Source organism: Hyperolius riggenbachi, chromosome 4 (assembly GCF_040937935.1).
Source record: "Hyperolius riggenbachi isolate aHypRig1 chromosome 4, aHypRig1.pri, whole genome shotgun sequence".
NCBI classification, from domain to species: Eukaryota; Metazoa; Chordata; class Amphibia; order Anura; family Hyperoliidae; genus Hyperolius; species Hyperolius riggenbachi.
In genome coordinates this window covers 75657459-75729547 of record NC_090649.1, presented here as the reverse complement: position 1 = coordinate 75729547, position 72089 = coordinate 75657459, and positions in this window count along the sequence as shown.

Genomic DNA, 72089 nt, shown 5'->3' with positions numbered 1-72089 from the left:
GGGGAGCAAAGGAGGACCCAGGGGACTGAAGGGGAAACATAGTGGAGCAAAGGAGGACCCATAGGGACAAAGAGAGACATATGGGGGAGCAAATGAGGACACAGGGGGCAGGAGGGGACACATGGGGAAGCAACGGAGGACACAGAGGGACAGAAGGGGGGGGGGGCACAGTGGTACAGAAGGGGACGCACAGGGAGAGCAAAGGAGGACACGGGGACAGAAGGGGACACATGTGGGAAAGAAGGGGACACCGGAGGATACATGAGGGGCACAAAACACATGGGAATGCAGGAGGACACATGAGGTTCAAGGGGGACACACTAATTGGGGGGGGGGGTACATCTACAAGACACTCTTGGACCATGCATGTACAAGGCATAGTAATTATTTTTTCTCTGTTTTTTAACCTATAAACCAAGGTAAGTCTAATAGTCTCGAGCATCTCGTATGCAGAAAAATATGGTATATATTTAAACAGTACATGTACACTACACACCTATAACAATTGTAGTGCAGTAATAAATTATAATATCAATATAAAAAAAGTTTATGTTTGTCCTGTATGCACAGTTTATATGAAATACAGAGGCACTGCTGCAAATATACCTTTTCCTTTTAAACACAACCTTCTTTTTTATTCTGACATTTAACTTTAAGTTTCATGTTAAAAGAACCGTGATTTGAAGTCTTTGACCTTTTAGTCTTTCTGCCAAGCTGAGAGTTGCTGCTACCCATTAATATTAACTAACCTTATCACTTCATTGTGCAACTGGCTAAGTAACTGAAGTAGCTATACTTAGCTATTACTGTATACTATAAACTATCAAAATAAACTGTCAAGAGGCAAGCATTTCGTTACCTACCAAGATTTCAAGGTGAATTCAATTTAATATTCAAAAACAGTGTGTTTTGTATTAAAGATAAATCCCATGCTTCTAGAATACCTTGCATATACAGTTTCTTGAGCATATGTGGGACATCCTCAAACGTAAGGTGGCGGAGAGCAAGTGTATGGCTACCTTAACATTTGTTTGTAAGCCTTTTAGACTCTTCCAAATCTCAGACACTGATGTCCTTATTCAATTCACTTTTATTCCTAAATTTTCTCTAGATTGTTTTTTTATCTTCTGTTTATCCAGTTAATGTATTGACAATAGTATACCTTTGCCCCCCGAGACTACATCCAAGCTCCAGGGGTGTAGATATAAATACCTCACCATGATCGCTGTTGCGCGTGCTCCAATGCACACATTTGCTATTGCCATCCATTAGAAGACTGATCGGTGATTGGGAATGCATGGGTTCACATTCACTGACCAAAGTGCCGGTGATCAATGATCATCGGCATCAATGAGATGCCGGTGGTCATTGAGAAACTGAAAGTAAAAACACACACTAACTATTTCCTGTGTACTGTTTACAGTACACAGGAATAAACGAATGGGGGCATCTAGAAGCCAAATAGGAAAACTACACCCTAGCACATTAAATTGAATAACAAGAGATAAATCCCAAATTAAAATCAACCATTTACACCCCCCACTTTTCCATAGTTACCAAAATAAAACATTTGTATATAAAAAAAATTACATTTAAAAAACATACATGAAACATACCTTAGGGGCTCAATTTCTTTTAAAATGTATGTATGTAAACCCAATAAAAATTATTTTTTTATATGTATGTATGTTAATATGTATGTCATAAGGGTATATTACTGTTATTTTTGCAGATAAAAGCTTGTAATTAGTGATGGATGCAAAACCGAAAAAATACACCTTTATTTCAAAATAAAATATTGTCACCATACATTTTACTAGTACTAGAAATGATGGGCCTGACAGTGGAAATAGCGGGGGAGCTAGAAGGATGGCTAGGGAGCTAAGACACCCCATGGGGCTGGAGGAAGCCACAGGTAAGTATGAATCCTTTGGTTTACTTCCTACTTTAAGGACCCTTTTACACATGGGCAATTTTTTGTGTTCTGTTACCCTTTCTCCACACAGGGTAATGAAATATCAAAGACAGTGCATGGGGCCCAGTAAACTTTCTGCGTTAAGATGGAAGTATCCAATTTGCAGCTGAACCCCTACAAAGTCAACAGCAAGTTACCATGTGACTTCAATGGCGGTGGAATGCATTGAAATCAATGCATGAAGTAGTAATTTTAAATTCGCTGGCGCCAGCGTTGCGGCATGCATTTGCCGAATGACGCAAATATGATGCGGAAGCTGGGAATCCCAATGACATACTTCCTGTCCAACAGGAAGTACATCATTGGTCGAGGGGTGAAAGGTGTGTGGGGGGCAATGCTTTGCATATGAACCTGTCAGCATACTCTGCCACAGGGTAATATGAATTGCTTTTTTGGTGTTACGGTGCGATCAAGAGGGGCACATCACACTACAATGCTCGCCACAGACATAACCAGTTCAAGGTATTTTTTTGCAATCTTGGTTTACAAATCTAACTTCACATCATATGAGGAAAAAAAAATCACAGGATCATGTATACATTGTGTATATATATATATATATATATACATATATATATATATATATATATATATATATCCTGAAAGCTTTACTTTGGGATCAGGGGCATATATATATATATATATATATATATATATATATATATATATATATATATATATATACACATATAGTATATATATATATATATATATATATATATATATATATACACACACACGCACACATTTCCTTGTTTCCGTGTAATAACCAGGACGAACGGGGGAATAAAATGTATGGGTTCTATCTTTAGTTGCAATTTTTATTTACAAACTATAAATACTGAAAAACAAGAATTAATGACTTTAAAAAGAAAGAAAAATGTTATTCCCTTTAAAATGCATACAAAATAAAATAGCAAATAGTATGACCCATAGAAAGCCTAGTTTGTCCAGCAAACAAAAGAAAAAAAACAGATATAGATCATTTAGGTGTGATAAGTAGTGCTAAAGTTATTGGTGAATGAATGGGAGGAGTGTAAAATGTGAAAATTACTCTGGTTCTCAAGAAGAAATAATCTGTGGTAGGGAAAATTAAATTACATGTAAACATATACAAATACGAAGTACAGAGTAAAATGAGCCATACATTACTTTTCTCCTATGTTGCTGTCACTTACAGTAAGTAGTAGAGATCTGACATTCCTGATAGATTTTGGACTAGCCCATCTTCTCATGGGGGTTCTCAGGGTTTTCTTTACTTTTAAAAGCACTTAGTGGATGGCAGTTGCTCTATCCAACTGCCAAAGAAGTGTACGATGAGCAGGGAGGCATTGCATCACACCGCAATGTTAAAAACAAGCTTTGTAGATATCTGTAATGATCCTTAATGTAAATCTAGGCAGCAACCCAAACCATAAGTTTTTCTAGTGCTCACTTCCTGTGACGGAAATAGGCATTGCAAGCGAGTGTATTAAAAAATTTGCTTACGAACATGCGCACCGTAACGTACAAAGGTTTTAATAAATCTGTGGCACCGTTGAATAACATGACTTCTGGTCAATGCGCGTTACCACAGATGCTGGCCCATAGCACGCTGTTAACCTAGCGCCAGATCGAATGCTTCTGGCGTATCACATCACACTTCATCCAATCTGAAATGTCCCGTAGACTTTCATTGCTTTAGCGTCACCCTGCGCTAAGAAAGGGTGACGCAACACAATGAAAATGTCCCAGTGTGAAAGTGGCCTTACAGTTATGCCACTGGTATCCAGTGATTTTTGCTCTTTTTGCCGGGAGTCCCAATGCAGCTGCCTCTCAGAGAGGTGAGAAGATGACTGGTAACATTGATGACTGTGTATCTAGGACTTTGACAATATGAGTGTCTCTCTGAACCGAAGGGCAAGTTTGCAGTGAACGGCTGCATCCGCCCATTGTTGTACTAAGTGAAGAATTTTCCTTTATTCCCTCTATTCAGCAACTAATAAAACCAGCCTACGCTGATATAAGCTATTATTTGTATTAACCTTGCAATTTACTCCAGCATATAAATACTGAACACTTTAACAATACTGTAATTCCAGTCATTGTAGGATGTCTTGCACTGTAATGGGTCCACAATGCCTTTCTGAAATTATTAGTAGGTAAAGGTGAGGCATGTCAGCGATCTGTCATAGCCAGCCAGGAAAGAACTAATTGTCTAATCTGTCATTATAAACATTTAGCCAGCGTGGATAAAAGTAAAGTATTAGCATGTTCTGAACCCAGAAACACAACACATCATTAAGTGCTATGTAAATTCATTCAACGCGATCTCCAGGCAAGTAGCAATTTGTCAGAGTGAAAAGCAATTCTTTACCCAAGAAGAACATAAGCTTTGCAGCCACTTCCTGTCACTCTTTTTTCTTTTAACTCAAAAGACTTGAGTCTTTTTCTTTTGTGTGAGGCAGGTTGTCATGTCAGTGCTGGACCTCCCAGAGGGAGCGAAAGTGGGTGTCTGGGGCTTTGGAGTGCTGTCAGCCCTACACTGATGCTTGAATACATCCAACCGTGTCTCGTGTTGTCTAGATTACCACCCAAACCGTAGTTTCATCATTCCTCCATATGCTTACAAGCAAAATGGGCTCCAAAGGGATGTGCATGCTGGAAATCGCTGGTAGCAGAGTATCGGTAAAATTACCTTTACTCTGATATTGGGCAGTAGTAATTCCTGTAGTAAAATTTCAGTAAATTTTACTGATATTTTATTACCGCTAAACCAATTCTCACACAAGCCCTCTATATAACCGACTCCCCTACCACCGATTCCTAACCCTAACTGACCCACCCATCGAGGTCTTACCCTAACCTACCCCCACTGATGCCTAACCCTAATGAAACCCACCCATCAATACCTTACCCTAACCTACCCCCACTGATGCCTAACCCTAACGAAACTCACCCATCAATACCTTACTCTAACCTACCCCCACTGATGCCTAACCCTAACGAAACCCACCCATCAATACCTTACCCTAACCTACCCTGACTGATGCTTAACCCTAACGAAACCCACCCATCAATACCTAACCTTACCCTAACCTATCCCCACTGATGCCTAGCCCTAACGAAATCCACTCATCAATACCTTACCCTAACCTACCCCCCACTGATGCCTAACCCTAAACGACCCCCACTCCCACCCATGCCTAGCCGTAACCTACTCCCCACCACAAAACAGCCAATAACATCGCCACCTTCACCCCTATACTTGATAAATAATTAGGAGCAGCAGAAGTTTAGGTTCCCCTATTGGCGCCCATGTGAATATCTGCTATAAACAGAAATTTGGGTGCCGTTGGAGCCCCATAAAATAGCATGCGCCGTCGCGGCCACCCACTATACAAACTGCGGCTACAAGTACAGTGTGCCCAAATTTCCTATTTCACGCCATACACAGAATGGAATTTTTCAAAATATGTATAACTTGAACAGGACGTGGAAGTGAAAACTTCATCTTCTATTAAAAGCAAACCTAGATTAAAAAAAAATTGATGTCATAAACAATTAGAACTCTCATTAAATGAACATTCACCTGCCAGTGTACAAAATAAGCTATTTGATTCATTATGTTGTTTTGATTACAGTTCCTCTTTAACCTCTTGAGGACTCCCTACAACCCCCTAGTGACAAGGCCATTTTTTACAATTCAGCGCTGCGAAGCTTTAACAGTTTATTGCGGAGCCATACAACTTACCACCCTAATGAATCTTGCCTCCTTTTCTTGTCAGCTTCCTTATGGTAGTTTCTGATTGCTGCTGCATTTTTTGTTTTGTTTTTTTTATTATTAATTTAAAACTTTTTTTTATAAGAAACCCTATTTTTTTTATTTCCCTCCCTCCCCCCTAAATTGGCCCTGGACTGTAATTCATACAGTAGATCACCTCTCATAGGCTTATGCCTATGAGTGGGATTAGATTGTGAGCCACACCTGGGGACAGCTAAGTGGCATTGCTGTCCCCTGTACAGCGCTGCAGTAGATCGCAGCGCTGTTCATATTTATTTCCGTTTTTGTTTTTTTGTTTTTTAAACAGCCTGCCAGCCGCGATTGCGGGCTGAGAAGCCGATCATGGAACCCCACTGTGTTTATTTATCGAACCTCGCACTAAAACGAGCACGAGCTCCCTGCAAATCTTGTGCATCGCGAGTTCACACGCCGGTGCGTGAGTGACGAACAAGGAAGCCACTTTGCGGCTGCCATCCTGCGTTAGGCGGTCGCAGAGTGGTAATAACATGAACTGGCTGGAAGAATTTATCAAGTAATTTTTAAGCACTAGGGATAATTAGTAAACCACCTTTTATAGTAATAAGGTTTAAAAATTTGTAAATGCATGCAACAGTGTTCTCTTGTTTCCTTTTTATTATACAAGAGTACAAAGACGAACCCAATCACCTACACAAAGTAAAAAATAAAGAAAAAAAAATATATTGCAACAAATGTACAAATCAATAAACCAACCATTTTTCACTAAGTAGGGCCCTCCTTAAAGAGGAACTCCAGTGAAAATAATGTAGTAAAAAAAGTGCTTCATTTTTTACCATAATTATGTATAAATGATTTAGTCAGTGTTTGCTCATTGTAAAATCTTTCCTCTCCCAGATTCACATTCTGACATTTATTACATGGAGACATTGTTACTGTGGGCATGTTATTTAGCTGTTTCTAGCTGCTCTGGCTGTTAGACAGCTAATAACAGCTGTTTCCTGTCTCTGAACATTGTTACATTGTGGCTGTTTGCCAGGAGTACCGCGGTCTTCAGAGGTTCTTGTGGGAGGGATTTCAGCACAAAATCAGTCACACAGCGCCCCCTGATGGTCTGTTTGTGAAAATCATTGTCTTTCTCATGTAAAATGGGGTATCAGCTACTGATTGGGAAAAAGTTCAATTCTTGGTTGGAGTTTCTCTTTAAAGATATTTATCAATTAATACGTTTCATTGCCATTTTTCCAGAAAGTGATTAAACAATCTGAGTGGTCTTGTAATTATCACTTATGGTCAAGTGGGAGTGCGTCTTACATAAATGTCATTGTATTTCAGTGTGACCCCCCTTACTTAACATTTACGTGGAAATTCTCGAAATGTTTGGATGCCCTTTTTGCTGGCAGAATGCTCATCAATATTCATTCCTCCATAATTATCTTAATGTGATGGATAATGACTTCAGCTTCCAACTGTTTGACTGATGGCGTTTTACATCTTGTCTTCGAAGGAATTGATATAGAAAATTACACTGCTCATGCATGGTATTTTTAGTTTGGTTTTAATTACTGGCTTCCTAAGCAGGCCTGCCGCATGCACCACGATTGATGGAATTGTTTATCTCCCGCAATTTCTTATTAGTGGCGCTGTCTGTTGGTTTTTCTTCAAATGGTATCCTAATGTATCACAAGGCTCCCATTGCTCGGATTCTTTATGTTTCACACTCGGTTAACTGAGCTCCTCCAAATAAGATAGCATCCTTCATGCCTGTCGGGTACGAAGTTGATTGGTCGTTAGAATCTATGTTGAAATGCAATTAAAAAGCGGTGGTTAATGGGACTTTCATTTTCTAGATTGGGTTGTATTTCTGTATTAAAGTAACTCCGTCTGTTTTTCAGACAGGGCTGTTTCTGAGCATAGGCAACAAAAGAAAAGCAGATGGGATGTCCCCAGAGAATTCTAGTCAAATTGAATTTCGTCAGATTCAAGCAACTCACTCTCTCTCTCCCTGGTGTCTTTTTATATTCATTTCCTTGTATATCCCTATAAAATGCATTAAAAAAAAGTATTTAGTGAAAAGAAGTATCACCCCCAAAAAGACTAATTTGTGGTGAAAAAAACAAGATATAGATCATTTAGGTGTGATAAGTAGTGGTAAGGTTATTGGCAAATGAATGGGAGGAGCGCCGAAATGTGAAAATTGCTTCCATTCTTAAGGTGAAAACAACCCGCGGGCTGAAGTGGTTAAAAGAAATCTCAGCATTGTGATTTAAGAAGGTGATATGTCAATTTCTATATAATGCCGCAGGCAGAAGTCTGTTTATTTGGGGTTTAATGTATTTTTATTCAGCAGTATTATTTCCTGTGATTCTGCACAATGAGAATGGCAAACACAATCCAAATTCAGAAAATGTTTCCAATAACAGGTACATACAGATGGATAACAAAACATACACAATAGCAGAAAAGGGCTCGACCCAAAGCAGCTCATAGTCTGCATAGTTTATTTTTTCTTTTGTTATTTTTTACTATTGTGAAATCAGCATACTTCTATTCAAAAATAATAAATACGATTTTTTCTGTTGTATATAATTCGTTGAAGGTGTTCAAGCAACTCATAACAAAAAAAAATATTATATATTAAACTACAGAGAGCTGCAGAGGTCAGGGTGATTTCCACTGTAAGCATATATAGCAAAGGCTTGCTAATTATAAAAAAAAAACTGTACTCCAGAAACAAAAAGACTGTTTGCTGTTGCCGTATCTTGTGTGGGCTCTTTACATTAACCCTTGGTGCCTTTATTCCATCTCTTTCGCAGGGTCGGATTTCTGGAAAGACCACAGAGGCCCAGGCTTTGGGCTGTAGCTGGTATTACTATTATTTGGGAGATCACAAAAACACAATGGGCCTGATTCTATTCACTTTTTCTCCCACGTTTTCTCCTAGGTGATATTTCATATCCTATCAATAAAATGCCTTTTAAGCTACCAAGCAAGAAAATACTCAGAATAATTTTAATAGTACTTTTTCACCTACTTTTTAGTATGTTTTCAATGGCAGAGTGCTGAAAAGTTATTTTAAAAAGAAGATGAAAATGATCTCCTAGGAGAAAACGTAGGAAAAAAAGTGAATAGAATCGGGCCCGTTAGACTTAATGGCGTACCACAAACACATTGGTTATAAGCTATATTATGTAACAAGGACATGTACAAATATAATAGAAGAATAAAAAAATAGTGAAAAAACTTTTTTTATTAATTAATCCAAAAAAGACGCAGAAAATTGTAACATTTAATCTGTAGAAACATCCATGAATAAAAATTCATATAGCATTGTGTAAACCAATAGGAATAAGCATACGCATTCATACAGCACTGCGCAAACCAATAGGAATAAGCATACGCATTCATACAGCACTGTGTAAACCAAGCATACGCAGGCAACAACATAACCTTGTTTTGGGTCTTCTGACCCTTCTTCAGGCCTTTACACACACAATACATATCTGCACAAAGTACATGAAGGAACCAATATCATCTGGACAATCATAAAGCCAGGTCCTACCCCCAATACGGAAGACAAGCTAAAGGCCGCATGGACACCCACACCTGGGCAGAATGGTTTAGATGTCAGTGTCCACAAATCAATGTTGTTTCCTGCTTATGCCTATTGGTTTACACAACACTACATTCATTTTTATTTATGGATGTTTCTACAGATTAAAGACTGTTACAATGTTCTGCACCTTTTTTGCATTATTAAAAGAAAAAGTGTTTTCACTATGCTTTTTTTTTTTTGCTCTTCTATTATATTTTTAGATGTCTTTGTTACATAATACAGCTTGGGCTGTAGCTGGCCAAGGGGACAGCTGGACACTGAAAAAGGATTGCTGCATATGGAGGAGGCTGCAACACATGGAAATAGGGATCTGTATGCAACTGAAGGAGGCTGCTGTACATGAATGTTGCACGTGGAAGAGGGGGTTGCAGGGTACACCAAGAAAGATGGTGGGGGTGATTAAAAAGAACAAATCCACCCTTGCTCATTCCAATAAATTACAATTCTCATCTACCAAGATCCATTTTCTGATATTATCATTGACTTAGCTTGTATCAAGTGGTCAGAAGAAGTGACCTCCTGTCACGAAATGTGCATCAGGCTACTTTTGTCTGGTATGGGCGAACTTCTCACCCATTTTTCTGAACTGAGTTATGATGCTGCCTGTGAACCATCCAGTCTGATTGTAACTGGAAATCTTGCTATGATCTAAAGCTAAGAATCCTGCGTAATATGTTGGCGCTTTATAAATACAATAAATAAATAAATAAATAATAAAAAATGATGCAAAGCACCTCCTTCTGTGGGTTACCCACCACCACCGACTGGTTTATTTACTGTGTAAAGTTCATTTTCTATATATTTTTTTTAGATAAATTATACCCTAAAATAAATACTGCATATCCTCAAATATAAGTCGACCCCAATATTTGACCCTCTTAAGCTGGAATTTTTTATTGACTCAAGTATAAGTCTAACAAGCAAAGCTAATGGCTGCACTTGGGGACCAGGAGGGGTTAATGACTGCATTGCAAACAGTATTGCAGCCATTAACCCTTCATTAACCCTTAAAGAGAACCTGTACTGAGTAAAAATATTTAAAATAAACACACGAGGTAGCTTCAAATGAACATTACATAGTTACCTCGCCATCAGTTCCTCTCAGAAGCTCACCATTTTCTTCTGATAATAATCCTTTCCAGTTCTGACAATATTTTGTCAGATCTGAAATATATCAGTTGCTGTCAGTTATAGCTGAGAGGAAAACGGATGTACCAGGTAATGTCCATGTTTCCCTATGGCTCAAGTGGGCGATGGTACAGTTTAACTGTGTGCTGACCAGAAAGCTGTTATGGGTAATGGCCATTTTCAAAATGGAGGATGGAAAATTCCCTTGATCACAGCGGACAAACAGGACGCGGGACAGGAGAAAGACACTGAGGAGTAGACTACATGGAAGGTAAGTATGACTTGTGTATGCTTATTTTGACTTTTAATTTTCAGTTCAGGTTTTCTTTAAGTGCAGCCAATAACTCATCCAGGCCCCCAAGTGCAGCAATTATTCACTTCTCCTCCTGTAGCCCAGTGTTACCCCCCCCCCCCCCCACCACCATCCCTTTCCTTGGTAATTGTTGTGGGCAGGACTTCCAGACCTGTGTTTTCTAGGCATTTCCTTTATATTTCCTTTATCAAGAAAGGGTCACTTACCAATACCATTGGGCAAAAAACTAAAAAATGGGAAGGTCACTAAAAATACACAGCATTACTGTGCTCAGGGTTGCTCGTTAGTCAGATCTAAATTTCTAGACTTGTAGCTGAGTGTATAGGGGACTATCCTTAGGTAAATACTTATCTAGTAAGTAGGAAGCCTCTGGATCCTTTAAAGGCTTCCCACACTGTCCTCCGGTCTTTTGTTGCCGAGCGTGGACTTCCCCCAAGAATACTGACAATGGCTTGTTGGTTATCTCATCGGGACCTTGATCCTCTTGAGGCACGATCGTGGCCTTACTGCTCCTGTTCCACTAGAGGCGTGGTGGGCGTGTCAGTGATGGGGCAATGGGTGGAGCATCTGGAGGTGCAACAGGGTTGTGGCTTAAAGGTGTCCCTTTTTTCCTCCCCAACAAATTGGGAGCTATGTTTTAACCAGTTCCACTAGCAGTAACTACCCAAGAAGATTCTGCACAGATTAAAAACAAGCTCTGCTACTGACAGACCAGGCAACAATAGGAAAATATATGTAGCTAGAGTTTGTCTTTAAAAGTAATATAATGTGTGTCAATATAGAAGTGCTTCATGTCACAGAACCTGCATGAGCAGTCCTAAGCCTGACACATAATAAATCCCGGATGCTGGCTGCTCTGAGAAGTCTGTATCAATCAAGGAGTTTTCAAACTCACGCTGAAAAGGGATTATAAAAGATTACACACGGCTCCACAACATGGCATCTCGCCAACTGTCTTACTTCTCTGTGTTTTTAATGAAAAGTTAATAGAAGTGAATACAGTACGAGGTGGCTGGGAATAAAGAGAGGAGAGTGGGAGTACATGTAAAATTACAGGGCTTGGAGCTTCAATCCCTTCAAATGGTAGTTAGCATGTGTTAAGAGAACCTTTAATTTCCTTACAAATAGGTTTTATTCACAGTGATGCTTGATTGAAAAATAAAGCCAGTAAAAAAAAAAAAGTGCTTAAAGTTAATGTGGGCAGAGTTTTAAGATACTGATTATTTAACGAGTATCTGTACACAGAGGAAAAACAATTCTTACCAAATGGCTGCATTACACTGGCATACATGTGCCTGCGTTGGAGCTGCAATTTTTTGAGAAAAGAAAGAAGGACACTTAAGCCACGCCCTCGTCACACCCCTAGCCACGCTCGACACACCCCTAGTCAAGCACACCATAAATATGGCGCTGCGCTTGCACAGTAGAGAAGACCAGATTGAGCTTGTTTTTTTCCGCTAGAGCCCGAGTGGAAAGCATGTACTGCGTCTGTGTGAGGCGCACACTGTTCAGGGAGCCCAGCGATTTTTTTGTTCAATACAGTTACTCTTGAAGAGCCCACATAGTGCCTTCTTCTCATCACTACATTGGCGCTTTAATGTTGCTCTTTGAATGAATAGTGGTATTCTTTAACTAACCCAGTCCTTTTCCCCTGCTTACACCTCTCATGCAGTGGCTTTCTATGAAATGTCAGATTTGGTGGTGTGCATCATGCAATTATTATACATTCTGTAATGGAGGGGTGGCATTTGTACTGGGGTTTATAGCTGTGCATCTATCCCACATCATTACAATAAGCAAAAGTAAATAATTGGACTCTATACACCCTAAACACACCTCTAATCATACCCCTGCCCTACCCCTTACCATGCCTACCACAAAATAGAAAATGTAATTTTAAAATCAAACCACAATGGTCCTTTCTATCATAATTTTGTCTTGATGTTAACATTTGAAAATCTTGGTGTAATGATCAGTAGTGATCAGCTCTTTCAGTACAATAGTCAGTATACTTTATTCAAATGTGTAATACAAGTGATTTGGTGCACAGTATTACTCAGTAGCACTAAAGAGTAGTAGTCCCCAGTGGCAAGGGCCCACTAGTGGAAGAGTAGTGGCCCCCAGGCAGGGGTCCACTAGAGGGAGAGTGGTCAGATAGGTGAGGTCGGCAATAGATCAGATTGGCAGAAGCACAGAATCGTTAGACAGAATCAGCGTAAGTGTTTAGGCAGAAGTCGGCAACAGATCAGATTGGCAGGAGTACAGAATAGTTTAGGCAGGGTCAGAGTAAGTATACAGGCAGAAGTCAGCAAGAGATCAGATTGGCAGAAGTACGGAATCGTTAGGCAAAAGGAGAGTCAAGAACAGGCAATGGGTCACAACAAATAATCAATACAATATAAATATCCTAATCTAGTTTGAAATCCCCAGGGTCCTGCCGGTTTAAAGCACACACGGATCTGACTAAGGTCTGAGAGCTTTCACTGTGAAGTTGCAGCAACAACAGACAATGAACCACTGACATTCCCAGCCTTAAGTACAGACCAGCAATTCCAAATGTCCCGCCCAAAGCAGCTCAACCAATCAGCAGTGAGATACAGCGATCTGATGTCAGCTGACCGACAGGTCAGCTAACCCGCCTCCTAAGCGCATAAAGGTCCTGACGCTCCGTGCGCGAGCGTGCTGACCTGAGCCGATGTGACGCTGAAAGACCTGTCCTGACGGAGACTGCGCGAGACGCCTGTGAAGACGCGGCAGCAGCCGCGGTGACGTCAGACGCGGAATCGGCGGCCGCGCTGCTTCCCACCGCAGAGGTAACCGCACCATTCCTAACACTTGGGATGAGTGTTCCAAATTCAGAACAGAATTCAAATTTTAAGTGTTCCGTGGCAAAGGAGTTAACCAATTCAGGATCACAGGTTTTTTTCCCTTAAAAAACAAATCATTTTCACAGTTTGGAGCTCCTCCTGTTCATTCAGCGATAACTTTATTGTTTCTTATCAAACTGAAATGATCTATATATTGGGTTTTTTCCCCCACAAATTAGGCTTTCTTTGGGAGGTACTTTTTGCTAAGAATTATTTAATTTTATATGCATTGTAAAGGGAATAATAAGAAAAAGAAATATTTCTCAGTTTTCAGCCATTATAGTTTGAAAATAAAATGTGTTTCGATACATAAAACCCACACGTTTTATTTGCCCATTTGTCCAGGTTATTACAATGTTTAAATTGTGTCCCTAGTACAATGTATGACAATAATATTTTATCTGGAAATAAAGGTATATTTTTTTCCGTTTAGGGATTTTTAATACTATTTTACTTATTATAAGACTTTATTTGCAAAATTAACATTAATATACCCTCATGACATACATATTAAAAAAAGTCCCCAAGGTAACTATTTATGTAAAAAAAAAAAAATCATGGTTGGAAGGGGTTAAAAAAAATTAAAATAAACAAACTAAGCATACAGTCACAAATTAATAAGTTCATTTGGGACGGCAAACCAGCTAGAATTCGAGCACAAGTCCTGTACAGACCCCCTTTACAAGGTGGTATCGGTCTACCCAGCCTATGGCATTATTACTTAGCCCCTAAGCTCAGTCAAATCTTAGATTGGGGAATAAATTCTAACCCTCCCACCTGGTATCAATTTGAATCTACCACAATCTTCCCATTTTACCTATCTACATTGGTCACGGTTGTAACTAAAAGAGACACATCAACTCTTACTAGCAGGAACAGGATTGTTTCGTCACTGACTAAGCTATGGATCTCGATTGCCTCATCATATAAGCTTATGACCTTTCCCTCCTCCAGGATCTCCATTTTTGGTAATCCTCGCTTTATTCCGGCTTTTAGGAACCCACAGTTGTTTTCCTGGTGGAGGGATAAAGGCCGTTCAACTGCCAATAAATTTTGGATTAGAGATGTTCCAATTACATTTAATATGCTCAGATTTAGTCAAGATGCCCCCCCAGAGGAGGTATTTCGCTTTTGTCAGATAAAACATTACTTCTCCTCCATCTTTTCTTAACCCCCAGAGTTTGAACCCTCAATGTTTGAGTCACTCTATTTTGGATTTTCACGACAAAAAGGATTAATCTCATCTCTATATGCTCAGTTGATAGGTTGTGATAGTGAGAATAAACTGATATATATGAGAGCTTGGGAGCGCGACTTAGGAACTCAATTTGAGCCAACAGATTGGTCTTATATCCGAACCGCTGTCTCTGGTGTAGTCAAATCTAATATGGTCAAGGACACGGCACTCAAGATCTTGTTTCGCTGGTATTACACCCCGGCTAAAATTCATAAAATGTATCCCTCGGTTCTATCCACCTGCTTTAGAGGATGTGGAATGGAAGGAACGTTACTGCATGTCTTTTGGGACTGCCCCAGAGCACAGCGATTCTGGGACTCATGGAAAACCATGATCCGAGAGGTGTTTGGCTTTCCGGTTTCGTTATCCGCCTCCCAGGCTCTGTTATATACTTTTAATGAGGAAGTGCCAGGTAGATTTAGGCCTTTATATAGATACATGCTACTAGCCGCTCAGTGGTCAATAGCCTTCAAATGGAAAACCACAGATCTAGAGCTATCACTAGTTACCCAACGTCTAGACCTAATGATGATAATGGATCGGGTTTATTTTTATAGCATTGAGAATATGACAAGATTTGATCTCATTTGGGAATCCTGGAAAACATATAGGAGTTCTTAACTTCCCTTGGACATATGTATTCATTCATTATAGTATGATGTACAGGATTGGAATTATTTAGGACTCTTGTAACCAGATACCTTATGCAGGAATGTATCTTGATAGCTCGTTCTTTCCTTTTTTTTCCCTGTCTCTTGTTTTTATGTATGTTGTTCTTTTTTTTTTAGTTTTATGTATGTGTTAGAGGGAGCAATATAATCTTATATCAAGAACAGATAGGACGGACTGACCCCTGGGATCTCAGAAGGAGGTACCAGGTACCCCATTTCCCAGGCCGGACGGCCCAACTATCTATGCTATGTCCTTCAGATGCTCCCCCATATTTTCTTGATGTTCAGTTGGTATGTTAATACCATTTGTTTTATTTGTTCTGCTTTCAAAAGCTTTGTATATTTGTTGATCTGCTCAATAAAGCTTTTTAATACAAAAAAAAAAGAAATCAACTCAGAAAAAAAAAAAATAAACAAACTAATAATAATTTTTTTATGTATGACAGTATATTGGTATGATTGGGTGCATTTTTCCTTTTTTACCACAAGATGGTGCTATTAAGACCATGCTCTGTTAATAGAAACACGGAAATGTCCAGTCTGTTTTGAATGAGAGCCACAGGCACGGTGATCAGGGTTGAGAATAGCTGATTCCAAAAATGGTGTGGGGATCGTGAATGTGGCAGTATATTAACAGTACGCATACCTATGCCCCTGATCCGCATGTGAAGTATACAGGGGCGTAGATATGCATTCCAGGACTCCTAAAGTGGTGAACTCACCCTGTCATCGCCATTGTGCACTGCCTTCCACATTGCGTTATAGTTCTCCAGCTACTTCCTCCTTCCAGCTCTGAAGGAGGAAGTAAATTCAAAACAGTGATACAATTCGGAACACTCACCCCTAATCAGGATGAGATCATGAGAATAACCTTCAACATCCATTAAAACCAATGTAAATTGCACTCCCCCTCCTATATGTAAAATGGCCTGGTCCTTAAGGGGGGTTAGGCAGCTGATCCACAGAGGGTTATACACAATTTATAGGATAAAAGTTGTTATAGATGTGTACCTCAGTCCTGAAAGAAGACAGAGGGTCAGAGAGATTTCACTTCCAAGTTCCAAAGAGCGACTGTCCCTCTGGAAAAGGGACAGGTCAAAAAAATATATAATTATATATAATTTAAGTATTTATATAGCGTCAACATATTACACAGCACTGTACAGAGTACATTGTCTTGTCACTAACTGTCCCTGAGAGGGGCTCACAATGTAGTCCCTATATATATATATATATATATATATATATATATATATATATATATATATGTATATATCTCTCAAAATCAAACAGCAAGCCCGAGTTTTGTGGCTGGTCGAGCCATCTGGTCCTGTCCTGTATTACAAATCGGTTCATAAGGAGGCATCTGAGGCTGAAGTCTAATCATTTCTATGAAAAGCTGTCTGTGTAGATGTGAAAGTACCGGCATACGTCTACATGCACAAATCAATCTTCCTGATTCCTGCTCAAAGTGCTCATAAATCACTGATCAACAGACACGGGGCTAATAGAACGGGAGAGCCAAACTATAATTGACCATACAAATAATTTTAGAGCATTGTAAATATAGATGATCGCAGGTGGGGAAAAAAATCAATTTTTTATTATGGTGATGAATGAACAAACAAAACTCAGAGTTTTAAAGCAATAGTCAGCAGTTCATTAAATAAACATTTAGAAGAAGGGGAAAAAAGGGAAATGTAAAGCATAACTAATGATAAAATAAATAAAAGGGTTATTTTCCGTTAGCCGGGCGCATCCACTAGGTGGCGATAAAACTCCACCAGAGTTGCATCGTTCCCTACTATCCATGGCGTACTGGAAGGGGAATAGTAATTAACGCCACCTGGTGGTTACGCCCGGCTAACGGAATAGTACCAATAAAAGATCTAAAACTGCATTGTTTGCTTTTTTTTTATTAAAGTGAACTTATCCTTTCAAATGAATACCCAGATAGCTCATGGTGACCCAGAACCACCAGGAAAGTATAAAAGGATAAAAGAGACCAAAGATCCCTCCTTTAACCACTTCACCACTGAGGGGTTTTACCCCCTGAGCACCAGAGCAATTTTCACCTTTCAGCGCTCCTTCCATTCATTCGTCTATAACTTTATTATTACTTATCGCAATGAAATGAATGAACTATATCTTGTTTTTTTCGCCACCAATTAGGCTTTATTTAGGTGGGACATTATGCCAAGAATTATTTTTTTCTAAATGTGTTTTAATGGGAAAATAGGAAAAATGTGGGGAAAAAAATAATTATTTTTCAGTTTTCGGCCATTATAGTTTTTAAATAATGCATGCTACTGTAATTAAAACCCATGAAACGTATTTGCCCTTTTGTCCCGGTTATAAAACCATTTAAATTATGTCCCTATCACAATGTTTGGCGCCAATATTTTATTTGGAAATAAAGGTGCATTTTTTTCAGTTTTGCGTCCATCCCTAATTACAAGCCCATAGTTTATAAAGTAACAGTGTTATACCCTCTTGACATAAATATTTAAAAAGTTCAGTCCCTAAGGTAACTATTTATGTATTTTTTTTAATTGTAAATTTTTTTAATTATTTTTTAATTACAAAAAAAAAAAAAAATGGGGAGTGTGGGAGGTAATGAGTTAATTTTATGTGTAAAAGTCATTTATTTGTATGTGAAAAATGTGTAGGGTGTAGTTTACTATTTGGCCACAAGATGGCCACAGTAACTTTTTGTTTTAATGCGACCTCCAAGCTTCCTTCCGGAAGCTTGGAGGAAGAATAAGGAGGCTGGACACGTGAGTTTTTTCTCACAATGATCGCGCTGCCCATCGGAGAGCAGCTGATCATTGCGGGGCTTAGATCAACGAACGGGAATGGATTTTCCCGTTCATTGATCTCTGGGCGAGCGGGCGGCGGCGTGTTTACTAGCGGCGGGCGGCGTGTTTACTAGCGGGAGCGCGGGCAGCGTCGGGAACGCGGAAAGTACGTGTTTCTCCGTCCCTGGTTTTTAAAGGATGGAAAAAGGGGCGGAGAAATACGTACGCGCGGGGGTAAAGTGGTTAAAAAGCAATGCTAAATGTTTTAAGAAGGTAAAATTACATTGAGCATTGCTCTTTAACAGTTTTTTTGGTCTCTTTTAGCCCTTTATACTTTCCAAGTGGTTCTGGGTCACCATGAGTTGTACTGGTCCAAGCAGAACCGTGATGTAGTGGTTAGCACTCTTGCCTTGCAGTGCTGGGTCCCCGATTCAAATCCCAGCCAGGGCACTATCTGCATCGGGTTTTTTATGTTGTCTACATGGGTTTCCCGTGGGCACTCCGGTTTCCTCCCACATCCCAAAAAACATCCAGATAAGTTAATTGACTCCCACCTAAATTGGCCATAGACTATGATACATACAATTAGACATGTGACTATGGTAGGGATCACATTGTGAGCCCCTCTAAGTGACAGTTAAGCGACAGGACAATATAATCTGTACAGTGCTGCAGAAGATGTTGACACTATATAAATATTAAATAATAATAATAAAATCCCTATCACATACAGCCATATCAATCTACGTCATGCACTGATGAAGAGGACCAGAAAGTCCTTAGCAGGTTGTCTGTATGTTGGATCGATGAGGCTCTGTAAATGTATTAGCTATAGGTTCACTATACACCATCGGTTCTAGATGTGCAGCCTGGCTTTCAAGGGCATAAAAAAGATGATTTGCATATTCGGGAGTGGTGTATCATGGGAAAGCACAGTGGCCCAATTGCAAATACCTTCTGTTTTAAGAAGACACAATTACATTTGGCTATCCTTTCAACAACACTTCCACAATGGAAAGGCAGTAAGTAAAGGTTCAGGAACTTCACATTCCTCCCTTAGCTTGCTAGTGTTTGAGCCCCGGTCCTCTCCTTACTTTATTTTGCACCTCACTTTTGGTCACTTAATATTACACATCAGCCCTATTTGAGTTGGAGATTATCAGAGATCACAGGAGTTGATAAGACATTATGCCAAGATTTATTAAAGCAAACATGGGAGTTAAAAAAAAGCTTAAAACTTAGATACTTGCCTAAGCAGTGTAAAGCTTCTGGATGGTAATGTTTATAATAATTGGAAGGAAGTCTTTATGACACAAAGTAATACATATACCCAACTGAGTAGTTCACCACACTCCTATCAAACACTTGTTAAACTAAGAGTATACATTTTTTTTCGAGTCATTCGTTTAGATAAACTTGGTTTGCAAATTTTTAGAGGCAACAACACTTGTCCGTTTCGGGTCAATGTCTCACCCTTCATCAGGACTTAACAACAAAAAAGAATCTCCTCCAGTAAGCCAAATACAATGTGTAATGTGTAAAATGTATGAGGCACCCGCTCCAATCAAATCCGGGCCATCACTGCCACATAACACCAGACCTGCACTCACTTCACAGGTTACCTATAAAATGGAGGATCCTATTCAAGATCAGTCTACTGACATTTAAATCACTACATAATCTGGGCCGTGGATACATGAAAGAATCCCTGCAATCTCAGATCCACAGGTTCTAATAATTTAGTCATACCCAGAGTCCACCTGAAAACTTTTGGTCCCAGAGCTTGCTCCTTGCTGATTCTTATTGCTAAAATAGCACCCCACAACAGCTCTTTTGAGAGCTAATCTTGTTCTTGTGATCTATTTTTTTTTGTGTGTGTGTGTCCCACTGACACTTGTGTTGCATAGACAGCCTTGGTAATTCATACCAGGATTCGATACCAATCGAACCAGGATTCCCCGGCCATTACCCGTGGTCACCATGCTACTGAGAAAGTACCATAGAAAATCTCACACAGTTGAATAAATGGCAGACTTGCCCTCCATAACACATTCTTGGCAAATGCTTTTGATTTGGTTCGTCTTGCGCTGGGTCAAGGGTCCATCTGGCCACAGATGCCTGATCTGCAAAAGCACAGTCAGGGCAGGTACATTACTTATACAGCAAATGGTTCCTTATTTGGATGTGCGCTGGTGGTAGCCAGTTCGCAGGCTCCCACTCCGGTCTGGAATTGAACCCTGATTCCCCGGCCATTACCTGTGGTCACTCACAATGGCAGACTTGCCCTCCATAAAAGATTCTTGTTGCAGGTACTGAACAGCAAGCAGAACAAGTATTTAAAAAAATAGATGTAAGCTTTAACAATGGTAGTGAAAAAAAACATTGGAAGTTGATAAGGCAGTCAGACATTACCTGACATCACTGAGTGAAGAAGAGCAATCTCGCCATGGTGCGCACCAGTCCAGCACGGCCGTCACTATGCAAACAGCTGGTTGCGGTGTGTTACACAGTGAGTTTGGTGTGTCAGTGTGAAGCAGTACTCTAATTACACTCCCTAATTGATGTATACACATGCAAGATGTTTTAAAGCACTTTAGGCCTGCAATTTAGCATTCATGTGATTTCTGCCCTTTAAACGCTGCCTTGCGTCAAATCCAGATTTTTCCCCGGGACTTTGGGCATGTTTCCCACTCCGCCATGCCCCCCTCCAGGTGTTAGACCCCTTGAAACATATTTTCTATCACTTTTGTGGCCACTGGCCAGCATAAATATTTCTAGTTTTCAAAGTTCGCCTCCCCATTGAAGTCTTTTGTGGTTCGCGAAAGTTTGCGTGAATCGAACGTTTGGCGAAGGTTCGCAAACTTGGTTCACGAACCTAAAATCGGAGGTTCTGGCCACCTCTAAATGCAGTACTTCCGCAGAAATCCGTTTTCCAAGTTCCGACCAGAAATGCAGATTTAAAACAGGGGATGGGAATGCAAACACGTTTGCTGAAGTAGTCACTACTATCTTTGTTATATTAGATAAGTAACGTTTATTAAGAGCCCCACAGCAACGAGACATATCAGTGTAATACACTTTGTGAAAATTCTCAAACTGTATAGAGAATGATTTAGTCAGGAATTTTTTTTTAGTTTTAGTTTTTTTTTTCTTTATTCGTTTCCAGGGAAACTGCAGCTACATTCTAAATGTTATAAATCTTATTTATGTTTGCTAAACGCACTTAGAAGACATCTTTCTGACTATGTTGGCAGAGTTGTGCCTCCTCGCTTCACCACCTGAGGGAAAAATAACACCTTACAGCAGGTAAACTATCATTTAAACTTGAGGGAGCGATGCTCTTTTCTGACTTGCACAAGTCCACAGAGACAGAAAGGAAACATCAAAACAGACATGGTAGTGGAATTATATCAGAAAACCAGCGGGTGTCACGTAAAGGTAGGTCAACGATTACATTATGACAGGTGAGGGAAAAAGACAAGCAAAAATATATTTTTTCTCATTGAAAATAAACTCTGTCACCAACCATCTCCAAATATTTTCAGGATGAATGCAGTCCCTGAAACGGTGATCTTCTGTACCAGGCGCATCCTGTTTTCTTTCTCGTAGTGCCTGTCACTCAGCTCTTGGAAGACATCTTTTTTTAAAGATGAACATTAGGTAAAGTATTATTTTACCTTTCCAGTGTGAATGTCATCTTTATTATAAAAACAGCTTTACTCTCAGGATTGCTGCCGTTTTGCATAACCGAGTTTATAGTGCGGAGCTGCGACATCCTGTCAGCGCCGTACTTGTCAGCTGAAAGGCCGTTATTTTTGCAATTGTTAAAGTAAAGCTGCCACCTGCTTCTCCAAAACTATATGTGCTAGACTGACTGATCACACTTACTGCGTGAATTGAGAATATATTTAGACCCACTCCACTTTTTGTTGTTTTGTTGTAGGCTCAGTCATCTACACATTGTTAACACCACCTGCTATAACCCAGAATAACCACCTTTGACCAGTGATGAGATCGAATTTTGCATAATCGTAATTTTGCACAGAAATTTGCAATTACGAGGTGAAATCCTAATGCAAAATTTCAGACAAATTCGTAATTAATTTAGCTAGTAACTGTAATCAGGATCAATAATTTTGTAATTTACTTTGAAGTCAATACCGCCGGTTAATAGCAAAACTCCCCATACATGCTATCGTCACCAAAATTGCTAGGTATGTTAAGTGGGAAGAAGTCCAATTTTTTTTTTCAAAAAGACATTGTAGTTTTTGAGAAAATCAATTTTAACCATATTACCTCATAGGATAGTTTACCCTTACTGCCAAGAGCCATTTTCACCTGTCAGCGCTCCTCCAATTCATTTGGCCATAACATTATCACTTCTTATCACATCTAAATGACCTATGTCTTGATTTTTTGCCACAAAGTAGGCTTTCTGTGAGTGATACTTTTCAGTAATTATTTTATTCTCTATGGGCCTGATTCACAAAGCGGTGATAACTCAGTTATCAAGCCTAAAAGACTTTAGGCGTGATAACCTTTGCACTGCTGAGTTAGCACCGTTTTGTGCTCTTTATCGCGCGCAAAGTCGCGCGCGCAAAGTTTTGTGCGTGCAATCGCGCAACTCCACGCGCAGCGCCCATAGGGTTTAATGGGCGCATCGAGCGCACTGTACCGTGCGCCGCGCGATTGCGTGCGCAAGGTTTTGCGCGCGCAATCGCGCGGCGCACGGTGCAGTGCGCGCGATGCGCTCGTTAAACCCTATGGGCGCTGCACCGTGCGGTGAGTGCGCGCGCAAATTTCGCGCGAGTTTCATTTTATCACGCCTAAACTGAGTTTAGGCGTGATAAAGGGCTTTTCACAGGCGTGCAAACACTTTGCACCGCTTTGTGAATCAGGCCCCATGCATTGTAAAGGGAAAACAAGAAAAAAAACACTATGGGCTTGATTCACAAAGAGGTGCAAACTGTTTAGCACGGGTGTGCTAAACAGTTAGCACGTGAAGTGCTTTTCGCGGACTTTTTCGCGTGCAAAGTGCCGCGATTGCACTTTGGACGCGAAAAAGTCCGCGAAAAGCACTTCACGTGCTAACTGTTTAGCACACCCCTGCTAAACAGTTTGCACCGCTTTGTGAATCAAGCCCTATTTCTCCAATAGCGTTCCCCAACCCTGTCCTCAAGGCCCACCAACAGTGTGTGTTTTGTGAAAATCCACACAGGTACTAATTACCTCACCTGTGAAGTTTGTGGTTTCCTGCAAAACATATACTGTTGGTGGGCCTTGAGGACAGGGTTGGGGAGCTCTTCCCTATAGTTTTAAAATAAGCAATGCCACTGTAGATAAAACCCACACATTTTATTTGCCTATTCATCCTGGCTATCAAAACATTTTAATTATGTTCCTAGTACAATCTATGGCAACAATATATTATTTGGAAAGGTGTATTTTTTCTGTTTTTTGCTTTCTCACTGTACCCTATTAATAATTACAAGCCCTTCTTTTAAAAAATAACAGCAATAAACATTCATGACATACATACTAAAAAAAAACCTAAGTCCTTAACGTAACTATGTAAAAGGGAACCTGAAGCGAGTAATATTATTTAAAATAAACACATGACGTAGCTGTAAGTGAATATTACATACTATCCTCATCGTCAGTTCCTCTCAGAAGCTCACCATTTTCTTCTTACAATGATCCTTTCCAGTTCTGACAATATTTTGTCAGAACTTAAATATACCAGTTGCTGTCAGTTATATATCAGCAGCTGTCAGTTACAACTGAATGTGCAAGGTAATGTCCTTGCTTCCCTATGGCTCAAGTGGGTGATATTACAGTTTAACAGTGTACTGACCAGGAAGCTGTTATGGGGTAATGGCCATTTTTAAAATGGAGGACGGAGAATTCCATTGATCACAGTGGACAAATGGGACACAGGAGAGGAGAAAGAGATTGAGGAGTAGACTACACAGGAGGTAAGTATGCCCTGTGCATGGTTATTTTTACTTTTTTATTTTCAGTTCAGCTTCTCTTTAATGCTGTCACTTTTCTTTTTGTTACAAGTGTTTCATTTTGGTAACTACGGGGGAGGGGGTGTAGAAGAAGTTAATAATTATACGAAATTCATTTTTTAATGTATTTTTACTGGCATTTAACTCTTCAGTCACAAGATGGCACCATGCATTATCCTGGGTCACCAGGAATTGTTTGCTTGTTTTTAACCCTTATTTTTACTTTCATTATTATGAATGAACATGGCTCCTGATTGGAGTCATGTTCACTCAAAGACAAACACTTTAATTGGCTTGAGGAACACATTTTCTCGTTCACCAATCCCTGCCGAGTAAATCCCATCTTGAATGAGTGGTGGGAGCATGCATGCCTGCTGCTTATTGACAGGATGTACCTGTTCGTCCATTTTGTGGTACATGGTTAAAAATTTCAGGTATAGCCAGAATGATGAGCTCAGACACTGACTACAAAGAAACAGGGATGGTCGTAGTCAGTCAACTTCGCTACGCTGGAACTACACGTAGTTTTTAGCAATTGCGCTTCGCCAAACTATGGCTTCAAAATCAAATATTCGGCTCGTATGCATTTCGTACACTACGCGTTAAAATACGCAATTACGCGTAGTGCGAAGCGTAGTGTATGCGGATGCTTGTGCCCGTATGCAGAAAATTTAACGCATGAATTCCTCTTTAAATGCTTATAATGGGAACTCTTCTATGCGTACATTCCCCTTTCCAACGCGTAAATTTGTAAGCATACAATCGCATGCGGAAAATTAGATGCGAGTAACGCATTCATAGTTCACTACGCAATACACATGTTAACTACGCATAGCGGGCGTAAGCTACGCGTAGCGGTACTTCGTTACGTGTACATTCGTAAGCGTAGTTTTGAAACTTCACCTACGAACTACGATGCGTAGATGCAAACTATGATGCGTAAATTTGCACTGGCGTAGTTTCTGCTCATCTCTGCAAAGAAACAAGTTATACGTGTAGACACTCTACTTTCATGTAAACTAAGTGTGAAGGAACAAAGTCTGATACCTATGGAGGTGAAAGGCTGAATTTCTATTGATCCCCCCATTCCACTTCCCTTCCAGTTGGTTGAATACGCCTTTGGGGACCCTTGGAAGTCTTGTCCCCGAGAAAATGCTACAGATTTGCTTAAAACCTCTGTATGTTAACTTGTGTGTATATTAACAGCCCCAAATTATAGGGTGCATTCATTTTTCAGCATGTGCAACTATTGCCCTTGTACAACACCACAGAAGATTTCCACTGCATGAATCAAAAATAATAATACAGCCTTTAAAGTTGTGTTTGTTATGTTTGAAAAGGAGCAGGAAGAGGAGGAGAATAGAGTGCAGGACAATAAGTCTCCACACAGCATGTTCTTCTGAGATCAGACAGGGTTCATGGTCTGTATATTTGTTGAAAAGGTGAAGGTTACAAGTCTATTCAACACAAGAAGACAGCAAGACAATCTTTATTCTGCAGTACCACAGAGTCACCTGTTTTAGTAGAAGTAACACATGTTATTGTGTATTCTGCTCTTTACTGTGCAAAGTAGTCAGAACTGTATTCATATTTGAGGCAAAAGTAATTTTTTCCGCAAAAAATAAAAGTCACATTTTACAGAACTCTTAGCATTTGGGTTTTTATGTGATTGATTAAGAGCACTTCTGTTGAGAACAAATGCTGCATGTCCAACCTGACAAAGCGCAAAGAGAAATTTTATGAATATAACTCAATGAATAAAATTGCTTAATTTAAAAATATTCATTTATAAATTACCATAGTTTTCGGACCATAAGGCGCTCCTCACCGTAAGACGCAACTAGGTTTAGAGGACAAAACCAGGTGCATCCATGGTGAAGGGGCAACTTGTGGATTATGCCACCTTGTACCTCTTGTGCCCCCCTTGCGTCCTCCTCTGTCCCCCATGTGTCCACCTCTGTCCTCCTTTATGCCCCTTTGCGTCCCCCTGTGTCCTCCGTTTGTCCCCGTGTCCTTCTCTGCATGGGCACAGTACAGGGAGTCCCTGACATTGAGGCGGGTTGGAGGTTTGTTTTGGCAGGTTTTCAAAAGTCAGGAACTCCCTGCATTTGGACTATAAGATGCAGTGACTTTTTCCCCCCACTTTTAGGGGAGAAAAAGTGAGTCTTACAGTACGAAAAATACAGTATATAGTCAATCTTTGCCCACTGTAAAATCTTTCTTCTCCCTGTTTTACTCTCCTAAATTTATCACAGATGACGATATCCTTAGTGCTGGCAAAGTGCCTCACTGTGGGATGTTTGTTACGAAGTGAACAGTAATAGCACCTGGTCTCCCAGAGGCGTACCTAGGAAAGAGGCGCATGTAGAAATGTGCGCAAAATAATGGCAATAGAATATCGGTTATTGTACCGATATTTTATTATCCACTATAGTAGGATATCGGAAATTTTACCAATATTTTACTTTGTCCAAACCTATTCTCATACAGAACCCTCCATCTTCATGCTTAAGGGCCCTTTCACAACGGGAGGTTTCCATTACAATACGTTCCCCTTTTTTACCGCAGGGTGACGCTAGGGAATTGAAAGTCTATGGGGATTTTCACAATGAACGCGATGTGAAGTGGTGCATCTGCGCAAGAGCATCCGTGCGGTATCGGGCGAATTTCACGGTGACGTGTGGCGGACCGGAAGGCATGTAAGTCTAGTTTTTTTAAAATCATTCGCCACAAGTATCACGTCGGTCATGCGCACTAGTGTATTTTCTCAATACACTTCTGTGCAATTTGTCTTTTCGGGAACTGGAAGTGAATGGTAGAGAGCCCCTTTTCCTGCTTGACCTGATGCCAGACAGGGATTATCACATATTAATGCGGAAATCCCCGAAGGCTGTTTTTAGACGTTGTGGTGCAATGTGCACCTTTGCATCGCACCTCAAAAAAAGGCACCCACCGCTGGCTATCGCTGTCCTCCCCACCCCCACACCTATCACACCCACCCATGCCAGCTGTCCGAAATATAAATGTAGGATAATTGCATGAAATGTGACCTCCGTGAACCACCCATTGACTTCCGCAGTGTGTGTGTGTCATTTTGCCTTTCCAAACGTGGTAAATGTGATTTAATGAACAGATAGCCCACGTGAGGTTTAACCAATCTTTAACAAATGCAGATTGAAACAGCTTGACCCAGCATTCACACTCAGTTTGGGCAAAATAATCCACTTTTTCACTAGTGGTTTCCTACATGTAAAACAGACTGGGTGTCAACTGATAAGTAAAAAATAATAATAAATATAATAAACATTAAGACTATATATAATAAAATGAAACGTTACGTGGAAAAAGAAAATTAAAGGTCGGGATTCCAGTTCAAACCTTTAGGGGAAAGAGTATGTAAAGTATCGATTCACTTAGCCTTATTCTTTGATAAATTATTAATGGTGTTTTTTTTTGCTCTCCGGCCTTCATCTGGACTTGTAAACCCCAGAAGAATAGGCCACTTGGGCGGTGACGGCTTGAATGCGACTACATAGGCCATGAGAGGTCAAATCTATATTAATGTGATGTACATAGGCATTGATTTATATTTTCAACTTGTGATCGTTAAAGCCCAGGTAGAGGACCTCACAAGGGCCCTGTGCTAAATAAACAACATGGGTGATGTTATTAAATATGCAGTTTTAATCTCATCTTTAATTTACTGAACACTGGCTTATCTACATGCATGGCATTTTAACTTGGAAAGAATTCTTTTTTATCTTTTTCATGACAGTCAGAAACCAAAACCTTCCATATATACAGGGGGTTCACTAATTACAGTAAGTTACATTTGTTTGTAAGTTGAGTCATGTGTTATGTGCATTGAAACGTGGATAAATAAAGGATTTACTGTATTTTTAGGACTATAAGATGCTCTGGAAAAAAAATATTAAACCTGGGTGCATCTTTGGTGCAGGGGTGTCTTGTAGGGCTTTTCCCCCTCAAGCTGTCCCCACCAGCTAAAATAACTAAGCTTCAGTGGCCAGCTACACTAGCCCCAGCTGCCCCCACCAGCTAGACTAAGTACCCTGCACTAAAGCCTTATGCCCCACCAGTAACCTTGCACTACAATATACTAAACTACATTACACTAGTCCCTGATTCCCCCACCAGTTACAACACTACACTAACCCAGCCCTGCTGCCCCACCAGTACCAGTACACCCTACATTAAACTAACCCTGCCTCCCCACCAGTTACAATAACATTACAAAATATAAATAAAATATGAATAAAATAACATTACAACTTAGATGATCTCACCTATCCAGTTGTTCCTCTGTGTGCTCCTGTCCTTTGATGTCAGTTGTGATGATTGATCTTGTAGCCAGCTATGATGGTTGATGTGGTGGGGGAGCATTGTCACAATCTCGCATCCTTTGAGGGGCAAGGGGCGATCTCAGCAGGAGCTGCAGTGGCTGTCCTCCATGTAATGCGGTGGGGGGGGGGGGGGGGGGGCAGAAGAGGAACGATCCAGGGCTAATTGCAGTGGCTATTATCTTGTATCCTGCACAGCGGCGGCATGACAGAAGATGGGAGATCATAGAGGTAGTTATGGCTACCGATGCCTCAGTACTTCCTTGTTTACTAGCGCCCCCTCATGACGTACGACGCTCATGCGGGGGAAGGAAGTACAAGGAAGTACTGAGGCATCGGTAGTCATAACTACTGCTACGATCTCCCATCTTCTGTCATGCCGCCGCCATGCAGGATACAAAATAACAGCCCCTGCAATTAGCCCTGCAGCTTTCATGCAAGAACATGGCATGGAAGTATGAAGAGCTGGCCAGTGGCAGATCATTGCGGGTGGCAACATGGACAGCGGGCATTGAGGTGTATGATTGGCGGCTGCATAGGGCGGGCATGGAGGCGGATGATTGATGGCATTGAGAGCGGGCAATGAGGCAGATTGGCAGCGTGGAGAAAACCACACACCCAGGGCACCACAGACGGAAATAGTGAGAAACGGTTTTTGTTTTTTTGCAATATTTGTACTACTTTTTTTGCTAACTTCAGACTATAAGAAGCAGGGACTTTTTCAACCCACTTTTGGGGGAGAAAAGGTGCGCCTTATAGTCCGAAAAATACAGTACTTTCGGGACAAGTCTGGATTTAGACATTTATTATAAACTACTATTTTTGGTTGTTTTCAATTTGCTTCTAACGCAGGAGGAACAGCTGTACAATCCCAGGAAAAAAAGGGATAATAAAAAATAAACTGACCTCCCATTACCCACACACTTTTGTTTACATGGACACAGCTTAAAGTGAACCTCCAGACTAAAAATCTACTCAGCAGAACTGAAAAGGCTTGGTGTTTCTTTAACCTCCTTGACGGTATGGACGAGTATACCCGTCCATTACCGCCGGAGGTCGCCGCTCAGGCCCTGCTGGGCCGATTTTTATGAAATAAAATGCAGCACACGCAGCCGGCACTTTACCAGCCGCGTGTGCTGCCTGACCGCCGCCGCTCTGCGGCGATCCGCCGCGAGCAGCGGCGAAAGAGGGTCCCCCCAGCCGCCCGAGCCCTGCGCAGCCGGAACATATAGTTCCGGCCAGCGCTAAGGGCTGGATCGGAGGCGGCTGACGTCCATGACGTCACTCCGCTCGTCGCTATGGCGACGATATAAGCAAAACTAGGAAGACTGCTCATTTCAGCCTTCCTTGTTTATTCTGGGCGCCGGAGGCGATCGAAAGAACGCCTCCGGAGCGCCCTCTAGTGGGCTTTCATGCAGCCAACTTTCAGTTGGCTGCATGAAATCGTTTTTTTTTATAAGAAAAAAACCCTCCCGCAGCCTCCCTGGCGATTTTAATAGAACGCCAGGGAGGTTAACAGTTTCACAGCATCAGAACTTTGTTTTTCTTATAGAAGTCTCATTTTTAGCTGCATTTTTAGCTAAGCTCCACCCTATCAAACAAAACTGCCCGGGCTTTTTCCCCCTGATGCTGTGCAAAGCATGATGGGATTTCCTATGTTGTTGTTCACGTTGCCTAGCAACTGGGAGGGGTGATCAGGACACAGGACAGTTGGAACTGTGTCTCATGCTCCCTGTCACCTTCTTTTAATCAAAAAGATGGCCGACCCCCATGAAACCACAAACCTTTGCCTGTTCTTTTAAAACAGGGTGGGTAAGAGATTATATTACCTATTTTAACTAACATAAATAACGTAACTTAATGACAGTATGTTTGTTTACGCTGAAGTTCCTCTTTAAGCGATTTTCTTGCCACGGTATTAATGAGTGACTTCAAATCACATCAAGAGAGGCTAACACAAGAAACAAAATGTATACATTGGTTCCAAAGCACTCTAACTTCTTGGGCTGGTACAATGGCTTTTAAATGCCACAATTATTTTTTATTTTTTTTCATTATTATGCCTCATATGCTGGTAAGATGGCGTTAAAATTAAATGCCACTGTTCATTTTATTTCTGTTTACTTACATTTATTGAATAGTATTTTAAAAAGCTACAAACATTCAAGCTATTTGCCAACATGGCAGCATTTTAGAAAGACATATAAAACAGGGATTTGTAGGTCAGGCATGGCATGTCTCAATACAAAATTGAAAATTGGAATGCACTGGCTGGATAGTGTTAAGAGCACTGCATTTAACACGGGAGAGCAGGGTTTGAATCCTGGCTAGGGTCAGTATCTATTCAGTAAGGAGTTCAAAGCAAGACTCCCTAACACTGCAGGGTGGCCTCTTGAGCGCGCCCCTAGTGGCTGCAGCTTTTGAGCACTTTGAGTACAACAGGAGAAAAGCGCTATACAAATGTTCGGATCATTATTATTATTTATTAAATCTTTATAAACATACATTGATAAAGAGTAAGAGTTCAATTATCAACAATGATTTTATAAGAGAGGTTATCTAAGGAAAGGAGGGCGGCTTGAGGAAACCTTCATCTTTGGCCCTGAGCTACTGCATCGATGCTATAATTAACAAAGTAAATCAATGTTTATCTAGGTAGGTATACACTTTTAAAAAGTGAAAGGGCTCTACCTAAAAGGTCATTCGGACTTCTATTCATGTGCTGGGAAAATGGATTAAATGCCACAATTCTCTTTAGCTTAGTACTAATGGTGTATATAGTCAGCCCAGTCACATTTCAACTATGGATTTACAATGTCTTTCCATCACCCGGAGTCTGTTGTATGTTATGTTTTAGGAAACTGAGGATCTTATTTATTTAGCTAGCATGCCTGCGAAACCTTCCTGAAGTGACAATTAAGGCATCTAATTACATTTATTTATGTTTGCAAAAGAATGCTTCTCCTCTGTATGTCCAGTGTATATAAGCTGTGTTTTTTTTTACATGTTGTCAGTATATGCAGGAACCAAGTCTGATGAAGGCGTATTATTAGCCAAAAGTTTACTTTGTATATATCTCTAACTTAGCCAATAAATGGTATCATCCTAATTAAAAACTTCTAGGAGAAAAAAACACATATATACGTAGATAAATACTTGTTCTACTTACATGACATATGTATTGTACTGTCTACATTATGATTTCAATGAATTTTATATAGTAAATAAAGAGAAAACTATTCAAGGCATTTTCCATCCTTACTGCCTGACTTAGGCCAATCCTGATGTCCTTTCCTCCCTTAGGCTAGAAAACCACTAGGAGCGATTTCTAATCGCTAGTGATTTGAAAAAGCTCTTGCTAATGCAATGCTATGGGGCATTTTTATAAAATCGATTCGCTCAAGTGGGATCACACCCATAGCATTACATTAGCAAGAGTTTTCAAATCGCAAAGCCCTCAGGCTTTACTCTTTTTTTCTCCTAGAACCTTCACTGTCATATCTAGCTTGCTTTGTAAACACATATGAGCACACCATAGATTGTAGTGCAGTAGCTTCTGCAGAGGGGTGAGGTGTATATCCCTTCTCAGTCTCATGTCACACTGAACTACCCTCAGCCAATCAGTGAGGGGGAGAAATGTGGTAGGGGAGATAACAAGCTTCCCTCTCCTTGGCAATGTACCAGAATAGAGCCAGGTTGACTGAGATAAGATTCATTACAGCAGAAACATTTATGATTATATTGGAATGCTTGCAATGCAGGGTCAGGATGTAGACTACATAATAAACACAGGACAGTGGGTAAATGGAAATCGATTTTTTGGCTGACAATGCTGCTTTAAAGCAAATCTGTAGTGGCAATAAAATGTCATGTACTTGTCCATGGAGAGGGAAGGCTCTGGGTCCTATAGAGCCTTCCTGGTCCTCTCACTGTATCCTGGTTCTTCTGTCTCCCATTTGAATCTACCACATCCAGAGCCTTTGGAAGCACTCACATCCCCAAGCGCTTTGGAAGATGGGCGGCTCCATTCTGTGCACGTGTGAGTGTGTGCTAGCACATGCTCAGTGCGGATCCTTCCATCATCGGAAGCACTCAGGGACCAAAGAGCGTGCAAGGATCCCCAAACTCATATTTGACCAGCTGGTCGAATACGTGCAACAGGGGGTGACAGCATTGGAACGAGGGGACCAATCAATGACCGGAATCCAGAGTATATGATTTTATTTTTTCTTAACTTCAATATCACTTTAATTTGTTTTAAACTACTTAAAACTGTTTTTTTCACAATAATTTAACATGCAACAACAAAAACAAGTAATAACAAAAACAATACTGTATACACATAGAGACAACTTTGTATGTATGAAAAATTGATACACCAGATCTTTTGTTAGTAGAGGACTGTCTGTATACAACATAAAATCCATTCAAAACAGTAAACCAGTAAAGTTATTGATATCCAAAACAACTGAGGTTTTATAAAATAGACAAAATTGAACCTAAAACCTATGTAACTAAAACACTGCAAATCATTGCCTCCTTAAAAAAAACACAACGTAATTATAGGCCACTAAGGCCAGCTCTTCCATGTGTCCAAACAAGCAAGGACCGTAATGAATCTTACAGACATTGGCATTCAGGATGGTAAAAAAGGAGAAGTTTGCATGATTCTTGGCACTGTTTGAGAATGATGTATTATGGATTTTACGCTTTAGACAGTTGCACGTGTCACCCTGCATCTACCTTCTGTTAAAAAAAAAAAGTAGGGCAATATTGTGCCAGGCCTGTTTAAGAGTCCCAGAGCCAAAGTGAAACCCAGATCTACAATGCCTTTATTGCATTTTTATCTTTTTTTGTTGCCCTCCCCCGTTGATTATTTTTCAACCCAATGATGCCTTTCTCCTTATTACTAACACCTTTACTGCTCCACTGATGTCAACCTCTTTTCCTAATGACACCAAACACAATTGCTAACTCCCAGCTAGAGCAATTTCTCTAGCTCTAGCTGGGAGTTAGCAATTGTGTTTGGTGCAGTTAGCATTCAGTTTAGAGGCAGTGGGGGTGAGTTCCCTGGAGGTGAGAGGTCCAGGGCTTGCCCGCACTTACCTCTAGGTATCGCATGGTGGTTTGAGGGCCCCAGCCAGTGAGAGAGACTGGGGCCTCCAGCTGTCGTGAGGACAAGCGTTTGTGATTTTAAATGTCTTTTTTGCAGCTTCCAGGATGCGGTGGACAGGTGAGTGGTTAGGGAGGGGACCGTGTGGGAGATGTGCCTAGACGGGGCGTCCCTGTAACCGATGCAATCTACAATTGCGTCCAACCGAAGCCTCCCACCTGAATGCTAATTTATGCAATTCCTGCTAGATTTGGTACAGCAGGCAAAAGGTGTATAATAGTACACCTGATTGGCTGACTGGCATCTGCTGACCAGATAAAGGCAGGAAATTGCTCTAGCTGGGAGTTAGCAATTGTGTTTGGTGCAGTTAGCATTCAGTTTAGAGGCAGTGAGGGTGAGTTCCCAGGAGGTGAGAGGTCCAGGGATTGCCCGCACTTCCCTCTAGGTATCGCATGGTGGTTTGGGAGCTCCACCCAGTGAGAGAGACCTGGGGCCCCCGGCTGTCATGCAGACCAGTGTTTGTGTCTTTTCCTAATGACAAGGCCTTCCTGATGCCTGTCCCTAATACCCTCCTCTCACAAACATTACATTAGGGGCTTGATTCATCAAGCTACGCTGCTAAATCAGCGCAGCTTAAAGAGGAACTGTCGCGAAAATCTTAAAATTTTAAACACGTACAAATAAGAAGTACATTTCTCCCAGAGTAAAATGAGCCATAAATACTTTTCTCCTATGTTGCTGTCACTTACAGTAGGCAGTAGAAATCTGACATTACCGACAGGTTTTGGACTAGTCCATTCTCAGCATGGCCTTTATTCTTTATAAAGACACTAGTAAATGGCCTGCCCGTTAAAAAACGAGCGCTAGGTCACAGCCGCTGCCCCCCCCCCCCCCCCCCTGCAATGAGTGCACATACGTGTCCCGCTTGCTCGTTCCCCACCACTGTCTGAAGTATATGCACACCGGGAGCTGCTTGCTTGGCAGTTGGAAAAAGCTGTTATTTCCCACAATGCAATGAAAACCTCTGTGAACCACAGACAGCAAACTGTCAGGTCCAGCCCTGTGTCCTAACTGCCCTGGCTGCGCACATGCTCAGTACAAAAAAGCCAAGGACACACAACCATTCAGTTGATGACGCAGGGACACTTGCATTTTATTGTATAGGATTCTCTGAGGCAGGGAACACACTTGACTTTCAGTTTTCCGCGCGCGTTTTTCTGCATACTTTTTCTGCACACCAAGTGTGTTTCCATGCAGGAAAACGCATGTGTTTTTTTCACAGCAGCTGATGTAATAGATAGAGAAAACTGCCAAAATGTGCAGAGTCAGGATGCAGAATGTCAGTTTTTTTTCTGCGCGTGAACAACTCAGTAAGTGTGTACTAGCACATTGATTATCATGAGTTCTCAGTTTTTCTGTGCAGAAAACGCGCACGAAAACAGCCAAGTGTGTTCCCTGCCTCAAAATTATAAATACATAGATGCTGGCCAGCCTCCCTGCTCGCTGCACACTATTTTGGCAGTTGGACGGAGCAACTGACATTCATTAACTGTGTTTAAAAATAAAGAAGACCCTGATAACCCCCCTATGTGAAGATGGACTCGTCCAAAATCTGTTGGTAATGTCAGATTTCTACTACCTACTGTAAGTGACTGCAACATAGGAGAAAAGTAATTTATGGCTCATTTTACTCTGGAAGAAATGTACTTCTTATTTGTATGTGTTTTAAATTTTAAGATTTTTCGCAACAGTTCCTCTTTAATCAGCCATTCGACATAGTATTTAATGGAGAATGCTTTAAGCTTATAGTTGTCCTTTAAAGATACGAGAGAGATCACAAGTGGAATTTCACATGGCGCAGGTTTTCTCTTGTCCCGTCAAGTGCCTTTTTAAGTGCCCTACTTTAAGCTGATATATTATTATGAATATACGTTTCACATTACGACTAGTGTCTCTGCTGTCTCTGGGGAGATTTCAATTTTTAAGTAATTCATGCATATTCAAAGTACAATTACAGCCATATTGGTGATTATACCTTTAGATCTTCTGAAAGTGAAGAATTACAGCTCCTATTATCTATTCTTTCCTTTCATTACAATAAATTACTCATTATTGCAAATTGCAATCAGACGCAGGAAGTACTTAAACAATAATGTTGCCTAATGAAATACCTGAAAGCTGTTTTCGGAAAATCTTGAAAAATGTTGCCTCTCTCTGTAGCGAAATGACACAGAGGGTAATGCCCTCCTTGCGATGTTTTACAAGGGTACTAGATGTCTACGAGTAGTTCTGAGGTTACGTAGAAAACACTGAATTGCAGTCTGAGTGCTTTTATACAGAGGAGGTCAGAGCACTCCTTGTTAACTTCTCCTATACTTATTTATTGCTGGAGAGCTATTTTCTGTCAGTAAGGCAGTTTCAGGAGGGTGTTTTCTGGGCGTTTACAAGTCATATATACAGGGCTGTTTCTGGGCACAGGCTACCCAGACAAAGGCCTTGGGTGCCCTCTAGCATAAAGAGTACAACACTGCGCCCTCTATTTTAATCATGTTTTGTTTTCAGGCAGTCTGCTTAGTACTCAGCGTAATATATGCCAGCTTTCTGGTTTCCCTCCAATGTATTCCAGCTTTCCAGGTCCCTCTGTAGTGAAAGGCATAACTACAAAACTTAGAGACTCCCAGCAAAGCTTTGAAGTGGCCCCTCAACACTTATACATCTACTCTTACCCCCTTTATTAACCCTCACAGCCCGTCTGTGTAGCCAGCCCATCTGGCAAAGCTCACAAAACAAGTGTGGCCATCATGATCTCCCCACGCACAGAATCATTCAAAATGACAGCCACAAAATCCATCTGATCGCAGGATGGACATCTGTAATGGGGGGGGGGGTGTTAGTAGGTGGGGGCCCTCAATAAAACTAGGCAATACAGACAGACAGTACACCCCTGTCTGTACTTCATTCCAGCACTCCAGTGTCCCCATCTTTCTCGGCACTAAATTGGGTAACTATGTCAGGGCCAATAGTGAGAACATGTCAAAGAAGTTTCAAAAAGACCTTGTAGTCAGAGGTGCTTATCCGGATTCTGGATACCTGAACTACCCGAATATTCAAACAGTTTTTTGGTATCCGACCTCGGATCCGGATTCCGGACAGCTGGATAAATCTGGAGTGCACGATCCGAGCTAACTCGGATACCTATTAGGTATCCAGAATCTGGTAAGATACTTAGTTCGAGTATTCGGATCCGGATAGCATAACCACGGAGATGACATCCATGACGTCATTGAGCCAATCAGAGGGCTTCCAGCCGAAGCCCTAGCAACCAATCACAGAGGGGAACCCTGGCCAGCCCCTCCTGTATATAAGGCGGGCGCCATGATGAGAATCTTGTCCTTGCTTGTGACTGCTCACTGAGAGACATCTCCAGTGGTGTTGGCTAAGCAAGTGCTGTATTACAGTGATAAACCTAGCGTTTTGAGTGCTAAACACCTGTATTACACTATTATTGCATTGTTTTATAGTTAGCTAGCTTGTGTAGTTTTGTGATTTCAGTCAGTGACAGTCAGATTCTGTGCTGCAGCAGCTGCTAGTTAGGTCCTGTGTGTGCGCAGGCCAGGCCTGCTGCTGGCCTGCTATTAGCCTTAGCTACAGTATAGGTTAGGGATTACTGTGTTCTACTAGTTAGTTGTTAGAGTAGTACTGTGTTAGTTTTATTAATAATTACTACAGATTACTGCAGTGCTGCTGTGCTGAGTCAGTGTGACAGATAGCTATTGCTAATTAGTGTGCACTGTCTTCTACTCTGCTGTCTGTCACTCCATGCTACTATCCACCACTGAGTCCAAGTAGTCCAAGTAGAGTACCTCGATTTTAATAAAGTACAAGTACCCCACATCAGCTGGTGACATTCATCACATATAAGTTGTACTATGTCTGCTGCCACTGGCAACCGGCGGAGGGGCAGCAAGGCCAAGAGGAGAGGGAGCAGCATTGCCGCCACCGTCAGCAGTTCTGCCGCGTCAGTGTCCATTCCGCCGCTAGCCACTGGCCATGGATGCACTGGCCGCCCAGCTGTTAGGGGGAGTCACGCTGCAGAGGCGCAGCAGCGTGTAGCGGCCATTTTCCAGCAGTGTCGGCAGCGCAAATTGGAGGAGAAAGAAGCCGAGCCTGTGATGGAGCTGATGGTGGATGAGCAGGCCACCACCAGCTATTACGCCACTACAATAGCTGCATCTACCTCCTCCTGCTGCTGCTGTCTGTGTTACCCACCGCCAGGGTACACACACAACTATCTTTTGCAGCCAGTCTGTCACTGCCACCAGCTATTACGCCACTACAATAGCTGCATCTACCTCCTCCTCCTGCTGCTGCTGTCTGTGTTACCCACCGCCAGGGTCCACACACAACTATATCTTCTGCAGCCAGTCTGCCACTGCCACCAGCTATTACGCCACTGCAGCTACTTACTCCTCCTGCTGTGTCAGTCTGTGTTACCCACCGCCAGGGTCCACACAGAACAAATCTTCTGCTGCCAGTCTGCCACCAGCTATTAAGCCACTACAATAGCTGTATTTTGTTGAAAAAAAAAAACTGTTTAATTTTTTTTAGATGTCTGAGCTAAAAACTGTGATGTCCCAATTGTGTATTGGACCCAATGTGGGCTTCACGATCGCTGTCTGGAACCTCCTGATGTTAATTTACAGCCATTTTTTTATTATTACTATTATTATTATACCTCCCCACATAAACAATTGCTGTTTTTCTTTAAAAAAAAAAAAAAACATGATGCTTCATGCATCATTTACTATAAAAGATGTTTTGAAAGCAATTTAAAGGCCACTTCCGGTTTTCAGTTGGGATTCTGGATTTACCCGGATAATGGGTTTGGATATCCGGATCGACTCGAATAGCTGAACGGTTCGAATTCGGATATCCGATCTTATACGGATTTCTGGCTATCTGGATGCAGATCAACTCGGATATCAAAAAGAGGTATCCGAGTACCACTGCTTGTAGTTTTTAAGGAAATTGATTTTAAAGTTAAAGGGGCACTATGGCAAAAAATTGTAAAATTTAAAATATGTGCAAACATAAACAAATAAGAAGTACGTTTTTTTCCAGAGTAAAATGAGCCCTAAATTACTTTTCTCCTATATTGCTGTCACTTACAGTAGGTAGTACAAATCTGACAGAAGCAACAGGTTTTTACTAGGCCATCTCTTCATGGGGGATTCTCAGGGATTTATTTATTTTCAAATGAACTTAGTAAATGGCAGTTGCTCTGTCCAACTGCCAAAAAAACTGTAGCTAGCAGGGAAGCTGGCCAGAATCATTGCTCAGCCTTTCTGAGAATCCCCTATGAAGAGTAGAGATGGCTCAAACCTCCGATTTTCGGTTCGCGAACCGCGAATGCAAACTTGAGAAAACGTTTTTGTGAACCAGTGAACTTTGTGAACTGCAATAGACTTCAATGGGCAGATGAACTTGAAAAACTACAAACAATGTTTCTGGGCACAAAAGTGATGGAAAAGATGTTTCAAGGCATCTAACACCTGGAGGGGAGCATGGTGAAGTGGGATAGACACCAAAAGTCCCGGGGAAAATTACGGATTTGACGCAGAGCAGGGTTATAATCCCTAAAAGGCAGAAATCACATTGCATTCCTAAATTGGAGGCCTAAAGTGCTTAAAAACATCTTGCGTGTGTATACATGTAACCAGTGTTTGTGATTTTACATTTCTTTTTTGCAGCTTCCAGGATGCGCTTGACAGGTGAGTGGTTAGGGAGGGGACCGTGTGGGAGATGCCTACACGCGGCAGTCCCTGTAAAAGATGTAATCAACGATTACGTCAAACCGAAGTCTCCCACCTGAATGCTAATTTATGCAATTCCTGCTAGATTTGGCATGGCAGGCAAAGGGTGTATGACCGTACACCTGATTGGCTGACTGGCGCTTGCTGGCCGGATGAAGGTAGGAAATTGCTTGAACTGGTAGTGAGCAATTGTGTGTGTTGCAGTGTGTATACATGGATCAGCAGGTAGTGTAAGTAGTGTACTACTTCACACTGACAGACCAAACTCACTGTGTAACGCACCGCAAACATCTGTTTGTGTAGTAATGGCCGTGCTGGACTGCTGCGCATGATGGCGAGAGTGCAGGCGATGGCGGTTTTCAAGCCCATATGGTCGGGCTGAGGTAGATGACATCACTTACCTTTCAACATTATGGTACAGTTTGGGTATCGCATTTTTAGAAACAAAATTGTATCTATGTAACTGGTATCTTCCATTGCGGTGTCCCAATCGCCACAAATTTTTGGATGGCCTCAGAGTCCACCAGCTGATATGGTAACTGTGCGCGATAAACTGTGTGGTATGCACTGACTGGTATAATACAATGTGCAGTCACACAGATGCAGTGAAAGGTATGCAGTGACTGCTGGTATAATACAATGTGCAGTCACACAGATGCAGTGAAAGGTATGCAGTGACTACTAGTGGTATAATACAATGTGCAGTCACACAGATGCAGTGAAACGTATGCAGTGACTGCTGGTGGTATAATACAATGTGCAGTCACAGATGCAGTGAAAGGTATGCACTGACTAGTTTATAAAACAGTGTGCAGTCACACAAATGCAGTGAAAGGTATGCAGTGACTGGTGGTGGTATAATACAATGTGCAGTCACACAGATACAGTGAAAGGTATGCAGTGACTGATGGCGGTATAATACAATGTGCAGTCACACAGATGCAGTGAAAAGTATGCACTGAATGTGCTGGACCTGGCACAGTATAGCAATTAGCAAGGGCCCGCTGTGACAGACAGGGCAATGTCAGTGGCACACACACACACAAAAACACATCACAAGAACATTAGCTCTCAAAAGAGCTTTTTTGGTGGTTGTATTCAGCAACAAATATCAGCAAGAAGCAAGCTAACAAGACCTAACTAAAGCTTTCCCTATCTCTGCAGCTACCACTTCCTTCTTTCACTAAAGCAGGCAGCAGCCAGCGGACAGAGTGAGAACATGGCCCACGCTGCTGCCTTTTATAAGGGGGGGGGGAGGTTCCAGGAGGGAATGCAGCCTGATTGGCTGCCATGTGTCTGCTGACTGTGATGTAGAGGGTCAAAGTTTAGCCCAATGAAGAGGTATAGGAGGCGGGTTGAACTTGTTAAGTGTTCGCGGTTCGACGCGAATCCGCATTGTTCGCGTTAACAAGTTCGCAGGCGAACCGTTCCGGCCCTCTCTAATGAAGAGATGGACTAGTCCAAAACCTGTCGCTTCTGTCAGATTTCTATTACCTACTGTAAGTGACAGCAACGTAGGAGAAAACTAATTTATGGTTTACTCTGGAAAAAAACATACTTCTTATTTGTCTATGTTTGTACATATTTTACATTTTTAAATTTTTCGCCATAGTGCCCCTTTAAGGGTCCATATGCAATAAACGTTTTCTCCTGAGTGTTCTCCTAGGTGATATTTTCAAATCTTGTCAATAATATGCCATTTAAACCAACAGCAAGTAAGAAAATACTCAAAATAATTTTGATAATACTGTTTCACGTATTTTTGGGTACTTTTTCAATTGCAAAATGCTGCTGTTATGTTAAAGGACTTACAAGCCCAAATAAATAAAAAAAAGTTCTCCTGTAGCGTGGCTGGATTGGGGAGGGGGGCCCTAGAGCTGCGCAGCCACACTCACCTCTGTGCGGATTGCGCAGCCACGGCAACCTCCGACGGCCATTTTTGAGGAGGCAGGAGAGCCCAACCCGGGCTGTGGGATCAGGAGCTGGCCCAGGAGGGGATATAGCAGCGGGGACCCGGCGGAACTGCACGGATGGCGCAGATGGCATCCCCCATCCCTTCAAAAATCATACAGGTACAGAACTTTCTTTTTAATGTGGGCTCGTAAGTAATATGGATGCTAACCATGTAATCCATATGTTAACTTTTCTTGTTTATAAATGATCATTCCCCAGTTTACCTGACTCTTATTTGGTATGTTGCCGCACAAAGGAAGTTGCAGGGCATGCTGGGTTGTCCTTTTTTGCTTCTGTATATTAGTTAAGTCTGAGGGGAAATAAAGAAGCAAAAAAGGACAACCCAGCATGCCCTGCAACTTCCTGTTTGCGTACCAAATTTTGTGTGTACCAAATAAGACTCAGGTAAACTGGGGAATGATCATTTATAAACAAGAAAAGTAATAGAGATTTTAACTTTTGGATTGCCTGATTAGCATCCTTATTACTTGTTTACCAGATAAAAATAAAGAATTGATTTTTGATTTTTGATTTTATGCCCGATAGTTACACTTTAAGAAGGAGAATACTCAGGAGAAAAAGGGAATTACATATGACCCAAGGTGAGAAAACACTCAAATAGGTTTTGGATCATTGTGAAGCCCTCAAAGATCATCCACTGATTTTCTACATATGTCAGGGTCAATTGTGGCTACATGTAATAAATGAATTATTAATTTTTTTAACTCAGAAAAACTCAGACAAATAATTGAACTTTATCCCAATCAGTATCTGATACCCACTTTTACATGAAAAATCTATTCCTTTTCACAAACAGACCATCAGGGGGTGCTGTATGACTGATATAATAATAATAATAATAATAATCCGAACATTTGTATAGCGCTTTTCTCCTGTCGGACTCAATGCGCTCAAGAGCTGCTGCCACTAAGGGGCGCTCAAGAGGCCACCCTGCAGTGTTGGGGAGTATTGCCTTGAACTCCTTACTGAATAAGTACTGACCATAGCCAGGATTTGAACCCTGGTCTCCCATGTCAAAGGCAGTGCCCTTAAAGAGGAACTCCAGTGAAAATAATTTAATATAAAAAGGTGCTTAATTTTTACAATAATTATGTATACATGATTTAGTCAGAGTTTGCTCATTGTAAAATCTTTCCTCTCCCAGATTCACATTCTGACATGTATTACATGGTGACATTGTTACTGTGGGCAGATTATGTAGCTGTTCTGGCTTTAACAGACAGCTATAAACAGCCATGTCCTGTGTGTGTCATTGTTACATTGTGGCAGTTTGCCCAGAGTACCGTACGGTACCAGAGCCTCTTGTGGGAGGGGTTTCAGCACAAAATCAGTCATACAGCGCCCCCTGATGGTCTGTTTGTGAAAATCATTATATTTTTCATGTAAAAGTGGGTATCAGCTACTGATTGGGATAAAGTTCAATTCTTGGTCGGAGTTTCTCTTTAACCAGTACTCTATTCAGCCACTGCATATTGTGGTGAAACCCCTCCCACAAGAAACTCTGAGGACCGTGGTACTCCTGGCAGTTTCCTGTCTGTGGACCTTGTTGCATTGTGGGAAATAGCTGTTTACAACTGCCAAAAAAAAACATGCAGCAGCTACATCACCTGCCAACAGTAAAAATGTCACCATGTAATAAATGTCAGAATGTAAATCAGGGATTTAAAAGCTTTTACAATGGACAAACACTGACTAAATCATGTATACATAATTATTGTTAAAAATGAAGCACTTTTTATTACATTATTTTCACTGGAGTTCCTCTTTAACAGCTTTATTGCCCCTTTCCACAAGCAGTTGACAGGCAGTGAAAGGCCTCTCAAACTCTCTCAACTGCTTGCTGCTGCCTGGTAACTGCTTGCTGATTACACAGTTCAAATGTCCGTAGAAATGGGCCCTTAGTTGTAGCAAGGCTTCCTGCAAAAGCTGATAAGCTCCCAGCTCTGGCAGGTTGTTGGCAAAGTGCAGCTGATGAGCAGTGTCTGTGGATGGTCATGGTCATCAGTGGGCTCTTTAATCAAGGTCTAGAGCAGTGTTCCCCAGCCCTGTCCTCAAAGTCCACCAACAGTACATGTTTTAAAGGCAAATTTACGTATTCACAGGTGGGGTAATTGGCGCCTTAGCAGTGCATATTATCTAGTTCTGATAAAAATAAAACAAATAATAATCCTGGTGATGTGTCTCTTTGCACTTTATTATTAGATAAATACAGATAACATTGGATGATGTGGATAATGATCCTCATGCTTTTTGCTTGATAACATAATTATTATTGTGTAGTTACGGTATATAGTGCTGAGATCTTCCTGAGTGCTTATTATATGTAGTGCATATAGTCATGTCACTAGCTGTCAATCACAGGCGCTTAAAATCGAATCCCTAGTCAGTCTTAACTTCATCTTTTTGTCAACAGCTCTAAACATTCCTGCATTACAAGGCATAAAAGTATTACAATATTTTTTTTTTAAATTGCATACTGTACAACTGCATATAATCCGAGGCAGGTATAAAGGGTGTGAGATGCAGGCAGTCAATTATAAAGCTGGTAAATGTTGCTATGTAATTAGTGGCTGTAGCGGCATACAGTTTGTAATTTGGGCGCTGGAGTTTGCCGCTAATAAAGGTGAACTCCACCTATTTTTTATAGACAACAGGGGAGAAATGGCAGCGCATTCTAAGACCAGGCTGCATCTGAATGACTACCAACAGAGGCGTGCAGAGCCCCCTAGAGGCAACATACACACCTAGTATTCAAAACAGATGCTACAATTATGAACTCGAGCCCTAAACTGTGATAAAGACGGAATGCAAAGCAAATATCAAATGGGAGCAACTAGCCATAAGGTAAACTTACATTTATTGGACAGCAGGGAGAGGTGGGTTATCAGGTTAGTGGTAGACATATACAGGGGAGGTTAGTGTTAACCTTTTGAGGACCACAGGTTTATACCCCCATAGTGAACAGGCTATTTTTTTACAATTCAGCACTTCGCTGCTTTAACGATTTATTGCTCGGTCATACAACTTACCACCCAAATGAAGTTGACCTCCTTTTCTTCCCACTAATAGAGCTGTATTTTGATGGTCCTCTGATTGCTGCTGCTATTTTTATTTTTATTTAATTAATAAAAGATTACCTTTAAAAAAACAAAAAAACCCTATTACTTTTATTCCCCCCCCCCCCTTAAATTGGCCCTAGAGTGCGATCCATACACTACAGTACGCTCTCATAGGCATCAACCTATGAGAGGGATGAGATTGTGAGCCACTCCTGGGGACACTTAAGTGACTAGGCTGACCCCTGTACAGCCCTGGCTAGATTGCAGCACTGTACAACTGTAAATAGCTTTTTTTTTAATTTATTTTAGAATGTCCGCTCCTATCATGGATCCCCGCTCTGTGTCTCGACAGGGAACTGCTAATCCCGCCCACCATACTGATGCGAATCTGCGTTAGGCGGTCCCCAGGCAGCCACTCTCCCACCACCTGTCAGCGTTAGACGGTCGCTTGTCAGGGATCGGGACCCGATCCCCATGGGTGACATCACTGGGCCGGCCTGTACAGACGCGTGTCAGCTGACAACCCATTCTGTTGCTATGTGTGGAGTTGGAGGTGGGAGCTTGGCAGATCACTAGCCAAGCGGCTGTCACTGGTTGGGGGCCTCTGTACATATGCCTGACTATTAGCCGAGGCAGTTGGTATCGGCCGTCTTGGCCGACTTTTGTTAGACATGTGTATGAGGCTTTTGAAGTAGGTAAGGGAGAGGGGGATAGTTTAAGGCATAGATAGATAGGCATATGTGGAGAGTGGGATTGTTAGTGTTAAGGTGGCCACACACGATACAACAAAATGATCCGATTTTACGGCAATTCAATAAAAACGATCGGATCTCCCGAAAAAATTGAAAGCTTTTTTTTTTTCATTCGACTGAAAAATCCGATCGGATTTCCCGTTTTCTTCGATTTTTATCGATCCGGAATGCCAGATATTTTTCTTCAATCTTTCTAAGGATTGTATGGTGTGTGTTAGATTGTCAATTTATTAATATACAAACCTTAGCAATTTTGTCAGAGTTTCCAATCATTTTTATCATAATTGGGGAAAATTTGAACATAGGTGTGTGGTACATTGGTCATATTTTTGAAATGTTACAATCAGTCAGAAAAATTGATTGCAATTCTTGAATTGAACAGATATTTTAAAAATTGTATGGTGTGTGGCCACCTTTAGGAGTAAGTGAGGGGTAGTAAGTGTAAGGGCCTGTTTCCACTACACATGGATTCTGGATGCAGAAAAACTGACTCCAATGAATGCTTATGGGCCTGTTTCCACTAAACACGATTTTTCTTATGCAGATTTCCCATAGGCATTCATTGGAGTCAGTTTTCTGCATCCTTGTGTAGTCGAAATAGGCCCTAATGCGTATATAGGGGGTGGTTAGTTAGGCATATGTAGGGGGAGGTTAGTGTTAGGTATAGATAGGGGAGGGTTCGTGTGCAGAGACAGATGCTAAAATATAGGTGTATTTACCAATATTCTACTGTTAGGTATGGTGGATAGTAGATTATCTGTAAAATTTAAATTGGCATAACAATAATAATGAAAATAATCTTCATCAAAACAAAAATATAGGTAAGGTCATTTCAATTGAACTTCTTTTTAGTTTGACATTTCATCACAATTACAAGCAAGTTCTTCTGTTCAAATGAATGTGATGGAAGAAATGATAGAAATGATCATATTAATTATAATCATGATAATAACAACAACAAAAATAATCATAATTTAATTAAATTCTAAACATTTAACAAAACATATGTGTGTGTAATAAAGGAATCCAATTCCTAAACTGGCAGCTGATCAGAAAATAATCTCCCCAATAAAGAGAGAAATGTCATTCATACAGGCTGAAATAAAATAATGCTAAAATGAGTAAAGTAAATAGTTGTGTGTTTCCATCGATCTGCCGCCCGCTTTTGACCTGTCGTCAATTGACTTAGATTTTACATCTGGCCCACTTAACCTCTTTATGATTTATTGCGGCGCACGGCCGCGGGAGTGTTTTTTTTAACATGTAGCTAGCCTAGCGCTAGCTACATGCTTCCCCCCTCCCTGTGGGGTCCGCCCGTACGCTTTGATCGCCGCCGGCGCACAATCCCAACAGGAAATCCCGTTCTGAATGGGATTTCCTGCAGGGCTGTGGAGTCGGAGTCGGAGTCGTGGAGTCGGAGTCGTGGAGTCGGGCAATTTTGGGTGCCTGGAGTCGGAGTTGGAGTCGGGAAAAAATGCACCGACTCCGACTCCGACTCCTAATGAATTTGTAACTGTAATTAAAATAGAAAATATGATAAAATGTTCTATTTCTCAGATAATAGTCATTAAAAATAATGTATATATACAGTATATATACAGTAATAGCTGTGCTTAGTCCACAAAAATGAAATAAACCAATCAAAATTAGTTACTTGTGCTGCTTCAATAAAGCAGTCCCCGTATTTTTAAGGTCAGATATACATATCTGATTGTGACTGTATATATGATGTGTACACAGGAATCTCTTATATATACACTAAATAACATCTATGCTGTAAGAATAAAGCCTGATGTGTAGCTGTGTCACTAATAGAGATGGTCAATGAGATGGAAATAATTCTGCACTGATGCTGATTTATGCAAATGTATGCACTCCCTTTGCTGATGAAATCAAATAATGTGATATGTTATTAAAATTTGGTTTGGTGACTACAAATTAAAGGGTAACTGAAACGGATGAAAAGTAAAGTTTTATACATACCTGGGGCTTCCTCCAGCCCCCTTAAGGCTAATCAGTCCCTCGCTGTCCTCCACCACCCGGATCTTCTGCTATGAGTCCTGGTAATTCAGCCAGTCAGCGCTGTCCGGCCGCATGCCGCTCCCACAGCCAGGAACATTCTGCACCTGCGCAATAGTGCTGCACAGGTGTAGTATGCTCCTGGCGGCGGAGTGTGTGCATGCGCACTACGCCCGACTGGCTCAAGTACCTGGACTCATAGCAGAAGATCCAGGTGGTGGAGGAGGACATAGAGGGACTGATTATCCTGAAGGCGGCTGGAGGAAGCCCCAGGTATGTATAAAACTTTAATTTCATCTGTCTCAGGTTTACTTTGTTACACAGTAGTACTATACTCTACATATGCAATCCCCACAGAGCTGCAGGGAATCCACTGAGAATGCTGTGCACATTAAACACAGAGGTGTTGTCTGTTTACAATCTCCTCATTCCCCTGCAGAGTACCTGCACATCATTCTTACATGTACCCACACTTACATTGCCTAGGGCCTGATAGATGTTCTTTGTTCCGGTTTGTACCTTTTACAAGTACTCTTACCAAGGACTAGTTTTAGTCTAAAGGGAATAAATATAGTAGTCTACATTTCCTTCTCACTTCAGTTGTCTTGTAAAATTCCTAAGCGTTGGCAGTTAAGAGACGAATTTCATGTTACATACTTTTAATCAACAAAATTGTAATATGCAAATTAGAGGAGTCGGAGTCGTGGAGTCGGAGTCGGTGGAATCCTAAACTGAGGAGTCGGAGTCGGAGTCGGTGGATTTTTGGACCGACTCCACAGCCCTGATTTCCTGTATGGGCTTCCCCCGTCGCCATGGCGACGATCGCGATGACGTCATCGACGTCACTGACGTCGTGACGTCAGGGGGAGTCCCGATCCACCCCATAGCGCAGCCTGGCTAGCTGCGTGTTTAAAAAAAAAATTATGCAAATCGGCCCAGCCAGCAGGGCCTGAGCAATCCTCCGCGGCGGCATAGCCCGAGCTCAGCTCGGGATTACCGGCAAGGAGGTTAAACCACTTGACCGATTTCAGTTGAAAATTGATCGAGTGATGATTGATTGGGCTGCCTGCTGCATCCATTTACAGCCAATTCGCTCAAAGGAATCAAATCGGCTGGATATCGATGCCAAAAATTAATAAGTCTATGGCCAACTTTGAGGTGGCCCTTCACAAACCAATTTTCCCATTTGATTTCCTGCAGATTTAATCACTCTGATGGAATCAGATGGGAATTAATTCCTTTAATTGTCCAATTGATTGCATTTTGATCTAGACCAATTAGACAGGAAAGATAATCTAAGTCGATCAGGGGTGGGGCAGGAGTAGTGGTTGACTGACGGCCCATAGTGTTGCACTGCATTGAACAGTGCAGCACTGTGGTTCTGTTGAGAATTGATGTGCAGTGTGCATACCTCACAACTTTTGAAGCCAGGAAAAAGGGACACTAAGACACGCCCCTGGCACACCTTTAACCACCCTGCAATTTTCCAAAGCAACGCCCCTCCCCTTATACAGTTTTCTGGTGTCTTGTGGTTTCTCCCTCCCTCCTATGCAGAGATTGGTGCACGGAGTGATGGTAGGAAAGTTATTTATAGAATAATAACAGCACACATATGTATTAAAATCATATTAATTAGACTACACAGCACTACAGGAAGAGTTATGAAATGTGCAAAATATTAAATACTTTATTTCTGGCTAAAAACTCCACGTATAAGAAATGTTAACACAGTGCTAACCCCTATACAAGTGCATAACTCTAGTCCCAGGACTCTAAATGCATAAAATCACACAACTAGCCCTAATTAAGGGATCTTTTACCACAGTATGGGTTATTAATAAGAGCAATAGAATGCAACCTATATGACTGATACATATAAGGTTTGTAGCACAACACTGCAAGCATATACAGTATGTGTGCACACATATTAAAAGATAAGACATCCACCACTCTATTCATACGGTCTGCAACCAGATAGCCAGTGTATTGGCTGCTATCTCTGTAAGCTTTAAAAGCATTCCTTGCTGAAAGCCTGTGAATGTTTATGTTGGTCTACCCGAAGAAGTGTGTGTGTGTGTGTGGGGGGGGGGGGGGTGCACAATGTGGTCTGAAGCATGCATTGTAGTGGTCTCTGCAGAGGCTCTGGGCAGTGAAACAGTTAACTGTAAACTCTCCTGCTCTCTGAAGAGGTTGGGACATTTGCCCAGTGCCCCGTAACAAAGCCGGCTCCAAAGAGGTACTGTCACAGAGAAATCGTGACAGTTGGCAGGTCTGCATGTGTGGAAGGAACGCCTTTTGAATTCCTCCAATTGTTTCAGACATTGGACTGAAATCTACATGTGTATTGCCGGCTTTACCTGTATTTCAAGTCGCCTGTACACTTTTCTTACCAAAATCATTTTCATTTTGACTGAAAAGAACTTAATCTATGAAATACAAAGTGTTTTGTTACAACAAGCGATTTCCACCACGACTGTGAAGTCAATTCTACTTGAGAGGGACAATAATGTTTACATCACAGCATTGTTAATACCCCCCTATCGACTGTGAAGAGCTTAACCTCAATAACTTTATTTATAGCGACAATACATACGCTGCCACCCAGCTGTGCTTAGCTTTTGTTATGGATGTATCGAAAAGTGTAATTAGTATCTTCACAAATAAAAGAAGTGAAGTTATTATTTTCTACCTATTGTGCACAAATTATAGATTTGCTAAAATATCAGAAGTTTTTTTTTTCTATTTTAGGTGGAAATTGCATGTTCTCAGCAAGCCCCCCATGGCTTAAGTTAAGTACAAAGAGCTGTTTTGCTGCAGTGCATATTGGGCACAGCTAAGTGTGGCTATATTTGAATCAGTAGGGTGGCACCTGCTTTTTCCCTTGTCATACTGAATAGCGGTGTGTGTCACAGGAAGTGCATAGTGTACCTTTTTCCATTCGCTAAGTATAATGTGTGAGGGAGTTATATACAGACAAACAAAACACAGCATTCATTTACACTCATTTGAATTTTTATGCAGTTTTCTTGTACTTTTTTTTACTATTATTGTAAAATAAATATGCATGATGTTGAAACATATTAACACAGCAAGCATACAACTTATTAAAAAACACATTAAACATTATTAGTGTTGCACTGATTGCCTCTGCAGTGCTGCAAATAACAACTCTTCCATCAATGTGCTGTGACTTCACAAGACAAATTACATTTATATTGTGCTTTTCTCCTGGCGGACTCAAAGAGCCAGAGTAGCAGGCACTAGGAAACGCTCTATAGGCAGTAGCAGTGTTAGGGAGTGTTGCCCAAGGACTCCTTACTGAATTGGTGTTGACTTGCTGAACAGGTCTCCTGTGTCAGAGGTAGAGCACTTAATCCACTACTGTACTGACTGAAATTAAAGGTACACAACAGAAAGTACCATTAGCTAAGCCAATGAGTTCCCTGGACACTGTGAGCCTGATTTCAGAAAGCTAGCCTAGTTTAGTGATCCTGTTTGAGTTCTCCATAATCAATCCATCTGAGGGGTGTAACAAAGACCGGGGGAAGCTCCTCCTCCCTCTCCCCAGTCACTATGCAGAGTAGTGCAGGGGCCAGTGTAATATTTATCAGCTCCAGCACTGCGGGTGTGCTCCATGCTTCACAGCCGCACACTCTCTGATGCCATTAGCTGGCTCCTAATCACATGACTGATTTACATGAGTCACATGATCGGGAGCCAGAGGATGGCAGCACAGAGTGTGCAGCAGTGCAGCATGGAGGAAACCTGCAGCACTGGAGCTGGTAAATATTACACTGTCCCATGCACTACACTGTATGGGAGGAGGGAGTGGCGGGGGAAGGTGGGTGGAGAGTATTTTTTATGTATATTTTACTTTATTGGCTGACTGCCCTTGAGGGGTTAACCTATATCACCCCCATTGAGGGGCTTATTGAAGCGTACATTTGTTGTGGGCGCCCCTCATTTTGGCACAGGGTGAGTCAAATGGCCTCACAAATTCCAGGCTACACTAATTACTATTCCCCCTCCAAGTCATAGCAACTCGGGGGGGGGGGGGTAATACGGGTTCGGCAATTGCCGGATGCCTGAATCACCTGTGGGCGAGGCGTGGATTACCGCATTGGTGCTATAGCCGTGCCGAACTCAAGCACTACGCAGCACGCTGTGCACACTGAGGACCCCTTCCTTCTCCTATTGAACCAGATCCCCCGTGGTATCGTTTCGCAGGAAGCCTCAATGCATTCTAGTCAGGCCTCTGCTCCATCTGCAAGATATAAACCACAGCCATGGGCAGGGATCATTGTTTGTTTATTTATATAGAGCAAGCATCTTTCATTCTGCTGTACAGGCCCACTCCATTAAAGGATACCCAAACTGACATGTGATATGATGAGATAGACATTTGTATGTACAGTGCCAAGCACACACATAACTATGCTGTGTTCCTTTTTTTCTTTCTCTGCCCGAAAGAGTTAAATATCAGGTATGTAAGTGGCTGACTCAGTCCTGACTCAGACAGGAAGTGACTACAGTGTAATCCTCACTGATAAGAAATTCCCCTTTTTATCTCTTTCTTGCACTCAGAAGCCACTTTCTGCTAGGAAAGTGTTTTATAGTTGGAATTTCTTATCAGTGAGACGTGTATCAGTGTACATACACGTCTATCTCATCATGTCACATGTCACTTCGGGTATCCTTTAATGGAGTGTGTCTGTACAGCAGAACTTCCGCTATAGGAAGGTTCATTTAAAAAAAAAATCCCCATTGCTCAGTGTGCTCTATCACTCTATTTATTTTGCACCCATTTTCTATTCATTTTACCTGTCAGGATTGTAACTGTATACCTTTTTATGTGTGAACCCAGTCATAGAAAACTGATACAAAACTGACAGGACAAGACTGGACTGGAAATGTACAGATATATGTGTGAGCCAAGCCATAGAAAGCTCATACAAAACTGAGACCAACTGCCAAAAACTGACAGGACACCTACCTTGTTTGTGTGAACCCAGCCTTAGCCTACTGTGAGTCACAGCCCTCTATGTACAGGGCCAGATTTCTGGAAAAGCAAAAAGTCCCGGGCCTTTGGCGGCTGCAACCCAATGCAGCACTTGGACATGAGAGGGGTTGCTGCATATGAAAGAGGAGGTAGAAAGTGGGGAGCAACACATAAAAAAAGGGAAATAGATGCTTAAGGAAGGGTTCGAAGACCAGGGTTCGAATCTCGGCTCTGCCTGTTCAGTAAGCCAGCACTAATTCAGCAGGAGACCTTTGGCAAGTCTCCCTAACACTGCTACTGCCTATAGGGCGCATCCTAGTGGCTGCTGCTCTGGCGCTTTGAGTCCGCCAGGAGAAAAGCGCAATATAAATGTTATTTGTCTTGTCTTGTTCATGGCAGGGGCTGCACATGAAATGGGACGGGCGCTGAAAGGGGAGAAACAGCATACTTGGCCGAGGACAGGGGTAGCCAATAGGTAGATCGCGATCTACCGGTAGATCGCGACCGCCTATTTGGTAGATTGTGGCCATTTGGCCACGTCACATTAAATTTTGCGGCTGGCAGCTGTCAGATTCTGCTGCCGGCCGCTGGCCAATCGGAAGAGGCACAGAGGAGAGGTGGCCAATAGGAGAGAGGCGGTGGAGGAAGCCGCGACATCATCGCTGGGGGCGGCGCTGGGCACACTGCATCCATGCACGTTGTCCGCCGCCCACTTTACCCGCCGGAGCATTTCTTCAACCGCCCATCTGCACTCCAGCCAGCCGTGGCTGAAGGAGGGGAGACCAGCCAGGATGAGCCCCAGACACCGCCGCTGGAACTGGAGGGAGGTAAGTGGCCCAGACCCCTGCACCTAGCTATATAAACTGAAGGCACCTACACCTAAGCATGCTGTGCCTGGCTACCTATACAGAAGGCCCCTACACCTAGCTGTATAAACTGAAGGCACCTAACTACACTATACCTAGCTATCTATACTGAAGGCACCTATACCTAGCTACCTATACTGAAGGCACCTATACCTAGCTACCTAAATGTTGGTAGATCTCCTGGGCTCTGCAAATTTTCAAGTAGCTTGCGAGCCGAAAAAGTGTAGGCACCCCTGGCCTAGGGGCACAAAAAGTATAAATCCGGTCTTGTCTATGTATCTTTGAAAATTAAGCGGCAGGTCTTCTTTAAGCCTAGCCTGGTTTTCTGTAAAGGAAAGTTCCCAGCAATCGCGCAGCGAGCAGCAGTTTTTCTCCTCAAAGCACGAGGGGATCATTTACGAATAGTCAATAAGAGTCCCTCTTTTTTTCAGTTTAATTATCAAATAAATATTATGTAAAAGTCTGATCCAGTAGACTTCAGAAGGCATTCTGGATCAGAGGGGGTTCCAGGCTTCTCATTGTGTGCGCGAGTGTTTAATGCCAGAACAGCGGGGTTGGCATTTTATTCCTAAACTTTTGACAGCACAATGCGGCTCAAACGAGTTCTAATATAGATTTTTCCAAATGATGCTCACAGGCCCCGGCTCCCACTCATTCAATGATCAAGCTCTTTTGTTACAGTGGAGCCAGGAAAAACTTTCCAGTAGTGCTTAAAGTATTCACAGCTTCGCTTAGCCCCGCTGTGCTTTATTTTAAAGGTCATGACTCCGTTTTCCATTGACAGTCCTGATTAAAGCTTTAAGAATAACAGCAACCACAAGAAAACGATCTGAACTTAAAGACCAACCTACCTGCTGCTCCTGGACTGCGATCTTTACAGGTATTTTTAAATATCACATGGCTTAGAGAGAAAAAAGAGAGAGTGTATTAAGCAAAATGGTCAAAACAATAATTTTATTTTAATGCAAGACTGGGTAGAGCGAACAAAAGGTCCTCAGCCTTCATGTAATTTGAGTAATTCTGTGTTTAAAGAAGACCTGTTGTGGATGGCTGGAGGGGAGACTGCATCTGCACTGGGGCCCGTTAACTAGGGGTGCCTATTAGGGTCTTCTTTAACCACTGTTTAGGCTAGAGTGCAAAAGTTTTTTTGGGGGTGGCACATCTTGCCTGAAATGTGGGTGCATAACCATAACAATGATACTGTGAGAAAACGCGGAAAAGCCGCCGCCTGTGCCAAGAGCAGGGCGGCTGACTCTGCGTCCAACGCGGCGGTTTGCACGCATAGACACGCGTCTGGTAGTACGGTGGAATGCGGAAAAGCCACCGCATGTCATGACAGCAAAGCGGCTGTTTCCGCGTCCAACGCGGCGGTTTGCACGCATAGACATGCGCCTGGTAGTATGGTGGAATGCGGAAAAGCCGCCGCATGTCCTGACAGCAAAGCAGCTGTTTCCGCGTCCAACGCGGCGGTTTGCATGCAGCTGCGTGCGCTTGGTGTGGCTGGGTCTGTTAGTGCACATAGGCAGATGGAGAGCTACGCGCGCGCGGGCCAGAACTCAGGACCTTTATACCAGCAGGGGAGGTGTCAGCTGATCAGGAAGATCAGCTGATTCCTGCAGGACTCATGATTGGCTGAATGGCTCGGGCGGGGCGGCAGAGTCCAGCAACTATATATTCTGCTGCTTGTCAGTTGCTGGTTGTCTGCCATTGCTAACACTTGCATGAAGGCGCTCAGACCATAGTCAGATCCTTACAGTGTGTTTGAACTAGGTGGACCTGGGAATTCACACTTATCCAGATTCTGTTGATAGTTTAAAGTACTAATTGAATTGTATTATTTGTTAGACTAGTTCCAGGGTGTTGATGATCACGGAACTCACACCCAAGACTAGGGAACTGTATTGTCTTTGAGTTATATTCCAGACTAGTTCCACGGTGTTGATGATCACAGAACTCACACCCAAGACTAGGGAATTGTATTATCATTTATGTTATGCTCCAGACTAGTTCCAGGGTGTTGTGAATACGGACCTCACACCCAAGACTAGAATTGTGCTACTACTGTATTACGTTAGCCCAGTTCAGGGCAAGACCTTATATTAGCAGCAGGGCTTCCTGCAACCCCAGCCTCGGTCCCTCGCTCAGGGGTCCACAGGCTACAGGAATATCACCCACAGTCAGGGGTGAATTCCTCAGGAGTCAGGCCGCCAGCTCCTCTGGTGGTCTTCACTCAGAGTTGTTACTGTTGCACCAAACACTTACACTCTCTCAGGTGTCTAGAGGTTAGACATATCTGATTATTGACGATTCCGCAGATCCTCAATAATCGGGTATATCTGTATTCTTGGGGATACCGGATTGCCAAGGATCAGATTCTCTCTCTGGTTGCTGACACCAATCGTTACAGATACCTTCCAGTTCTGACGAGATTTTGTCAGACTTGTCTCTCAGGAAGCTGAAAGCCTCACTATATCAGTTGCTGTCAGTTATACATCAAAGGACAACTGATGTGCAAGGTAATGTTCACGTTTCACTAGGGCTCAAGCAATATTACTGGTTAAACAAACTGCTGACCCGGAAGCTGATATTGGGTCATCACCTTAGAGGACTGAGAATTCCATTGATCAGAATGGACAAATGAGACGGGGGAGAGGAGAAAGACATTTATAAGCGGGAAGCAAGTATGACGTGTGTGTTTATTTTGACTTTTATTTTTCCAGTTCGGGTTAGCTTTAAATGCAGTGTCTGTTATTGCGTTCTTCAACATAAGTTTGAGAACTGTTCCAGGACCACGGAGGGTCCCCTTTTTCAGGAAAAAGTGCAGAAAAAACGTTTTGGATGGTCTAGCATAGCCAACTAAGCAAGCTTGTGTAAAGTCTGTGCATGCCTAATAGAACAAAGCACTTATGCAAAGAGGAAAAAAAACATACACAAGTGGCTTTATTCTACTGGGCATACATGGACCTTACTGGTACACACTCAGCCTGTAGGCACTAATCCACAGCAGAAGCCTGTCCAGAAGAGGAAGAGGCACACTGTACTGGAACGGTGGGCTCTACGAGGATCCAGAAATCTTCTGGACAATACAGAGGCTTCCAACTGCTAAGGTAAGTATTTACCCTTCTGAAATCCGCTTCCCAAATACCACTATAGTAAGCCCATTTTTGGATTGGATCGTAAATGTGGAATGTTTAATTCTGGCAGTATTCGAGAGCTCATCCCTATTGATGAGGTTCTCCTAATACCCAACTGGTCCCTCAAACTGGAAGAAAAACCAACAACAGATCCAGTTCCTGGCCTTTCTTAGTACCCCATTTGACCACTGCTTGGCCTCTGTAGATGCATGATGACATGAAGGTGGTAGAGTGAGTATGGCTGAGCATGGCAAAGTCATGACAGAGAAGAAACGTGGCTGCTAGAAGGAGTGAGTGTAGCTCTATGACAGGCAAACGTGACCGTAGGAAGACAAATTAGATACCAAGCCACATTTCCCAGCATTACAATGGAAAACATGTCTCTATAAGGAGGCAGGACTTGTATTTGACAGGAAGTAGAAGGTGAGCAATTATAAGATCTCAGATTGCAGAAACTTGTAGGAAGGACAGGTCATAAAGAAGAACTTTAACCCTGCATTGGGCTTCATCCCAATCAGTAGCTAACACCTCCTTTCCCACAAAAAGTCTTTACCTTTTCTCAAATAGATCATTAGGGAGGTCTGCATGGCTGAAATGGTGCTGAAACCCCTCCCACAGTGCAGTTTGCTGTCTGTGAACCTCATTGCTTTGTGGCAAATAACGGCTGAATGAAAAAGTCTGTCTCGGAGTCTCAGAGTGCATAAAGGAACTCCGAGCTCAAAATAAAAATGAAATTGCTACTCACCTTGGGCTTTCTGCAGCCCAGTGTAGGTCAGGAGGTCCCACGACGGTGCCCTGGATCTTCACCTAGGCCTTCGCTCAGAAATGGCTGCCCGGCGGCTCCCGGCGACACTGGGCCCGAGTGTCGGGCTTCTTCTTCCTCAAACGTCACGCTGTCATCACCACGCTGGCCGCCTCTCATCATCACGGTGGCCGGCGTGACAGTACGGCGCATGCGCGATTAAACTGTACATGCGCCGTAAGGTCACGCGCCGTGAAGACGCAATGCTGCCGGCATGGTGACGACAGCATGACGTTTGAGGAAGAAGGAGCCCGACACTCGGGCCCAGTGTCGCCGGGAGCCGCCGGGCAGCCATTTCTGAGCGAAGGCCTAGGAGAAGAGCCAGGGGGCCATCGTGGGACCTCCCGACCTACACTGGGCCGCAGAAAGCCCAAGGTGAGTAGCAATTTCATTTTTATTTTGAGCTCGGAGTCCTTTTATAGAGAACCTGAACTAAAAATAAAAAGTCAAAATAACCATACACAGGTCATACTTCCCGTGTAATCTACTGCTCAATCTCTTTCTCTTCTCCTGCGTCCCACTGTAATCAATGGAATTCTCCGTCCTCCATTTTAAAAATGGCCAATACCCCATAACAGCTTCCTGGTCAGCACACTGTTAAACTATAATATCAACAACTTTAGCCATAGGGAAACATGGACATTACCTTGCACATTCAGCTGCTGATATATAACTGACAGCAACTGGTATATTTCAGTTCTGACAAAATGTTGTCAGAACTGGAAGGGATCATTTTAAGAAGAAAATGGTGAGCTTCTGAGAGGAACTGTTTATTTTAAATAAATGTACTCACTTCAAGTTCCCTTTAAATATATGAACTATTGACTATTTGCATCTATCCTCTTCTAGCAAAGAACTGGGCTTCCTAGAGCAAAGTATTTTATGACTGTAATTCCTTATCAGTAGTTGGACTGGGTTCCGACTGGCAAAAAAAAACCTGTCAGTTGCATAGCTGAATATTAGCTCTTTCAGGAAGAGAAAGAAGAAAAGTAATTTGCGTTTGCATCATCAGGCACCTGTAGGCATGTGCCTACAGTACCTTATGGTAAATCCGGCTCTGTCTGTTCCGATTGGTCCGCAGTGATCTGGCTGGAAGCTGGGACAGATGTGTTATCCCCATAGGCTATATGGGGGAATGCATCTGCCTGGCTTGGGATTATCACAGAAGTGTGGTCCGCTGACAGTGTGAACAGTGACAAGTGTGAACAAGTGTGAATGACTCCTATGTATAACATGTTCACTGTCCGCTTAGCAATGAGTGGAGATTGTACAAAAAATGTCCGTTCTCCATTCTAGTGGGAACAGGGCCTTAGATCTATTCCCCTGAGAGCATTTGACTACGAATAAAGACACACACACTAATCAAATTAGCTATTAGTCATTAAGGATATCACCTAAACAACTTTTCTTGTTATGTCTTCGGACACCTAAAACAAGCATTCAGCTTATCCAGTCAGACTTCAGTCAGAAGCCCCTGATCTACATGCTTGCTCAGGGTCTATGGCTAAAAGTAGAGACAGAGGATCAGCAGGACAGTTAGGCAATGTGAATTGTTTAAAAGATAATAAGTATGTCAGCCTCCATATCCCTCTCAAGTATGCTTTAAAACCTCAGATCATTTCTAATAATGATAAGCAAAGGATTTTCGCCCTGTCGGCATTGAAAGCTATAGTATCCCAATTTATAAAGACCGGAGTACCACTTTAACGCCGCGCTGGACAGAGGATGTAATTTAAATCCCGCTTTGCATGCGGACCGCGCACAACATTACCACCGCAACGTTATGGCAGATTTTAAAAAGGCATTTAAGTAATATATGAATACTTAAAAAGAATTGGCCGTAGTGTTCTTTAATCTGCAAAATAAATGGCAATTATGTTAATATTTTATGAAATGTTAACGGCTGCGTTATTATTTTACTGCTCTCGTCTGTAGTGGAATGCAGGGCAGAATTACAGTTTACTTCTGTAGCTTACTGAAGTCAATTAGCAACAAATTTAAAATCAGTTTGTGATCTCCGCAATCATGTGACCATAAGTGTTTTCATTAATGATTGAGCTACATGAGAATTGTTCCAAGACTGCCTTTGTGTTTCCAGTTAGATTGGAAAGCGGAAATTAAGTTGAATAGAGAGAGCAGACCTGCACCTAGAAAATGCATTTAAAAAGGGCACCTGGAAAAAAGAGTGCCTGATATAGACGAAAAATGCCAGATTCGGCTACAAAGGGCACCTGCTTTAGGTGACATGTCAAATTCGGCTACAAAGGGCGCCTGGTGTAGCCGAAATGCCAAAATCGGCTACAAAGGGCATTTGGTGAAGCCAAAAAAAGCTAGTTTAGCTAGTTTATAGCCGAGAAAAGTGATTACTATAACCTAACTTCTCCCTACTCTCACACATTAAACTCTCCACTGGTGGTGCCTAACCCTAAGACCCCCCCTAGTGGTGCCTAACCCTAAGACATCCCCACCCCCCACACACTGCTTGTGATGCCTAATCCTAACCCTCCCTGCACCCGGAATCAAAAATCTTGGCTATAAAAAGGCACCCTTTGTAGCAGAATCAAAAACCTTGTAGCCAAATCAAAAATCTCGGCTACAAAGGGGCGCCCTTTTGTAGCAAAATCAAAAACCTTGTAGCCGAAAACCTTGTAGCTGAATTACAAAATCTCGGCTACAAAGGGGCGCTCTTTTGTAGCAGAATCGAAAACATTTTGGCCAAAACAAAAACTCATGCGCCCTTTTCACTACCTTGTAGCCGAGATTTGCAGAAATAACATTAAAGTCCATGGAGGTGTGCTTTGAATACAAATGGCTCAGGCGCCCTTTTCAACTGATTCCAGAAAATCACCCAGGCAACAATGTTTAAAAAGGGACTGTAGTGAAAATAACCTAATGAAGAAAATGGAATATTCATCTCAAAATTCATCCGGCGGGCTGAAAAACTTGCTACAACAACCTGTTGCCATAACCAATTGACTTTTAAGGAATATACACAGCAGCAGCAGTTGCTGCACAACTGTTCACATTCTGTGTATCTTCATATATTTTATTCATTTTTATATTTTTTATGTTTTTACCATTTTTTTAAAAACATTTAATGGCCATGTTTTCTGCTCTGCAGCAGGAGTGGGGGTTTAAAGAGATGCACGCTAGTGTGTATGAGTGTACCTAATTAATGTCATTACAATATTATTTTAATTTTTATTATTAAAAATCATCATTAAATTCATTATATTGAATCAAGCGCTGTCTGTATACTCATATTGATGCTTTTGCTCAAGTTGGGGTTGGGAATCCCTATATACAGACCTAGCTGCTACTCGCTTAATAGGCACAACATTACCTAGTAATTACAGAGTGTAAATGAGATGTTACTCACCTTGCTCTTGTTGTTAGTGGCACCTCTAGCTACTTAAGGGCCGGTTCACACGGACGCTTGGCGGCGTCTACCGTCAAGCGTTCGGGACCCATCGGCTAAACTCTCCCATTCAAGTGAATGGGAGCGTTTAGCATTGCGCGGTTACCGTCGATTACCGTTGATTGCATAAACGCAGCGTTCTGATCCCGATTTAACGCATCGTTTCGGCTGTCCCTAGAAGCCGCATGCAACGTCCAGGGACGGCTAGCCGACGCGGCTTCATGTCCCCAGGGGCGTAGCAATAGGGGTTGCAGAGGTTGCGACCGCATCGGGGCCCTTGGGCCAGAGGGGCCCCGGAGGGCCCTCCCTCAACTACAGTATTAGCTCTCTATCGGTCCTGTGCTCATAATAATCACTTCTATAGATACTTTGAATAGTGGTAATCATTAACAAACTGTTTGCCATCCCCTCCTTGCACCTCTGACACTGTAGTTGCCAATGGCAGGTTTTGGTGCGCTGTATCAATTGTTATGTATAGAGTGCTTGGGGGGCCCCATTGTAAAACCTGCATCGGGGCCCACAGCTCCTTAGCTACGCCACTGCATGTCCCCCTGCGGGGACGAGAAACGCCAATGGCGACGATCTCCGTACTGCCGCCACCGAACGAGACGTCACAGGACGACGCAACTTCCTGGCCGCCCCAACGCTGCCTGCCGCCCGTGTGAACCGGCCCTAAAGGGAAACAGAGACGAAGCACCCTTGTGTATTTTACCACATATATCAGTAAGAACATTAGAGAAAACACTTACCATGCTCTCTGTTTCATCCTCACTGCTAAAAGTGTCTGTTATCAGCTGTGATAAGAATCCCGGACTGAGCATTCAGTCTGGCTTTTCAGGGAATAATTATAGCTGAGTCATTATAGCAGAGCCACAAGGGGGCAGGCTTGGGCTTGAAAAGACACCAGAGAAGACAGACTCAGCTATAATCTTTCCATAGCAAAGCTAGACTGAGTGCTCAGTCGGGGATTCTTATCAGAGGTGATAACAGTCAGATTAAACAGAGAACAATGAAACAAAGAGCAGATTAGGTGTTTACTGTCATGTTCCCACTGATTTATAAGGTAAAATACAAGAGGGTGCTTCATCTCTGGTTCTCTTTAATACTGAGGTTCCTCTAGCTACCTAATACTTGGGGGCACCTCTAGCTTCTTAATAATGAGGGTACTTCTGGCTACCTAATACTAAGGGGCACCTGTAGCTACCTAAGACGGGCAACGGAAGTAAGGGAGAAGTGACAGCTGGGACAGCTAGCACAGTTTGGTGGGTGTTTGTAGGTTCATGGAGGGTGAAGTCTAGAGTGCCAGGACATCTGTGCCTAATAGGCTCCTGTGAAGTAAATCTGGACCTGCCAGGCAGTTTCGGCAGCTAAAAAGCACGATAAACCCACCATTTAGCCATCTGTGTGAAATGTAAGCATAGGAACAAACTTAACTGCAGCTCAAACACAGACTCACAAGTCATGATAATAAATGCCAATGTAGAATCTGACACTAATTGCAAACAATTGCCATGGAGATCTACAGTGACACATACATTAATTTTAACTCGCAGCAAAACTAGAACTTCTCTCTAAAGTTAAATGTCATGCAGTTATTATTAAAATTTCTAAATGATGCATAAACCTGAGGGACAAAATGATTTCAGGATCTCAAAGTATAACTGTTATGTTACTTATCAAATTTAACTTTTTTTTCAGAGTAGTACACCCAGTACCATCATTGCTGCACATTTGCATTACTCAAGGCAATAAAGGTCTGGGACTAATTGTCAGGAGTGCTCATCTCAGATGAGAGACTACTTTTTTTTTAGGGTCGTTAAGTCATTCAAACTTGGTCTTGGACACACCCCTTGTAGATTTGTGGATCTGAGCAATGTGATGATGTCATCACATTACCCCTCCTCCAGAACTGAAGGAAATGCACTCGCATGTGAGCTCACTGCATCATGGAAGCCTCTCTTTTGCAGTGTTATTCTAGCAGTTATTTTACTTTTAAAATTTTACACAGAGATTGTAAATAAATGGGGTTTGATGCACATCATCATTTTTTTAATCCCCCATCCCAGATCAGATTTGAATAAACCATGCCTTTCATATTTCTCTCACTGAGAAGCTTGCACCCAATTAGTGTCTTCCCTATTCACACTGGAATTTGCCTGTCAGGACAAAGCAACATTTATTTTGAAGCCTCAGGTTTCTAATTTGGTTTCTATTTAATTTTTGTGTGTGTGTTTTTTTTTCTTTTCTCTTTTTTTTATTGTTCCAAGCTCCTCAGGGAAAGGGGAAAAATGAAATCTAAAAATAACACTACCAGGACAATTTTGATAAAGGTTACATTTGACAATGAACATTTAGTCTTCGATACTGTAGGCAACAAATAAGAATTGTTGCTTTTTTGACCTTACTTTTGGCAAGTGACAATAGCCGGTGAACTATGAAATATTGCAGCAATATTGTCGAAGACTTTTCTTTTTCTTAAGGTTAATTTTACGTTCTGAATCAAGTGACATTTATTGTTACTTATACACACAGTCTGAGTTTGGAAGGAAAATAAAAGTGAATTTTATGGTCTACCCCAAATTAGTTTTTTCAGTAGATTTATTGTTATCTCCATGTATCTTTTCTCAGGCCTTAAAATCACTCCGTTGCAAAAATCATTCTCTTAGTTTCAGAGGTGTTTTCATTTTGGTTTTATTTATCTTTTATAGGGATTGTATTTTTCCTACGTGCTGTGTTTTCAGGTTGTTGTTTGTGCTGATAGGAGGTGAGAAATACAGGCTTGTGGTAGGAGCTTCTATGCTCAGTGGAAGATTTATCTCGCTGCCGGCTTGGTTGTTTCTTGAAACAGTTATAAGTTGTAGAGTGGGTGTGTAGTTAATATAAATATGCATCTCTAATTTAAAGTGTATCGGAGCCGAAGCTCAGGTACACATTGAGATACTTACCTAAGGAGAGGGAAGTCTCAGGATCCTATTGAGGCTTCCCTTGGTGTTCTGTTGTCCGAGATTTTTCTTGGTCTGCCACTTCGAGCCTTAACTTGAACTGAGCCTGTGGTCTTCCATTTCTTCAATATGTTCCTAACTGTGGAAACAGACAGCTGAAATCTCTGAGACAGCTTTCTGTATCCTTCCCCTAAACCATGATGGTGAATAATCTTTGTCTTCAGGTCATTTGAGAGTTGTTTTGAGACCCCCATGTGGCTACTTTTCAGATAAAATTAAAAGAGGAGGGAAATTTAGAATTGACCTGTAACGATTGGTGTCAGCAAGAACAGATTTTCTGATTATTGGTGATCTGCAGTATCACCAATAATACAGATACTATACCTGATTATGTGGTGATCTGCAGAATCACCAATAATGCTAATATAGCGAGACACAGGACAACCAGATGTAAAGATAGGTGTTTGGTGCAACAGTAATACAGATAGAGATACCAACTCCCCCAGAGAAGCTGGTAGAGGGAGATATCTCTATAGAACACAGGGATCAGCACTCCAGCAAGCTGGAGATGCAGATGAACGAGTAATCAGTCCATCCGAGGAGCCGGTGGTGCACAGTAAGACAATGTATTCTGATCACCCATGGAGCGGGTGATTCAGACTGTACTGCAGCAGGTGATGACCTGAGGGGCAGGAGATCAAGACTGTACTGCAGCTCCTAATCACCTGAGGACCAGGTGATGAGGACAGTACCGTAGTTACTAGTCACCTGAGGAGCAGGTGATTAAGATTGTACTGCAGCTACTGGTCACCTGAGGAGCAAGTGATTAAGACTGTACTGCAGCTACTGATCACCTGAGGAGCAGGTGATTAAGACTGCACTGCGGCTACTGGTCACCTGAGGAGCAGGTGATTAAGCTGTACAGAGAATCCCTCACCAGGGACTATGCTCACTGGTGAGGGCAGGAGAGTCAAACAAGCAGATTCGGCAACAAACGGACAGATTCGGTACAAAGACAGAAGGCTTAAATCAGAGTAGTGTTCAGGCTGAGTCTGCAACAGGATCAGATAGGCAGAAGCACAGAATCAGTAAGCAGAAGAGTAGTCAAGGCTAGCAGAAGGTCATAACAAATAATACAATTAAATTAGTACTTTAGCTATCAACAGAATCTGACTAAGTGTGGATCCCCAGCTCCTGCTGGTTCTAGCACACTTTGTGATCTGACTAAGGTCTGAGTGCTAACATGTAAAATTTGCAACAGCAGACGAGGAGCTACTGACAGGCAGGTCCTATATATACTGAGAGCGCCCCACAGCGCTGCCCCAGTCACTCAGCCAATCAGGAGCACTGCTGGAGTCAGCTGACCGGCCGATCAGCTGACTCTCCTTGTATTCACATAAAGGTCCTGTCGCCTGGCGCGCGCACGCGCGCGTAGCCCTCAGTCTATGTGCAACTGAAGGACCAGGCAAAACCATGTAACTGCGCAGCGAAGGCCGCCGGCTGAGACGCGGAGACAGCCGCCAGGCCGCTCACCGCTGCGGCGGCATCTCCCATATCTATTACATGACCCCCTTAAATTCTCATGATTGGATTCACTTGTGTATGTAGGTCAGAGGTCACAGAGCTTACCAAGCCAATTTGAGTTCCAATAATTAGTTCTAAAGGTTTTGGAATCAATAAAATGACAACAGTGCCCAAATTTATGCACCTGCCAAATTTTATTTAAACAATTATTGCGCACTTTCTGTAAATCCAATAAACTTCATTTCACTTCTCAAATATCACTGTGTGTGTCTCCTATATAATATGTTTAATTTACATTTTTATCATAACAACCAACGATTTATACAGGAAAATCATGATGATTAACAAAGTTGCCCAAACTTTCGCATCCCACTGTATATATTTATATATGTGTATGTGTGATACTGTTCCTTTAAGTGTTAAATCATTAGTACTACAAGTTATTGCCATCCTTTATCAAATAGCTTTCAGATAAAGCAACCAATCAATATCTGACTGGTATTAAAGATATACCTAGATATTACCTTGTAGCACTTCAGTAGAAAGTGGTGGATGGAATATTGATTGTTCCAGTGATAGCTTTGAACTCAGCATTGCTCCGGGCTGTCTCTCCACACCACCCTACTTGTGTCCACCCACATTCCCTGATGTTCGTTCAATTCAAGGGCCCATATCCTATTAACTTTTCTCCTGAGCTTTCTCCGAGGAGATATTTTTGAACCTTACCAATAAAATACCATCAAAGCTCCAAGCACAAAATTACTCAAAATAATTTTAATATTGCTTTTTTATCTATTTTTTTTAGTACATATTAAATTACTAGGTGCTGAAAAGTTATATTTTAAATACGATCAAAAATTATCCCCTGGCAAAAAAAACACAGTAGAAAAGGTAATTTGATAAGGGCAAATGGCCCATATGCAATTAACTTTTTCTCTTAAGTTTTCTCCTAGGTGATATGTTTAACCTTGTCAATAAAATGTTTTTAAGCCACCAGGAAACAAGAAAATATTAAAAAATAATGTTGATAGTACTTTTTCACCTACTTTTGGTACTTTTTAAAATAGCAGAGTGTTGAAAAGTTATTTTAATAGAAAATGAAAAAGTATCTCCTAGGAAAAAAGTCAGGAGAAAAAGTGAATTTTATATAGGCCCTTGTCATAAAATGCCTTTTAAGCTACCAACAAGAAAGAAAATACTCAAAATAATTTTGATAGTACTTTTCACCAACTTTTAGGTACTTTTTCAATTGTAAAATGTGTACAAGTTATTTTAAACAGAATGTGAACAATATCCTTTAGGACAGTGTTTCTCAACACATGGTTCGCGTACCCAATGGGGTACACGAGACCACAGCCGGGGGTGCGCTGCCAGGAGGGGACGAGCACAAAATGGGGGAGCATGCCCACACATAGTGGCGGGAAGGGGTGCCCACTCCTGTCCTCCCTCACCTTGGGCTCCCCCGTCAGCGCTTCACCTTCCGACACTCATTAACAGCAGCAGTGGCTAAAAGGTAAAAGGTAAAAGGAACGCGGACTTACTTCTGCATTCCATGCCAGAGGTTCTTCTCTGCTAGCACCCGATTACACTACTTCCTGTTTATCAGGAAGTAGCGTCAGGCTTAGAGAAGATCGGACCTTTGGCGTGGAATGCAGAAGTCTGCGTTCCTTTTACCACGCCACCACCGCTGCTGCTGTTAATGAGTGACAGAGGGGGAAGCGATGGCGGAGGAGCCCAAGGTGAGGGAGGGGGGAGTGGACTCTCCTCTCCTCCTCTGTGTGTGGGCACTGCGTCCCCCTCCTGGCTATACTGTGGGCCCCCATGCCTAGCTAGACTGAGGGCACCCATGCAAGACTAAACTGTGGGCACCTACACCTAGCTATACTGGGGGCACCCTTGCCTGGCTATACTGGGGGCACCCATGCCTGGCTATACTGGGGGCATCTATACCTAGCTATACTGGGGGCACCTATACCTAGCTATACTGGTGGCACCCATGCTTAGCTATACTGATGACACCTATACCTAGATATCCTGTGGGCACCTAAGCCTAGCTATACTGAGGAGAACTATACCTAGATATACTGTGGGCACCCATGCCTGGCTATACTGGTGGCACCTATACCTAGCTATACTGGGAGCACTCATGCCTAGCGATACTGGGCACCCATGCCTAGCTATACTGAGGACACCTATACCTAGATATAATGTGGGCACCCATACCTAGCTACAGTATACTGGGGGCACCTACACCTAGCTATACTGAGGGCACAAATACTGGGGGTGTGCACCTATACCTGGCTATATATACTGGGGGCACCTATACCTGGGGTAAGGGTATATATACGCTCATCTAAAGGATTGGAAAACCTGCTCAATTTCTCATTAATGAAATTATCTAATCAATCAATCAATCAATAAATCAATCACATGGCAATTGCTGAGTATTTCACAATCTGACCAGTTACTGGGATTTTCATGCACAGCCATTTCTAGGATTTACAAAGAATGGTGTGAAAAGGGAAAAACATCCAGTATGCGGTAGTCCTGTGGGCGAAAATGCCTTGTTGATGCTAGAGGTCAGAGGAGAATGGGCCGACTGATTCAAGCTGATAGAAGAGCAACGTTGACTGAAATAACCACTTGTTACAACTGAGGTATGCAGCAGAGCATTTGTGAAGCCACAGCACGCACAACCTTGAGGCGGATGGGCTACAACAGCAGAAGACCCCACCAGGTACCACTCATCTCCACTACAAATAGGGAAAAGAGGCTACAATTTGCACGAGCTCACCAAAATTGGACAGTTGAAGACTGGAAAAATGTTGCCTGGTCTGATGAGTCTCGATAGAGTTAGAATTTGGCATAAACAGAGTAAGAACATGGATCCAACATGCCTTGTTACCACTGTGCAGGCTGATGGTGGTGGTGTAGCGGTGTGGGGGATGTTTTCTTGGCACACTTTAGGCTCCTTAGTGCCAATTGGGTATCGTTTAAATGCCATGGGCTACCTGAGCTTTGTTTCTGACCATGTCCATCCCTTCATGACCACCATGTACCCATCCTCTGATGGCTATTTCCAGCAGGATAATGACAATGTCACAAAGCTCGAATCATTTCAAATTGGTTTCTTGAACGTGACAATGAGTTCACTGTACTAAAATGGCCCCCACATTCATCAGATCTCAACCCAATAGAACATCTTTGGGATGTGATGGAACGGGAGCTTCGTGCCCTGGATGTGCATCCAACAAATCTCCATCAACTGCTAAGATGCTGCCCTATCAATATGGGCCAACATTTCTAAAGAATGCTTTCAGCACCTTGTTGAATCAATGCCACATAGAATTAAGGCAGACATATATATATATGTGTGTGTGTGTATATATGTATATATACACACTCGTGTGGGGGTGGGGGTACTTGACTGCGGCCGAGGGTACTTGGATCGAAAAAAGTTGAGAAACACTGCTCTAGGAGATAGCTCAGGAGAAAAAGTTAATTGCATATGGGCCCTTATCAATAAAATGTCATTTATTGCCACCAGCAAGCAAGAAAATACTCAGAAGAATTTTGCTGGCACTTTTTCACCTATTTTTGTATTTTTTTTTCAATTGGAGAGTAATGGAAAGTTATTTTAAATAGAATATGAAAAAGGATTTCATAGGAGATAATTTTTAATCTCCTGTTTAAAGTAACTTTTAAGCACTCTGCAGTTGAAAAAGTACCAAAAAGAAGGAGAAGTTAGGAGAAAAAGTATTTTCTCGCTTGCAATTAACTTTTTCTTCAGAATTTTCTCCTAGGTGATATTGTCACACCTTATCAACTTAATGCCTTTTAAACCATCAGCAAAAAAGAAAATATAAAAAAAAAAAAATGAAGATATATTTTCATACTTTTTGGCACTTTTCCTATTCCAAAGTTCTGAAAAGTGATTTTTAAAAGAAGTTGAAAATTTGCAGCCTATGTGCAATTATCATTTTTCCTAAGTTTTTTCTCCTAGGATATAATTTTTATCTTTACTTTACAATAACTTTTCAGCACTTTTTAATTGAAAAAGTAGCAAAAAGAACTAATACAATTATTTTGAGCATTTTCTTGCTTGCTGGTAGTTTAAAAAGTTTTTATTGACAAGGTGAGAAAATATCAACTAGTAAAAAACTCTGGAGAAAAAGTTATTGCATATGGGCCCCAGGCATAAAAAAAATATCTCCTAGGGAAAAACTTAGGAGAAAAAGGGAATTGGATAAGGATCAATGGCCCAAGCCCATCTGCAATTTACTTTTTCTCCTAGAAGATATTTTCAACTTCTATATAACATAACTTTTCAGCACTTTGCAATTGAAAAAGTACCAAAAAGTAGGTGAAAAAGTACCTTAAAAATCATTTTTAGTATTTTCTTGCTTGCTGGTGGTTTAAAGGGCATTTTATTAACACAGTGTCAAAATATCACTTCTCAGATGTAGGAGCGAACGTGCTGCCGCACTCCTTCCTGCACGCTCGCTCCTGCAGCCGGCATCATTGATCATTAGATAAATAAATGGGAACTTCATTCCCAATTATTCATCTCCCCTCTAAGTCCTGGTGATCACCGGCATCAATGAGATATCTCAGTCACTTCCGAAGTAACTCAGCCACAAATTACTTTCTATTAGCGCACTTATAGTATGCTAATAGGAATTAATGGCAAGGGCATCTTGTGGCCAAATAGTAAAATTACACCTACATACATTAGGGACTGTCATTTTTTTTTATTATCTATGTCAAGAGGGTATATTACTGTTAAATTATAAGCTTACTAGTAAAAAGGCCCGCCCATTAAAAAACTGGCCCTAGGTCACAGCCGCTACCCCCCAATGCGCATACGCATCCCACTTGCTCATTCCCCACCTCTTAAAGAGAAACTCCAACCAAGAATTGAATTAATCCCAATCAGTAGCTGATACCCCCTTTTGCATGAGAAATATATTGCTTTTCACAAACAGACCATCAGGGGGCGCTGTATGACTGATTTTGTGCTGAAACCCCTCCCACAAGAAGCTGTGGGACCGCGGTACTTTTGGCAGTTTGTTACAATGTAACAAGGCTCACAGACAGGAATTAGCTGTTTACAGCTGTCTCTAGCAGCCAAAACAGCTAACAACAGCTACATAACCTGCCCACAGTAAAAATGTCACCATGTAATAAATATCAGAATGTAAATCGGGGAGAGGAAAGATTTTACAATGAGCAAACACTGACTAAATCATTTATACATAATTATTGTAAAAATGAAGCACTTTTTTTATTCCATTATTTTCACTGGAGTTCCTCTTTAAGTATAGGCACACAGGGAGCTGCTTGCTTGGCAGTTGGAAAAAGCTGTTATTTCCCACAATGCAAACTGTCAGATCCGGCCCTGTGTCCTAACTGCTCTGGCTGCGCACATGCTCAGTACAAAAAAGCCAGGGACACACAACCATTCAGTTTATGATGAAGGGACACTTGCATTTTATTGTATAGGATAATTAGTGATGGACGTAAAACTGAAAAAATGCACCTTTACTTCCAAATAAAAGATTGTCACCATACATTGTACTAGGGATATAATTTGAACATTACAATAACCGGGTCAAATCGGCAAATAAAATGTGTGGCTTTTATCCACAGTAGAATGTTTTATTTTAAAACCTTAAAGTGGTCTAACACCCAGCATTTCAACTTTGCTTTAAAAGATTGCTTACAGCTTAGAAACGATTATGCCAGATTTTTTTTTTAGCAGAAATTCACTGAATGGATTAAACATGACATTTTAGTGCTGCATTTAGCTAGAAATCCTCCTCAGTGCTGAGGTTTAGTTACAAATGTATCTATTTACAATGTAATAAACAAACACCTCTCTGAGAGAACAAAGAGGGCTTCCCTGGCAGGCTTTTCAGAGGTCTATTTGCATTCCAAACAAAGATACATTTGTAACTAAAGATAAGAACGGATGCGGATTCCTAGTTAAATCCAACACTAAAATGTCATGTTTAACCCATTCAGTGAATTTCTGCTTAAAAAAAAATCTGGCATAATAATTTCTAAGCTGTAAGCAATCTTTTAAAGCAAAGTTGTAATGCTGGGTGTTAAACCGCTTTAATGGCCGAAAACTGTGGAATAATGCATTTTTTTCATTTTTTTATTTTTACTATTAAAATGCAATTGGGATAAAATAGTTATAAGCAAAAAGTACCACCCAAAGAAAGCCTAGTTGGTGGTGAAAAAAACATGGTATAGATCATTTTGTTGTGATAAGTAGTGATAAAGTTATTGGGGAATTAAAGGAAGAAGCGTTGAAATTTGAAAATTCCTCTCATACAGAAGGTGAAAACAACCCGCAGGCTGAAATGGTTAACCACTTTGGCTCCAGTGTTTTTTCACCGTATGCATCATTTCAGTGCTCATCCCATTCATTCGCCAATAACTCTACTACTTATCACAATGTAATGATCTATATCTTGTTTTTTTATGCCACCAATTAGGCTTTATTTGGGTGTTCATTTTGCCCAGATTTTTTTTTCTAAATGCATTTTAACAAGAATATTAAGAGAAAAATTTAAAAAATCATTATTTCTCAATTTTCGGCCATTAGAGTTTTAAAATAATACATGCTACCATAATTGAAACCCATGCATTTTATTTCTTCATTTGTCCTGGTTATTACACTATTTAAATTATGTCCCTATCACAATGTATGGTGCCAATATTTTAATTGGAAATAAAGGTGCATTTTTTCAGTTTTGCATCCATCCCTATTTACAAGCCCATAATTTTAAAAAATAATAGTAATATACACTCTTGACATGCATATTAAAAAAGTTCAGACCCTAAGGTAACTATTTTTTTTTTATTATTGTAATTTAAAAAAAAATTTAATCAAAAGATTATTTGGGTACTTTTGGGAGAGTGTGGGGAGTAAGGAGTTAATTTTAAATTCTGC